General features: G+C 34.6%; 1 long non-coding RNA gene across 1 annotated transcript; it reads left to right on the forward strand.

Moving 5' to 3' along the window:
• The first annotated feature begins 24,070 nt into the window (after positions 1–24,070).
• On the forward strand, positions 24,071–26,299 carry LOC108781850 (uncharacterized). Its single transcript, XR_001940969.1, has 3 exons — positions 24,071–24,113; positions 24,940–25,104; positions 26,263–26,299. It is a non-coding gene; the product is annotated as an uncharacterized LOC108781850 (long non-coding RNA).
• Positions 26,300–72,089: the final 45,790 nt, after the last annotated feature.

A 72,089-nucleotide genomic window follows, 5' to 3' on the forward strand; every position in this document is an offset into this window, starting at 1 on the left:
ATACGCGAGTTACAAAACGGATCCGATTTTTATGTTCTACCTCGAGAATATCTTGTCTAACGCGGACGCTGCGAGATAAATGTCCCACTCGCGGCATGATTTATAGTCTTTATAGAAACCCAATGACACGCGGGATGTAGGTATCTGCGCGAATTATACAAATGTAGGTCACACACTATTAACAATTAATTGCAGAATGAAAACAATCTGCCCTGTCACGCACACAATTCTTGCAAATCAATTCTTTGCAACTAACTTATAATTGCTTTGCAATTAACTTATTATAGTTGCTTAATTGTAAACTGTGCTACTGTAATGCACAAAAGCGCAAGGAAAAGAGAAACGTCCACAAAAGATATTAAAAATTTTAATTAAATACACAGATCTCCGGAAATAATTTTAATGGTCCACCAAAATAATTTTATATAGAACGCTGAAGCTAATCGCTAGAATATCAAAACTTTTTGCAGCATTGTTCATCTTTTGAGTGACCTACATAATTATTTTGACAGTCCGATAAAATTATTTTCAGATTTACCTAGTTCATCTTTTAGATACTTTAGCAAAATCGTTTTTCCCATGATACAGACAGTTTACATTAAAAATGTAATATTCAAAAAAATTGTATAACCTACTTTCTAAAACTGAATCAGTGTATATTATTACTGACTTTAATGCTACACTTATAACTGATGTAATTATTAACAAATATTGAAATGCATTTCAATCTGCAGAAAATCATAATCTCTAAAAGTGAATCAGTGTATTATTACTGAAAAACGGTAAATATTTGCTGATGATTATATCAGTTATAAGTGTAGCACTAAAGTCACGATTTATTTTTAGAAAGTACATATATAATTAGAAGAAAGGTTTTTAAAATTTTATAATTTACATATACAATTATAAGATAAAATTAAACACCATGTTGAGACAAACGGATGATTTATTTGCGCGATGTCGTTCCATTGCAACGCGGTAGGTACGTATAACTAATCTAATCTTTGCGCTTTTGTAAATATTGATCAGATAAAGATATATTTCTAATCAGAAAAACAATGATCAAGCGTTCAAAGAAGGTACGTTAAAGGATTCAGTTTTGATTGCGTAATTCCTACGTGACAGAGAAGACAATGCGAGGAAACGACCACGCATAACCCTGACATTACGCGAATTCTCGGCACTCTACTAATTTGGTCGATTCATCATTGCCTACACATGGAATCATATACATAATAGTTTCGTATCTCGTTTGACCAGTTAACAGGTTTAACACTCATCTCAATTATCATCTTCTCAAACATTTGTTTCAATTTAGTAATTTGATAATGTCTTATCCCTATAATTTACCAATTTGTGGTAAATAATTCATAATAAATGAATAATTCAATTATATTTAATCAATATTACATATTTCTGCACATTTATCTTGTTTAATAATCGATTCAACGAACAATCACATTTAAATCTAATCTTTTCTTCAATTCTATACAATCGAAGAAGGAAGAAAATTTGTGTGATCTTTTATTTTTACACTGCATATATTTTATCCTAAAAAAAAAATCTGAAAGAAGAATTCAAAAGAAGCGAAATCTCTTTTATTTTTATCTATGAATGTTTGTATATCCTTATATACATACAAATTCATCGATACTTGAAAACGTGTATCTATAATGTATACGAACGACTCTCAACAATTATCTAAGAAATTACACATTTCCACTTCCTTTTCTCCAAGGATAGTGGTATTTCCTATCGCGTTTACAGTAAATTCTCGGTTTTTTCATCGACCGAAAAATTTTACCACATACGCGCGAAACACGCGTCGTCGATACGGTGTAACGAACCGTAACCGCAGACGCGAGCGTGCCTCTCGTTCTTGACTTTGAGACCGGCCAGCCAACCAGCCAGTCAGTCGTCCATTTCTCTCCGTAATGTCATCGCTCTCAGGAAATCGCTCGAAAGGAAAGTCGACCGGTTTAGGCACGCGCCGAGATAACGACGCGTCGCGACGTCTTCTTGGACACATTATGTCATGCGGTTTGTTTGCCCTTTTTCGCCCGCGGCTCTTTTCACCGCGGCCATGGATCCGCGCCGATTCTACCAAAAACACCGTTTTACTCTTAACTCAATGAGATCACAACGGATGGATCGTTTGCTCTTCTCTTCCTCGACGAGGAAGAAAACGAAAAGGTTAGGCCCGCCACTGACTCACGAGAAGCGAAAGCTCTTCCGACCCGTTATTTTGTAGGTCTTTACGGGATTTCTCCGACGATGTGGATAAATTATTAGTTGAAGCAATTAACATCGCTATAGCAATGCGTGAAACGATGCACCGTGTGCAATACGCGAAATAATATTTAAATAAAACTGCAAGGACATCGAATTAGCGGCTTTGCTCAAAGTTGTTAACTTTATATTTTACTTAATTTTATTTCTAAATAAATATGGTTTTTAACTTAACATTCTTAATCTCCAGTTTTTCTGATATTTATTTAAACAACTGTTTTCTTAAAAAATTATAAGTTAAAATTATTTTGTCGTCAATCTTATTTTATTAATTCACAATATTCCTGCCTAATTTTGCAGTGAAAAAAATTAAAATTTATTAAATGTTTATTTGAATAATTCAAAGTAAATGTAAACATATTTATTTGATATGAACATCATTAATTTGATTTAACTATTATTTCTTTAATTGAGTAAATGTTTATTTATTGTAAATAAACGTTTACTTGGTACAATTTTAATAAATATTATTAAGATTTAAATAAATTGTTTTTTAGTGTGCCGCGTAATCCTATACCTAATGTTGTAATACGTTAACGTTAAGATTTCTACTTACCTAAAATTAAATTTGTCTATCTCTCTTATCGGTTTACCGTGTTTATTGCATGATTATTGAATATTCTATTATCGGAATGGTATGATGTCGCTGGACTGATGATGTCACGCGACGGTGACGTAAGACGCAAACAGCCAACACCATACATAAAACGCGACCATAAAGCGCTGAAATATTAACGTAGCGACCGAGCCACTAATCTTCTCATACTCGAGGTGCCAGAGCTCTCATTTCCCTCTTGATAGACGAGCGCAATTCAAGTATGATTCGTGGATCACTTAAGTCGAGTCTTCTAATTCTTTAAGGCCGATACTGCGACCAAATCGCCGGAATAAACCGTAATATTCGTGATGATTAATGAGAAAGAGGGGAGATTTCTCTTCAAAGGTTAAATAATAAGCTGCATCGAGAAATGCATTTTATAATTATTAATATAATTTGTTAAATACCTGTTCCTCATATTTCATAATCATTGTACATTATAAGTTCCATTTAACAACTGCATTCTTAATGTAAATATCTGCAACGGATCGCCTCACCTTTCATTAATTATTGCAAGGTTACTCTTGATACAGCGCTCCCTCAGCGCGCGTATTCTAGTGTGTGTACCGCATAATCAATTTCCGATGAGTTCGGTAATGATCTGGTGGTTGAAGTGTTGGCCTGAAAATGTTAGAATAATTGGCGCTTAATTGGAAACACGATACCGATACCGTTCGGTGTATTAGCTTCGTCTACGGGACATGCGGTAACTTCAGGAGAATTACTGCGTTATAGGATTGTATGAAATCGTATATGTGTGATTCCGATATTGATGCAAGGAATCAGTTTAATGAAATACTGAATGAAATTGATTTCGCGTGTCAGTTTTCGATGTAAAATAATATTTTGTTGCAGTGTATCTCTTCAAAAACCTAATTATATATTAGCCAATTTATTATTAAAAGATAATAATTAAATTACTTATTTTAAACACTAAAACTGTTGTTCGGTGTTCTAAATAAATAATTAATTACTGTTTTTTAGTACTAAATTGGCCAGTATTAGATTTCTGTAAAAATCATTGCTACATACATGTATAAGTACGTGTACGTATAAATAAATTTGTCTCATATAAAGTAACTAATAAAATTTTGCAAATGAAAAGAAATCAATACATATTATTATGAAACTGTTCGAAATGAATTTCAATTGGAATTATTCCATTTTCCCTAAAAAACACAATAGAAATCTGGGGAATAATTGAACAATTTCGATCAGAATTCAATTCGAACAGTTCTATAATAAGATAAAATTTAAAATAAATTGGCTCAAAAATAAATAAAACTATCGGACCTTATATTTTCATTACACCTGATATTCCGCGAAACGTGACTATAACAAAATGCAATAAATCTGACGTAGACAATTCGTTATTCCCACCGCGACTTTTAGGATTATAAAAAGATGTCACGACTGTTATACACGCGCGCGACGTAACGATTGCTTTTTATTTGACTCAAAATATTTCTTTCGGTGAATTTCAAAGATTCGATATTGTACCTAAAGTAGAAATAAAATTGCTGCAAAAGAGGGAGAAATCTTTACATCTTGTCGAAATGAAAACTGTAGCGAAAATAAAAACTGGAATATAAGTCGAATTTAAGGAAAGTAACAAAATCGTAAATAAAATTTTTAGAAGGCAAAAATTGAGATAATAAAATGTGAAAGACGTTTAAAAACATTTCTTTTACATTTTATTATTTCAATTTTTGCCTCCTAAAAGCTGATTTTTTTCTTATAGTTTCACAATAAAGATAAATGAAAACTTACCAATTAAAAATTACTACAGATCGTAATGCCTAACCAATAGAAATAATTTTTTTAAATTAATTGTTAACACAAAGAAGTATATATTTTGATTTCAGAGGGCATTTTGAAAAAAGTATGGAGTTGGATTTTTTCAAAATGTCCTCTGAAATCAAAATATACATTTCTTTTAAAATCGATAGCAAGATTGACATTAGTAAAACCTTATACTAAAAAAATTTACTGACTCTTAATATATATTTTAACAGTAACTCGTTGAAAAATGCACAATTTGATGTCAATCACGTTGAATATGAAGTAAAATCAGGCATAAATCTGTCATCTACCTCAAAGTATATTTGTTAGTGCTGACTCATGTCTCCGCATGCTTTCGCTGTCATTGAGACGCTGCGAGGCATGGGCGACGATTCAAGACATCGTTGTATTTCAATTGTATGTCACGCAAATAGACACGGATGTAAATTTCACCGCTTGGATGTTAGTTATGCGCCTGTACAGGGTGAGTTAGATTTGTCACGTCTCTGCTGGAATCACAAAAAGTCAAACTATGGTCATTGACTTTTATATATACGCGATATTAATAAATATTTTATTTTTAACAAATTCAATAAATGTATTTTTACAGTCTGTGCAATGTGTATCTCATTTGTTATTGTCTGGTAATTTTGTCGAGGTATATTTTGCGGGTAAATTTGGCTGCGAGTCATGCGATGACTCAAGAATGACCGCGTGCTACATACAAAGAAAGGTTTTGTTAAAATATTTAAAAATTTAGCTAGATACAGATCTGAAAATAGTTTGGTTGGATCATCGAAATGTTTACATAGGATGTTCAAATTAGTTGTTACAATATCAAAACTTTTGCAGCATGCTTAAGATTCCTTATTTTGATGGTCTAACAAAAAATTATTTTTAGATGTAGTATCTAACCAAATTTTCAGATCTATAGCTAATCAAAATTTTAAATATTTCAGTAAAATCGATTTTTCCGTCTAAACGGAAAATTTTTCCATTCGACAACTCTTCTCTAGCTCGATGCATCTCAATCAAAGCACTCTCACTCTCGTTCGTGAAACTGTAAAATAAAGCCGTGACAATGCGAACGATGGGTTGGAAATTTGTCGCTCGGATGTTGGACAATGGACTATTAGAACAGTTTCGGAGTAAGCTACGGTTACTTCACGTAAAGGGGTGCGAAGTGGTGATGAGGATGGTTGTGAGGGTGGTCGAGAAGGCACTTGGTATTTACCCTCGCCCACATTCATCGCTCTTTTTCTACAGCTGTTTACCTCATCGAGAGGGGAAAAAAGAGGCAGTCACTTTGAAGACCGACAAAATTCTTTGTACATCACCCTGCGGAAACGTCTGCATATTACTGTGAGATTTCTCGCTTAAACTCGTCCTTACAGAAGGTCGAAAAGCGAGGATAAGACTTGCTCGATACTTTGCGATTATTGCTGAATCTCTTGAACAATTTTTTTTAGATCATGGATGCATATTCATTAATTTGTAATAAAATAAATCGTAACAATAAAATAATAGATATATTAATTATTTTCTAATTGAAGATAGCGTGAAGTGCGTACCTATAACGTATCTACTATATAAAAAAAGATCAGATAAATTTTATATTCGAAAAAATGAGAACCAGATTTTAAAAGCGTAATTTTTATGCGATGGAAAATTTTAAATGAACATAATAATTGTACATGATAAAAACGGTTTTGCTGAAGTATCTAAAAATTTAGCTTTGAAAATAATTTATTGGACCACCAAAATAATTATATAGAACGTTCAAACTAGTTAATAGCGTATTAAACTTTTTGCAGCATTGCTCATGTTTGATTTCTAGATAATTATTAGGTTAGCCAAAAAATCTTTTCATTTTTTATTCTTCAAGTGATTTTCAACACTCGATTTAGATGTTATATTTAAGCTCTTCTGCGATATCTCGAGTGGTTTGATGTGAATTATTTTTTATCAAGACTTTATAATTTTTTATCATTCACTGATCTATCAAAACGTGACTTATCTTCAACGAAGAATCTAATATTTTTGATGATTCAACAAAATTATTTTCGAATCTGTATCTAACTGATTTTTTTAATACTTAATCAAAAATCGTTTTTTCCGCGTAGTTAGTATTTTGTATTTCAGCAAAGAAAGCAAATGCGAAAGTATTATGCGATGTCTACAATAGAAGTCGTAGCGCGGTCGTAGAGTTTTAATTTAAGTTATAGAGTCTTAAGTTGTAGAAAATTAATCAATCACGCAGACGAACCAGAAGAATAATTGACTATGATTAATCAACTTTCTACGACTTACGACCTTATAACTGCTACGATTTCTATTGTAGACCCTGCATTATATTGCATATTTTGTGTTAAAAATTGAATGTTTTTGTAATTTGTAATTCAAATAATGATATTGTCAGATTGATTGTTAATCTCAGTATTTGAAATGCAAAATACAAAATACTTTCATGTGTTCCGCTGAGATACAAAATACATAAACAATTGCCTTACAAATAATTTATAAAAAATGAAAGTATTTTAAATACACTCCCAGTCCTGTGTGCGTGTAGTTGAGAATAGATCATTAGTTATATCAATGTCAACTATTACAATTCCTAGCGTGCTATGGACACCTACGCGTATTAAGATACACGCTCATGAATTGAAATGGCATAACTGCCTAAATTCCATTCTAATGATATAATATGTCGTGTAAGGTGGTGATAATTAATGTGAAGGTCAGTTCCATCAATGAGACATATATTTTCATTATTATAAAGACTCCTTGACATTCATTCTAATTATTACCATAACGTAACTGCCTTATGGTAAAAGCAGTTCAATTTTATCTTTATTTCATTTTTATTTAAAGCACATCAGGTATAAAGCTTTTTAAAAATTTCTCGTAATGATTGTTCCAGTTTTTACCACCGCAGATTTCGTGACCTCTACTTAATTTTATATTTTCATTGGTTTACTTAAGTAACCCAGGTTGCAAATTTACCAAGCTTTCAGCAAATGCATGGCAAATGGTAAGACATGTGAAGAATGTCGCGCTTACGAATTCCAGAAAAACTTTGTGACTGAAATTTTTTTAATCGCAGATTCTACTAACGTCTGTCGCAACTATTTAGTTTCCTATATTAATATTATAATGTTTAATGTTTAAAGTTTAAACGTGAAATTTTATAATCATAGTAACTATAATTTTGAAAAGAAACAGATAAACTCGATAAAAATGTTAATTCTATTCGTTTTGACGAATACTGATTCTAAACTTTTGTTGTATTAATATTATTAGGTATTATTTAATTATTACAGGTTAAAATGTTTTAAAATGAGTCGAAAAATTTTTTTACAATCAACGAGGAAATCGCGTGGGCAAAATGCGTGCGCAATATCGGGTTTCGGCACACCAATTTTCATGAACTGGCTACTGCATACGTACCCATTCCACTTGCATTAAGCTGATACTCACGATTGAATTACATACGGTAATTGCGGGCGGTACTGAACACGAAACCGAACGCGAATTGTGTAATTTTTTAGTCTTGGAAGTTCGAGCGTACTCTATACGAAGATCCTCGTATAAATTCCTCACTATTGTTACACGAAGAAATAAAATAATTATTTTTTATGATATTTTTAATCCTTTAGATCGCGTTAAGATGTTCCATTATCGTTGTTTTATTCCTTTGGAAATTGAAGATTCCAATTAAGCTTGAACTTTTCTTCGAGAGGAGATGTTGGATATTTTCTCTTTATATTCTTCTTCATATCGATCGCACCGTCTATTTTCAGCCGTATCTCAAGTTTACAGAGAAACGTCAGATATGTGTAATGCGAATTAAGTGCTGTAATCGTGCGGTTTGTTACGTGATGGCGCAAAAACAAACGTTCAGCGGCGAGCGGAAATTAAGCAGAGGCGTATCCGGATTTCTCCTCACGTAATCTACGACGCCGCCAAAAATGTGGCCGGTTGATTAACGTTACGGCATTCCGCACTCTGAAGGAAATTTACTAAATTTTACTAAAATATTTGATTAGAGTTACCAACTAAACAATTACTTACAGTAAATAAATTTACTTAGTTAATGTGATTCTCATATTAAATAAATATGTTTACATTTAATAAATATTTCATTATTTAAATAAATGTTAAACAAACATTTATTAAAATTTAGTAATTTTTTAAATGCAAAAAATAACAGAGATGTGAAAAGGCCGAGGTGATGTTGATTGTGATGTGGAACGAAATGTAAGTTAGTCCGGTTCCGTCCATTCTCACGGTGTGGCGCGAAGCAACGGACGTTTATTATTAGCACGATGACGAATCCTGTCGCATAATACGTTTCGACAACAATGTATTGCTACCGCATATGTTTATTGCAACCGTAAATCCCTTTTATGTAACTTGGAGTTATGTGGGACACCGTAATCGCGTCATAACGATATCGTTGATTGCTGCCAAACTGATCGAAACCAGCCGGTCGACATATATTAACCTATCTACAATACGATCGTCTCGAGTTGTATGGAAAAAGTGAAGATCCTGCCATTCGGGGGATCAAAGCCTAACTGACGAGGAAGCTACTTCTGAAATTCTGCTCGACGCACCGTCCCAATTCCCTCCGTTGATCTATTCTCGATCCGCGCGCGTGATGGAAATGGGCTCCTCGGGGAATAGTTTGCTTTTGCCAAACAAAACGGCCACACGACCTATATCCACGACCATATATGAATACCAGACTTCACGAGGAACAGTGCTCTTCTTGTATACATGCTTGTGCATTCAACCCGAAAATCTTGCATCAGTAAATGCGATCGATGTTCGAACGAATATCGATGGAACAACTTTAGGATTTATTGTTGCCAGAAATATATCCCGTAGCCAACATTGTCCCGCAAAGCTCTTTTTTTGTACCTAAGCGTAATGTATAAATATATGTATAAATATAATACATTATATGTACAGTTATTCTCCGATTTAATCACATTTGATTACATTTAAGTCTTACAACACAAGAGAGAGTTTACTTTCTCTAAAAATAAAATTTAAATTCCATTATACATTTATGTTGAAATTTAATTATAAAATTAAAGCGAGTTACAACATGTTTCTACAATATCATATTTATATATATATACATATTCGAATTTAATTAATCAAAATATTAAACAAAATATTAAATTAAATAAAAGTCTGCAGTTCTAATTTTCACGAGTCCTTTATTAATCTATGTATTATCTTTACTTTATAAAATTTCTAGGCTTACAGTACTCTTTGTTCAATTAAATTTTTTACTTGATGATTTTTTTTACACGTGTAAAGTATAGCTTTTATCTAAAACATACATACGTATTTGTAGAGCGGGGAAACCGCGGACGGAACTGTACAGTACGCGTCGGCATGAAATATATTTTGAAACATTTGAAGTACATCGAAACCCTCTCGCGCTCTTGCGACCTCTCGATCGCCTGATATTCATTTTCGAATGTTTGCGGAGGTTTAGCCGCTCGCTCCTTACAGCACATTTGTGCGCGCGAGCCGGCCGCGAGATCGCGAAACGCTCCAGACATTATTTTCACTGAAAGCATATACGAACGCCCATCAAAACACACATCGTCGATACAATCGTCCATGCTGCGGGCGGCTACCATCGATTAGATTCGTCGACGAATTGCACGTCGACGTTCGAAGCGATCTCAAACGCAGGTTGGAACGTTATTTAACGAAATCCATACCATATTACAGTAGTATAAAATCATAGAATGAATATTTCAATAGAGCCACTTACGTCTGTCATGAAAACATAAAAGATTTATAAAGAAACTTCATCTGTATATTTTATTTTAAAGTTTTTTTATTAATTTATAATATCTGTTAGTGATAATTATTACACACACACGTACACATAGTATATTGGTAATAATCAATAAATATAAGAAATTCTGTATTTTATTTCAAAGTATTAATTATAATATACTGTTTGTGCTAGTAATAATATATTATTACAGTAGACAATATATATACGAACTTATTAATTAAAGCCGAATCTACGTATGAATTGATATATTTGTTCCAATAATCCTTTTAAAAATTCATTATTTACGTCAATTATGAAACAAAAAATTGCAAAATTATATTATCACATTCTCACTTGAATCATTCGTTTGGTAAGCGATTAATTTTGCGAAACTTCTCCCGCAGGTCACACGATAGAACTCACATTTGATAATCACTTACAATGTGTTATCAATATTGGGAATTTCGGAGAACTAAAGCGTCGCTGGCAATTAAATAACAGCTAGTGGTAGTGAGAAGAAATAGAAAAGTTAAATTGGTCAATTAATTGATAAACGTCTCTGATTATTCTGTAAAATTCATACGAGACAGTCTCCGGCATTTTAATGAAAATCGCGCAGATATTTTGCCCAGATCAAGAGTACGCGGACTTGTGAAATCTCTTGACGCGGTTATCGCACATCTTCAAGGTTCGCCGAGATAAATGTAAAGCGAGCGCAACTGCCGCTGGGGATCGCAAGGCGTGCAGGCGCACAGACCCGACGGGAGCACGTGCGATGACTATACTCGATCGGTGCATCGCGGTTTAACGACTTAATAGAGTTAATGACCGACGGATCGACTATCCTTAGAGGCCGGCCGGGGCAAACAAAAACGTGGGACGTGTTGCGTAAGCTAATTCACGTGAGAGCAGCTCGATGATCGGCGGGCGGTCACCGCCGATTGATTTCTCACGAGATTCAGCGGCACGCACATTAAGAGCTTCTCCCTTTCACCTCGCTTCCATAATTATCTGTCCCATTAGTCGTGATGGGATAGATGTAGGCATTTATTCTCATTTAAGCCAATTTATGTATAAGACATTCTGAAATTGATCGAAAGGACTTTTCTTTTGGAAATTTGATATCAACTTTTCCTTAATTAGAAAATATACAAGATTATTTTGTTATTATTTCACATGTGAACATTTCAGATTGAATCTCTTGAATTAAAATTTTATATTTGAATTTACTCTGCATTTTTTTTTAAATAAGAAATAATATTTTACTACTTATATTTTCACCTAATTCGTTTATATTGTATAATATAATAACTGGTTTCAATGGGTTTTTTTTTTATTGTAAAATTATGAATATTGTAAGGTCAAAGTTATTTCTATATTATATCTGCAGACGTTAACTAATTTTACAAGAAATTATTATTAGTACTTCTTAACTAATTTTAGAATATTTTGTACATACGCGATTCAAGTATTTATACATAAAATATAAGTACTACGTTATAATTATATTTAAAGTTAGCCCCGCGTAGTTAAAATTCTATTTTAATTTATTTTGATAATTTACTCTAAATAAAAGATAATATTTTTTCGCTTAAATAATTAGTTTTAACGGTTTTTATTATGAAATATTTTAATATCAAATTTATTATTATTTTATTTATCAAAATTGATTAATTTTAAAAAATTATTATTAATATTATTACTCCTTAGCTAAAATTTTAAGATATTTTGTACATGCGCTATCCGAATACTTATATACATAAGTGTGTGTATATATATATATATATATACACACATATACATATATATATATATATATATAATATTTAAGGCTTCATCATAGTTACGTTATTTGAAATTAATCATGGCAGTCAAGGATTAAACCTTGGGAAATAAATCACTGAAACACTGAATACAGTCGAACTAATCGTCATGCAATTTACACTCCTCGCAAGCAGCTACCGAGGTGACACTTAACGCGCCCCTTTATAGGGGAACGGGTGCGCGGCAGATCGTAACAGATGACACGAGCGTCAGGGCGATAAGTGGTAAGTGAAGTTCCGTAATTTGTTGAGACCACGCTACTCGTCGTTTCGGGTTTCATCGCTCGTGACACCACAAGAAAAACAAAGAGAACCCGTTTAAAAGAGAAGAGTAATGAATGATAACGAATATCGACGAATCAGACAGAAAAAAGATTTCAATTTTATTATCACTGAAAGAGAAAAATGAAATTTTTTTTAGACGATTTAGACGAATTTGTATTTTGTTTAAACGAAATACTAATGTAAGTAAATATATAATTATCATTTAAAGAGAGAACTTATACAAAAAAAGCTTTATTAGCAATGAAAGAGATAAATTATGCAATTTTTGCAGAAACATGAAATCATGCACGTAAATATTACGATAAATTTATATGTAATTAAATTATATCTCAGTTAAAATATTGAAATAAAATTCAATATGTATTAATTTATTAAATGTCACTTTAAATTTATTTTTAAAATGATAAATGAGTAATATTAATACTTTATTACTTTTACTTTTAATAAGAGAAATTTTATTTACCAACCCATATACTAAGAAAATTCTACCACTCGAAAAAGAGTAATATGACGTGCACACAAAACGAAGACATCAATTTAATTGAGGAAATTTGATCTTTTTAATTTTATCTTCATTCATTTTCAACGATTCCATAACTCCTTATTAATACGGAATTCTTATGCTCTATATGTTAAGAATTTTGTAATATTATAAATTAATATTATCAACTGTCTGATATATGTACGTCTGCTCATGATAAATTCAAATGAACATACTAGCTTCATTTTATCACTAATATATATATACTTGAAGTAGATAATTAAAAATCATTACACTGTTAGATATCAAATATGGTAGTAACTTAATATCTTGAATTAAATAATATTTTGTTACTTTTAATTTTCATATATATTGAAATATAAATCAATTTATTTATGTAGTAGTTTTCAAAGTAAACAACATCCATAACTAAAATTTAATACATTTTCTTGAGTTAAATTATTTAATTCCATTATTTTTTAGTTAAATTGACAACATATTAAGTATCAACAGTGGCGATTTTTAGAAATGATTAAAAACAACTCAAATTGGGCTTGATTTTTGATATTATGAATTTGACTATGTACGAATTCATGAAATATTCAGTATATAGACAACTAGACTGATTGGTTTTTATTTGTAACAGCATTTATATCAATTCTTAATCGACATTTTGCAATTATTGGCCTTATAGGATTTACCGATGTAAGATTTGATAAGAAGAAACGGGGCTTTCATAGGAATTGTGTGGAAGAATTGATATCTCGTCATTCGAAATCCTCGTGGAAGGGTTGTCGGTGAGATTAGCTCTCCCCGAAAACTAGTTAATGCGCTTTTTCCGGTGTCGGGGGGTTGACGTGCGAGTGGCAGACCGCAGCCCGCGGCTCCGTCGGCTGTTGTGAGAAACGGACGTCGTGTTCTTCTCGGGAAATCGGACCGAGATGATTTCCGCAATTTCGCGGCCGTGGCCAAGAGAGGATTGTGGTATTTGACCGAGTCGGAATTACTCGGCAGGGTTCAAAAACACAGGGATATAAAGGTTCATATAAGATTATCCCTACTTCGACTCTGCACTTTCAGTGTTGGGAATTAGGATCCTTGTTAACATCCACTACACACGAACTTTAATTTACCTATTTATGTGAATATCATAAAATATCGAGTTGTGTTTCTGTGTACCGTGTTTCACTTGTATATTTCCTCATTTCACTTATCTTCGCATTTCTTCATCTTCAATCTATTACTCGAACATCGCAATCGACTTGTAAAAATATACATTTTTTTATACATTTAAAAAATTATCGTTGGAAAAAATTGCGTTTGGACTGGCAAGCTCAATACTAATCTATTTATATTACAAAAATTTTATTTATAGACTGACAGGACAAAATTTATTTGTGGCATCAAAATGTTATTAAAGTAGCATCAAAATGGCTCCAAAATGATTATTAAAAGATCATTTGCGATTTATTTTAATATCATTTTGACGTTATATGACCTGTCATCCTGCTTGGAAATGTTTCTATCGTGATCAACTTTACTATAATAATTTAACAATAATCATTTCTCTACATTTATGCAATTATTTGTCATATAGTATTTTGTGTTATTTAGCCGTTTGTTCACCCCTTTGAAGTCAAATGATCTCTCGGTTCTCTCGCAAAAGACTATTAAAATGCAAAGGTAGGGTGGAACACCTCCTGTCCTTGCATCCTGGACGCAGATTCGGCGGGCGTGTGTGACCTTCTTAGTATTCCGCGCGACGCCGCTCTTCTTTTTCGCACCACGATGCCACCTTTTTCCCCATCTTCTTCTTCCCATTCCCCTCGACCGCCACCCCTTTATTCCACTCCATGTAACATGTTCTTCGCATTAATATAGCACGGCTTAAGACAAAGGACGATCGACCAACGTCTCGCTCTTCTTTTTTCTTAGTTCTACTCTCATCTCTTCCCTCTTCCCGTTTTTATCGACTCGCGTCATATCGCTGTCCTCCTTCGCGCATCCTGGAGAACACGAAAGACTGGACGTATATATTCGTTAAGTCAAAGCCCTAGGAGAAGTCCCTCAAATTGGGGGGATTTCTTCGTTCCGACCTGCCTGCTTGCTTGGCCTGTCTGCCTGTTTGCCTTACTCGAAACGTGCTGGATCTTGACCTTTGAGCACGTCTTTTCTTTTTTTCTCGAGACATATTCTTCAACACTACTAAATCATACGAAGCCATCCTATATGTGGACGTCACGACTTTTGCAGCCAGTTTAGTAAAGTAGGATGATTGGTGGACACACCTCACATCAATCACATTAGTAATATTATATTAAAACAATTGTATTAATAATTATTATTAATAATTGCATTTATTTTTTATAATAGAAAGTTGTACAATCTATTAGGACTGTTTTATACATTTAATTTCTGTCTGTGTTTCCTTTGCTAAAACATCATCACTTAAAAAAAGTTTGTTTAAACTGTTAGTTTTTATGGCCCTCTTTACTCATTTGTGTTAATGCTTTACTTTTGTATATCTCTAAATTATAAAATATAACTGAAATAAATGAATTATATATTATAGAATGATATTAAAATATATATTGTCTTTTCTCTCTTGTTGTATTATTTTATTATAACATCACGGTATATTGTATTACATCTTCTAATATATTGTATAAGTAACAAATGAAAATTAAAATTATAAAACATATCTGAAATAAATTATTATTATTAACATACATACAATGAAGAAACACATTTGTTCTCTTGTACTTACAGTGATAATTTTTAAAATTATTTTCCTTCGTCGATCATAGCAATCTACAATTTTTCGAGCTAAAAATTTACGAAAGGTCGTTGATTATCTGCAGCACGTTTTGACCTGTAGATTGCAAGTGCTTCGATTACAAGGCATATCAAATACGAAACACATATAAGGAAAAAAATAATACGAGAGGTTCACATTTATTCGCACAACCGCGAATTACAATTGATGATATAATAATAATAACAGGGATACATACGGAAAAGAAATATGTCAATCTGCAATTACATGAATTAGGAGGTCGTTGGTTAAAATAAAAACAGACAGAGAGAGAGAGAGAGAGAGAGAGAGAAGAAAAATTTTGACTTTTTAAAATGTCTTTAAAAATTATTAATGTAATAATGTGGACACTAAGTTTCTTTGTTACAGTTTTCGAACTACTTGTAATTTCTGTATCCTTGTTTCAAGTCAGAAAATGTTTATCGCTTAATATTGTATCGTTTTATTCTTTGTCAACTCTTCATTACTTGCGTGAGATACTTCAACCTTGTAAATTTGCTAAATGTATGAATTTGTTTAAATATATTATTTCAACAACTAAATGACATTTTTGCATTTATTTAAAAGATGTATGAATATTATCAATCTTTACATAATTGTAAATCATCAAAGAGCAAATGAGAAATTAAATATAATATCGGAGTTTTAGAAACATCTCACGGGAGTTATGTAAATAAAGGTGATAAACACTGATTTTCTCTCAAATATATTATAGGAATCGGAATTTATTCAGACACCTCAGTTTCTCTCCCGTTTGTAGTGGAAATTGTAATTTTTTCTTATCAAATTTCTCTGTTATCGATGCGATTATGTAAAAAAGCATTTTGGCTGGAGCCAGTTGAAGGCACCGTGTAAAAGATATATATCTGTTATCTCGTGCGTACGTCACTTGAGTAGAGTGTAAGCAAACGAAGATAGCCTACATACGGCGGTTCGGTAACATACAAGTAATTCAAAATTGCATCAATGAGAGGAGAAGCCAACGGTGAAAGTACCGCTGTTCTTCAAGGCGCTTATCGGTTCTTATCAAAGCGCCCTCGCTCGCGCCGCGCCGCTTGCGTAGTGATGTAAAATAAATCAAAAATTAGACAAAGAGATAATGTAGAGAGTATATAATATTAAATATAGATATATATATATATCCTTTGTACAATTTAATTACATTTTTCTCTATTTAATATTTAACAGTTATAACTACAAGCGTAATTAAACTACATCATGGAGCGAGCAACGGAATCTCTTTGATTTTTTATTTTAACGGACCTAAAGAGAGAAAAGTAAATATATATCTGGGTACGGATTCTCTTTCTACTATTATCTTATTGATTGAATTTTCTTTTAGGAGAGAGAAAAAACAGTGTATTCTATCTATACATTTTTCCATTTCTTTCTAAATCTGTCAAAATGGTTAATGGTTAATGGTTAATGGTTAATGGTTAATGGTTAAGTTGGTACTGGGCCAGTATTTCGCCGGTATTCAATTCCCACTTGGGATACTGTACTCCGTTCAGTATAGATATGTTAAACTATCCGAAAATTCACGCGTGTTCTCACTTCTGTTACCGATTTCTACATTTCCTCTTGCACATTACCTTGTATAGTCATCGACGCTCCGTGTATTCCACGTGCGGTTTGAAGCAACCGCATATGGCAACGAAAGTTTTTGCGTAATTGCGAAATACATCTCGCCGAGTCATTCCGACCAGTGCATTATTCGAATCGTCAAGGTGAGGTCAGGCTCGTTAAGAGAGAAAAAAAAAGGAGAGGAAGAAAGGGAGAAAAGATGAAAATGGGAAGATTGACCGAGTATCTTACGTCTCCGTCGCATCTCCGTGCAACTTTGCCATCCTAAAGCCCTCCGAAGTTCTCTAGTCCTGTTCGACGCAGGACGAATTTCCTAGGGCTACTTAACCTGCGGCAACACGTATTTCCCATGCATTTTAAGGATTTCGGACTATAGGGGCGGTGTTTTGTCGAAGTATGAGCACGTAGTTGCCGTGAAAGGATCATAGAGTGGACTTAGCTACGGAATCCCGTGTAAAACTTGGCCGGAATAACAAAGTTCCGCATCTTGGGGTGCACCCGCGATGCTCCGTGCATTCCTCCCTCCTTGCACCTCTTCCGCGGTCAGACTCTTAATTTTTTCCGAACAGCTCTATTATGACGTCCAACCTCAATTTTATTCTCATTAGTGTTTCATGACCGTGCAACGACGAACTCACACATCGAATGTAGAAATTTACAGAGTCATGAAACACACATAACAAAAAAGAGATATATCTATATTACAAAACATCTTCAACACGTTTATAGATATTTAAAGCCTGCAACTTTTGCATAATACTGTATAACATACGTATAAGGCATAAGATACAAGAAAATCAACTAGAGTATGAAATGAAGGATTCTGATTGGTAATTCGATTATATCTTATGTCTTATGTTGTGTTATACATTTCATGTGTGATAGGCTTAAAAGTCTGCGCTACGCAGTCTTATATAATGCAATATTATGAAAGGAAAAAAATAAAAAACAAATTTGAACCAATTATTTGATTATTATAAATGAGGAACATGTCTAAGATTTTATTTAACCGGAGCTGACACGAGTCTGTTCAACACTTTCTACATTGTTAAAAATACTGAAAAATTAATTGTAATATTTTTACATGTCTCAGAAAGTCTATTATACGCCGTTAAGTTAAAATTAACATTTTATTTTCAACAGTGTACTATACAGTGATTGTTTGAAATAAATAATAAAAATTCTGATGTATAAAAATAATTCAGCTTTTTTTATGTTATAATAAAAAATATTATTATATTTAAATTTACTATTAATTTTTAATTCATGTATCTTGTATTGTTATTTTAGAAATTGTACAAAACTATAAAACAATCCAATTTTTTGTTTGTATATTTGGAGTATCCTTATAAAAATAAACTTATTTCTTTTTACGAGTTATATTATTTTAATTTCTTGAAATTAATTAGTATCTTTTAATCCATAGACATTAAATCCCACAAACTAAGTATCCAATAATTATATTACAGATTTCCGTCAGTTGTGAAAGGTTAACATTTTATCACCGTATATTTTTCCATTTTTTTATCATTTATTGGCAAGTGTCTATTCGATATATTTCACTGACATTTTCTGAATTTGTTACAGTATTTGGAAGGAGAAGATATCTTGTTCTTTTCTAATAACATTTTTAAAATCTATGTCCTCTCAGTCGATAACTATAGACGCGCGGAACGTCGTCGTTTAAAGGATAGTTTCGATGCGAAATTGTAATAAAACTTCATTGCGAACAATGTATGGGCTGTGTTCTGGCAGGATGTGCCGCGCATCATGGTCGTTATCACGATCTAAAATGGTCCCTCGCAGTGTTTTATCTGCGTCCCGCTAAGCCCGGACTTCCGCAATTTCGAAACAACAAGCACGTCGGGCGTTGTCGCGTTCTTAACTCATGTTTGTGACTGTTAACGCTCAAGTAATACATTCGCGAATGTGAGATAAAAAGTTAATTAGTACAGAACTGGAATAACGATATCTGCTGCGTTACATGTTTCCTCTGACTTTTTTAATCTTAAGAGAAGGCATCAGAACGCTTCGCAGCGGATGCGGTAGCAACGAACGTTTGGGTTGTCTCGGACGCGAATTAATAAACGCACCGTCGTGTCGTTAGCCTCGTTAAAACCGAGTTCAAAGTTACGTAACACATACACTGCGTGCTCACACTCCCTTTTCGACGACGTGTGCATGCGGGAGCAAATACAGCTTGCGTGTGTAAGCACGCGCGATCGTCGGATGCTGCACGCGAATCTTTAAATGACGCCCGGCGAGGCGTGTAAATGCGCCACCGTAATAATACGTCTCGGCTCTGGTGCGATTTAAGCTTCATTACCAGTGCACGAGCCTCGCACCCATGAAAAAAAAAAAAACACGACGTTTCCGTTTACATGTACAGTGTACAGTGTACATACTTTGTGCGTGCATGCATCCACGCAGCGTCGGAAATGAGACACCTGTCTTTATTTGTCTTGCGTTCGTTGAAAAGAAATTGTTAATGCACCTCTACAAATTTCAATCTCTTATTTACCATGTGAAATAAAGAGAAATTATAATACTTCAATTTGCTTCTTCATTTAGCTAAGAAGATAATTAAATGCTCGAGAGAGTATTATAATTAAATCAATTTCTCATACGAAACAGCAAGCATAACAGATTGAAAAATACATTGAAGCATTGTCGAAAATTAATTGTAATTTTGAGGATTAAGAAATTGTAGCGAAATCGTCTTTTCATGAATTTTATTGATCAAACCGTCACTCGCGAATATGGGTATGGAAATAGAACGATGAGAGAATTTATTCAAGACGTGAATAAATAAAAATATTCGTTAATCGATCGTCGCCTCCTTTCCATTCCTATATAAGAAACGCCTGTAAGGTCTCACCACTCGGTATACGGTGTATTATTCATACTTATGCTGTAACGGTAGCGCACTTGCATAACCGGGCGGGTTCTATGTACCCCAAGATCGTCAGGTATTCGCCCATAACGATACGTTATTCCGGTTGGCTCCTGCGGCTTATATCCACCATACGGTACGCCGGTTCTCCATTTTCATCCCGTACGAGCTACGTCATTGACCCGCGTACTCGAATCCTGGGCAGTTTGCCGGTCGCGCGGTTCTTACGGAATCACGACGCGCTGCTGCCAGCAGAATGGCCCGACGATCCTGAATTTATATCGTGTGTTTAGGTGAGAATTGGTTCTTTATGAGGAACACGTGAGGATACTTGGTGATATACACGCTCAATGGCCTTTCACACGTACGTGTCGCTGCTACTCGCGCGCGCGTGTATACGGCCACATGTGGTTATCTGGGTGGCAGGTACTCGAGCACCACCCGATGAGATAGTGACTTATGCATTTGTCATAAATGGCAAAACAATTGTAACGAATGAGGAGGAAAGTTTATGAGACCCATTTGACATATAATTAGAGAGTCTTTGAGTTTTACATTTTATGAAAAGGTTTATAAGATTGTGCGAAAATCCTCTGTAAAGACGATAGATTAATTAGAGAATTATAATTATTACCGATAAGGAAATAATTGTCGATTTTTTGTAAAATTTTATAATTTGCAATAACAATAATGACTTAAGCATTAGTAATAAACATAAAAATGGCATTGTAAGAGTCAGATAAATAAGAGAGATTTTCTAAACGAGAGACAAATTAAATCATATATTCTAAATTTTATCTGTTATAACAGTACTTAAAAACTAACTTAAAATAACTATACTTTATACATATAACTATTTACAAGGTTTACTTAAGTATTAATGTTATCCATAATTTTATATTTCAATGTTAATGTTTCATCTGAAGAGGAATAGAATTGTTGGTCGAAACTAGTAATGTATTGTAATGTAATGCAACGAATATCGGTCATTTAATGTTATATTTTAAGTTAGTTTTTAAGTACTGTTACAACAGATAAAATTTAGAATATATGGTTTAATTTGTCTCTCGTTTAGAAAATCTCTCTTATTTATTTGACTCTTGCAATACCATTTTTATGTTTATTATTTTGTTTATAAAAAGAGTCCTTTAGTTTGTTTTAATTAAGCATTAGTCATAAGTGATAAAAAATTGTAACGAATGCGAAAGATATCTATAAAATAGCTTGAAAAATTCAAGTGTACCACAAAAACTTCAAGATTTACGTTTCATGAAAAAGTTGATGTTATAAATTTGTACTTTTCTGTAGAGATGATGAAAATTAATTAGAAAGATTATATTTATATACTATAATTATAATTATTTATATATTATAAATATTATCAATAGAAAAATAATTGTTGAATTTTTATAAAATTTCATAATTTACAATGTCGTTTTGTTTTTTCAGGATGACGACTTGATTTTCGATCCAGAGGGCAAACAGATTGCGATTCACGTACCATTGATCGAGACGCATCAGGACGATTCTTTTTTTCACAGGATAAAGAGAGGAGTTTTGGATTTAATTACATCGCTATCCACGACCACGACCACAACTACACCACCGCCGTCAGGTATAAGTCCCTTCTTGTGATTAGTACAATTAGAAAATTTCTCTATCGTGTTACATTATATTATAGTAAATTTTTATTAGAATCAAGAAATTGAAAACACTTTGAAAACAATATTCTTTTTAAGTTGTATCATAATTCAATTTTTCAATTATCTGTACTCGATAGATCAAAAAGAAGACAATGAGATTCAGCACGAAGATATTGATAAATCCGTCATCTTAAACGTTGGAGATGAAGGAAATCGTACATTTGATCAGCCTGAAGTGCCAAATGCCAAAACGGGTATTGGTGTGATTCAAAGATTGGTTCTCGAAAAGAATGAAGACAATGATGAAGCAGATGAGGTATGAAACGTCACTTTAAAAATATTTACCTTTTGAATTTTTACTTGTTACATTTAATTAAATTGCACGAACATTTTTTTATTTAACTGGTATTTAAAGATAAAATAATTAAAATGATCTATAGAAGAATTGGTAGGTACATGTTTAATAAACAATTTAAACATTTATATTTTTTAACATTTTATTCAGTTATAATATTTACCTACTACATGTAAATTTATTATATTTTTACAGAACGAAAATGAAATTAACAGCCCCGCAGAAAGTCAAAGAATACCATTAACGTATGGAAATACCGATGATGAGGATTTGGCTGGTTCAGGAGAAATCGAAGGCAGTGCAGGCGAAGTGGATTATCCTCCCAACTCAGGAAACACACATCGCAACACTGATGGCAAAGCACGTAAGTTTCTAATTCTATAAGTATTCACGATTCCATTAATTTAAAAAATTGAAGGATTAAATAAGATGAGTTTATTATCTCTTTGCTTTTCTTGAGAGACGAATCTATTAAAACTTTATTAACTTCAATTCTAGAATAGCGTACTAATAGTATGTAATAATTTTTTAAACAATATATAAATATAATAATAATAAATAAGAAAAATAATAAAAATTATCATTACAATATGTCCGCTATATATAAATTTTAAATCAAAATTGCAAAAATTTCCAAAAATATTTTAATATTTTTATAACATAGATATAACAGAAATATATGTAGGTAGCTTTATATTAAGATTATTTATTCTATATGAGCCGTTTATTTGCTAAATCGATTTTAAAATTTGATTAATTCTTATTAAGCACTTTGACGATAAAATTTGTTTAACTATTTAAAAAATAGGGTTAATCGATTTAAGTAATGAGCGGCTCATATATCAAAAATATTTTAATCCAAGGAATATATGTATAAGTTAATATTAACTATTATATACTGTGTTAATATTAATTATTTAATATTATTAAAGTTATTATTTGTCTAAATGTTAATAAAAATAAAGTATTCAATATTTTTACAATAAGAATGTTTTTAGTGATAAGAAATTAGGTCGTATTATTTGTGAATGTATTTTTACTTTTTCAATAACAAGAGTATTCTTCTCTTTAAAACACGTTTCAAAAATCTTGTCAATATTATTAGAAATAGCAATAAACTTTTTTATCTCTATTTTACTACTAAGTTTTCATATGTAATATTAGTAATGCCAGAGAGCATTAGTTTTATAAAGTAAATAAATGGATGAAGGATAATACATCAAGAGGCATAAATAAAAGTGATATTTGAAATAAAATACCCTCTGTTTATAAAAGAAATATATTATTTACTGATATATTTCTATGAAATTCATTATTTATTACTAATAAATAAAATATTTCTCTTCTAGGATTCTATCGAATAACATTGACAGTTGGCGAACCCTACAGACGGGAATATGCTGACAGAAACAGTCTTGAGTACCGAGAATTGAGCAGCAATCTTACACACGCCGTCGAGAATTTGTACAATCGCCACATTCCAGGATACAATTATTTCGCCAGCGTCGTCAAGATATCGTAAGTAGGATTGTCTATTTCAATTTTGATTCTTAAAGTCGTGTCTCCATTGTTTCTAATAAATAAAATTTCTTTTTTAGGCCAACGACCGACGCTTTTACGTCGCAAGTTACCCTAGACATTGGTTCGACATTCACGGACGAGTTCGAAGTGCGTGCTATCCTAGAGCAACAGCTGCAATATCATTCTTTGGGCAGTATCCAAGTAGGTCCGGAGGGATTCACGTTCAGGATATTCCAAGGTATTTCCATCTTAGGCGGCTACCGCCTAACGACATGGAAATGATCGATTTCACATTGGAGCTTTCGAAACTAAACTTCGTAATTCGTTCAGCTTTCCATGATGCCACTAGTTTGCGAAAAGTCCGAATATAGGACGTACGAAGATCCGGTGAATATCGAACGATTGACTGCTCAACGAATGGGATTGATGGCTGCGATCGGAAAAATCGGGAAAAAAATAATACACAACAACCAAAAAAAAAAACAATAGTCCATATTCACACCTCACTCATCGATAAATGCGCGCATTTATTTCTGAGATTCTGTGGTATATGTGTGATGTAAATTATGCACTAAATGCATATACTTATTGATAAAAGTGAGAAGTGAATGCCGAACTGTATCTAGTATGAAATCGATCATTTTGATAAAAACCGCATGATTTTGGCGTGATTAGACTGTTATTAGAATTATTAGATTATTATTAGAATTATTAAAATATTGATGTGCGCGCAGAACTGCACGAGGAATGCAATTTTCATTTCAAATGCTTTTAACTACAAGCTTCACTCGACATTTTCACGATCTCCAATTATACCATACATAGTCTATATTTTCTATTTCTTAAGTTTTTATTAAATTCGTTACTGTTACTTTAATTTATAAACGTATTTATTTTAATTTCAATTTTTTTCTCCTTAATTAAGTTTTCGTTCTCATTAGTTGTTTTTCTTTTTTCTTCCTCTTCCTTTCAAATGAACACTGACTGGTGTCACGATTCGCTTATTCGGCCTACTTTCGACGCAATGAATGCGCACAAACACGACACGCGACATCCGAACGCAGCCGGAGAGAAGGACACTCAGCCGGAATGCGATCAGATGACAGAATTAAGGTGCAGAAGCGGCGAATGCGTACCTCTAGAATCTCGCTGCGATGGCGTATCGCAATGCAACGATAGTTCCGATGAGGACAACTGCCCAACAGATTTATTGAATAAGACACGTGACGGTAAGTACGCGGAAATCCGCCCTACGTGATACCTGTAAAGGGTAGAAAACTGTATATAATGCTAGATCGCTGTTGATAACGCTTATCAAAAACTCGCATTATTTATTACCCTTTTTTTTTACTAACGAAGATTACAATATGGCCTATATGCAAATATACGGTACGTTGTAACATAAATATAAGCATGAATTTCGTCATGAGCATCAGTACGATCCATTTATTATTATATTAATTTCCTAATTGCATTAATTTACAATTGATACGAATTGCCGTGTTTATACATATATAATACGTCTCTTAAGAATATCTTTGAATATCTCAGAATTTTGATGGGAATTTAGCTCGCCAGTGTGGTGAGCTCTACTATAGATTTTCTGTCTATCATCTTTACTTCTATCTTCATTATCGTTCGTTTTAAATTAACTCTCTCCTAGCGTTTTCAATCTCGCCTAAATAACGAAACGGTTAATTACAGATTTATTTTTTAGTACAATTTATGTGACTACAATAAAAGAGAAATACTTACGTTTACAGAAGAAAAATATGAAGTGTACAATTAAAATTTATTTGAACAAGAATATTACACAAAAATGATTAATATAGAAAAAACGATTTTACTAAAGTATCATATTTAATTATGTAGAACGCTCAAACTGATTGCTAGAACAGCAAAATTTTTTGCCGCATTGCTTTTTTTATCATGCTTAAGTTTCCTATATAATTATTTTAATTCAATAAAATTATATTTTTAGAGCTGTATCTACCTAAATTTTTAAATCAAAATTGTACTTTTCCTGTATAATTTCTTCTTAACATTCTTGAAAACTAGATTTTTGTCTACTTACTTGTGACTCAATCCGAGGACCATATTATATAAAAGCTAATACAAAAATCAATAGATTTTATTTTGATGTTTAACGTAAATGAACAGTCAAATGTTATAACCATCATGATTTTCATGACGTCAAAATAAAGTCATTTTGACTTTCTCTTGACTTGGTACGTTTTGTTTTTTGGAATATTCGAAAAGCACTGATTGAAAAATCTAGTATCACTCTGTCGTCTCTTCACCTCATTCATATTCTTCGCTAACAAGCGTGTAAAAGTCGCATATTGCAATCGTCGACATTGAAATTACGCTTATAAACGAAACAACAGATTTTGAATACACCACCGTGACATCACAACATCCCTCGCTACATTTTCCGACGGAGACGACTCACACGGTAAATCCAGAGGTACCGGACATCGACGATAAGCAAATCGAGGAGTCCACGCTGAGGTCGTCTTCGAACAAGTGTCGTGCCGACGACACGGTACGCTGTCAAGACGGCAGTCGTTACATCTGTTCGGTACAGCAGTGCGATGGCGTCCCGGATTGCGATGACAGTGGTGACGAGATCGATTGTCCGCATCCAGGTACAGATTGAGCCGATTGATCTCCGCCAAGGATCGAACGCTAAAAGTCGGCGATCTAGAAGAACCGCTTCTCGCCATTCTAGCGAAAACGACTTAATTAAAAACCAAAAACTGCATAGTGTCTTAAAATTATTACTATAACTACAAAAGGATTTTCAAATACTCCGATAAAAATTATATTCGCTATAACTCTCTAAGATAACGGAAGCGGTTGTTCTAGTAAAAAAATATATACTTAGTATTCTCAATGTATGTATGTACATAAGTATGTATAAGCTTCTTTTTGTAATGTGATATTCTTTTATACACAATCAACAACATTACGTATATACGTTACAGCATATGCTTGTTCCTTACTTCAAAACTGAATAACTCAAAAAATTAAGTTTTTTAGAAAAGGAGAAAAATTATTTTTCAACTTGACAGAAAATTATTGATTATAATTAAATAATACCGCATCACAAGAACATATTTTCAATGTGATCAAATGTCATTTTTATTATTTTTGTTTTACAAGTATATGTGAATACCACCCTTTTTAAGTTGTTCCGATTCTTTTTAAGTTTTAACAATTTTGATAACTTTTTGTGAATTTAAATTAGTTAATTTTTTTATGATTGATGATAAGGTAATGTTTATTTGACTCAGTTATGGTAATAACTCGAAAATCATGTTTTTTGATTGGATTACTTTCGAAGTAAGAAAACCATGTCATATAAGCCATGCTTAGAAAGTTTCAATTAATGTTTTATTCTCGTTTTTATAAAATTGTATATTAGAATATTAGAATCAGTAAGCTTTTGTATAGATGCATGTGCTAACGAAAATATAATTCTAGTATGTTTTTAACGCTTCTTACGTTAAAAAATAAATGCTGTATTTTCAATATTATACAATATACGACCGCATTTTTTAAGTTTAAAAGCATTTGTGGTAAAATTGTATTAAAAAAATATCTATATTACGTTTTACAGGCTGCAGTGCTGGCGAGTTTGCGTGCGACGTAAACAGATGTATATTGGAATCTCAACGATGCAACTTTGTGGAAGATTGCCAAGATGGTAGCGACGAACATGACTGCAATTATCCAGGTAAGTGGATAATTTTTGTTGTAATGTAATGTAATTGTATGATATTTAATTTTTCGGTGTTTTAGTGTGACATACTCGTTTTTTTTATTATACTTTGCTATGTATGAGTTTTTTTATTAATAAAAATATATACGTTTGTTTATTGCCATTATATTCCTTAATGTCTGGCGTTTCAATTGAAAAAAATAATATATTCATTCTTATGAGATATTTTTATACAATGGTCCTATATAAAAGTATCGCATAAAAATAGATATAAAACGGTAAAAGCACCGAAGGATTAAAAATAAATTGCAGAATCTCTTATATGTTTAAGTAAAATGTGTTCTTCTTTGGTCTCATTTAAAAATTGACATAAAAAATAGAATTTGATCTATAATTTAAAAACTACAATTTTATATAGTACAAGGACTTTTCGGCTTAGTTCAGTTTGCTCTACCTACTCGTGAAAAACGATGTATTTAAAATACTTTGATTTAAATTTTAAAATACAGTTTTTGCAATAAAAGTGTATTTTATATTTTGTATTTCAACGGAGCACATGAAAATATTAGGTATTTTGTATTTGAAATTAAAATGGTTTTTTTTTTTTAAAGTTTCATGTATTTCGTAATTTAAATAATAAGATTAATTGTCAATCCTAGTATATTTGAAATACAAAATATAAAATCAATCTTTCAATCTTTCGTTATTAATACTAAAATACAAAATATTTTTATATACTGCTATGAAATATAAAATACAATGGCGAATCAATTAACCGCTTTAATTTTACAAAATCTCGGTTTTACCGACCGTCCAATAACGAACGGTGCATATCATCCTCGAACAACGTAGTACCTTACCTACGACCGTTAGTGTATCAGTCTGGACGGAGAGTTTTGAGCGTACAGACCAGTTACCTGTTCTACCGACTCGAGAGATCGATAGGGCTGTCATCCTTCGGTACTCTTTCCACCCCGTTAGAACTTTACTTATCGAAATCGACGGTTTATCGGCGACGCGTATCCGTCCCGACGTCACGACATTAATTCAAATCGGTCTGCCCCTCGTCCAACCGGTGGGCGTTGGTGCAAATTTCCGGCGACGTATCGCCTCCACGAACAGCGAAGCGAATCCCTAAGCAGAGACGGAAGCTGTGGTTTTTCCAGTAGAAAAATAAGGTCAGACTCCCCCGGCCGGCGCACACCGGTACGTACCTACTGAATATTCAAAGCTCGAGGGCTTTTTCTTCTATCCCGCGTCGCCTTCCCGCGCGTCTCTCCCGCCCTTTTTTCCCCGTAGTTTCCTCTACCTTCGAGTGGAGGACGATCGTGGTCAACAACGTGGAAGCGCCGGATACCGGTCGGTGTTGTAAAGCCCACCCGATTGCGGCTACACGTACGGCGCTTTGTTGCGCGAAAGCCAGCTTAATTAGACAGCTACGCGCGTTCGGCCGGGGTAAATTAGCTCAGTGGTATCGGCTTGTGAATTATATTCTCGCGCCTTCCTCTCGGAAAGCACGAAGAAATATCGAGTAATCGCGGTTCACGTTACTTGACTAATTACGTTGTAACTTACGTTATAACTTACAACGTACCGCTTTTATACTGTCTCCGTATTTTTTGTTTTTTTTTGTTTTTTTTTGTAAAATAGAAAAACATTTTTTATCATAAGGCAAAAAAACAGATACGTACATTTGACGACGTGTAAAAAAATAATATAACACAAAATATTCCAATATATACAAACACGATTTCTCATAACAATATTTCGCGTAATAGCGAAAAATTCGGGACACCGGGCTAATTATTTCCGTGATTTATACAATGCGTATAACGAGTTGGCATATATTTATGAGGACGACAAAATATCGCGTTCAACATTGAAACTTGTATTTTTTTGTCATTATCGCGATTTCAATTATCCCCTATTGAAAATGAACAATTTACAATCACGACTTGAAGCGCTGTTCTCGCAGTAAAGCTGGTCGATGCCTCTCGATAAATAGCTTGGCCTCTGTCGAGGTTGGTTGCTGATCGAGGATCTTGATCTTGGTTAATTCAAATAGAAGCATTGCGCATCCTGGTCGCAATTCCAGTTTCTACGTCACAATAATAGGGACATCGCGAGTAAAGTTACCATAGCCATACTCTTTCTTAATGATGCACGTACTCTTTTTGAGATCGTAAAACTTCTGGTCATTAATTCACATTTTATATTTACAAAATTACTTGTCGATAAAAATGATATTTTAGAAATTTTTTATTTTATTAAATTATACGTACGTTTTTGATACAGACGAAAATTTTACCCCTTTTTTCCACCTCTAAATTATCTTCTTCCAAAGGAATACATATGTTCTCTTAAGATATCACAAATGTCATATAAATTTTATTGAAAAAATATGCTTAGAAATTATATCAGTATTATTTTGTTTGTGTAAATGTTTTCACATAATATTTGTGTTACCTTCTAACATATTCTTGTGTAAAATTGATACAAAAATTGGTCCGTAAAATGTGTTCAATTTAACAGAAATTTTCCAACTATGTGCAATTCAGATATGATAACCCTAATTGGTCTAATTGCGAGTAATCTCAGGATCATTAAAACCCGTTCTACGCATCTGTGTGGAGTTGTTACTTCGCTGTTGTTACTTCCGTCCTCGTAACTCGCCCGGCGGACGAGGGGTAAAAAAGGAACAGGAACAAATTGAGGCACGGCTTCCCGCTATTCCGTTAATCGTTCTCACCGGCGGCGAACTGGGGCAGCGCGCGTTCGCGGCGCGATGGCTCGCGATCGAAGGATATAATCCTGCGAGGGCCGATCGTAAATCAAGCAACCCGTGCACACGCTCTCCGTACATCCGCGCTCTCATCATTTAAACGTCTCATGGTTAGCGGATATCTTCCCGAGTCTTCCGGCAGGCCTTTTTTATCCCTCCGAGACGGGATTGCGCTCGCGAGTAGGACGAGGAACTGGCACGGGGGATAGTGGATGAAGGGGGACATCGTCGAAGCACCGCTTCACATAAATATCCGCAGACACGCAGGTTGCCGGCCCGGCAAGAAGAGCGCTTTTACTTGCTCCCGGTAATCGCGATGTGCATGCTTAATCAATATTCAAGTATTCAGTCGTGAGGCAAAGAGGAAGGGGGGAACAACCGGTAGCTCTCTTTCTTCTTCTCTCTCTCTCTTTTTCCTCCTCGTTGATTTACCCCTCGCTACTCCACTCTCTCCACCTCGTTCTCTCTCTTCCCTCTCGAGTAGGAATGCGCATAACTAGTTTCGTGTCCTCGGGTACCCTCCCTCGCGACAGCGATATGCCCTCTCGGACAATTATGAGTACCGCCGAGTCAGGAGGTAAAGGGATGAGGCAACGATGGGCACACAGGAACAGGCAGGAGTATGAGCATCCTGTAGAGGAGGGCAGAACTAAGAGGGAAGGGAGATTACTTGCACGCTAGGCACCACCACGACAAACGTCAACCCCCATCGTCTTCAAACATTATTCAGGTGCGTCCTAAGCGCACGTATATAGACTGGCCGACTTAAATATCCGCAACGGTACGTCCTTGAACGGTAAAGAATGCTGGGGAAACGTTGGGTGCGGAAGAACAGGGATGAAATTTCAGCGTAAGCTTTTTACCAATAAATGGCGACCACCTTATTTGATCTGCGATAAATATACTTCTTCTATTTTTCTTTTTTTTTTGGCAAATATGCAAATTATTTACCTTCTTTCGTTTAAAGAATTTCTGCAGAGAGAATTATAAATAAGAAACATTTTATATTTATATATAATTACATTACAAACGTAATTAACGTTTAAATAGATAGTTTGAAATTACCCAAGTTGGGTAATTCAAAAACCGTCTTAAAAAAATTTTTATTTTATATTTATGTTTTTTAGTAGTATATTATGTTGTAGTTATAATTACATTAGTTACATTTTTAAGAGACAGAGAAATGTAAAAGTAATGAACTTTAAGATTTCTGCGTATCTCTAGGCTTATATTACTTATTATTTTCCAGAACAAAGTTTAAAAAAGATATACCCCACTTAGCCACTTAAAAGATTAATGAATAGCACAGGCATATTAAAGCGCTCCAGAATTTAAATAAAGTCTACTCTCTCGAAATACTTTGACGTGAAATCTCAATGTAAAGAGTGAAAATTGAACTAGTCTTGAAAAAAACTGGCTCAATTTTCAACCTTTAAGAGTGAGACTTACTCTAAGAGTTTTAAAGAGTACTTATTTCGTTGCTACTTTATATTAATATTATTTTTGTATATTAAATGTTTGTGTAGTCACAGCATCTCGGAATATATGTACACATAGAGTAAAACTTAAAAAAAAAAAAATCCAATAATATGAAATATTTTTACATTACGAAATTAATCTAAACTACATGCGCCGGTTAGACTTGCAGGCGGCATCGTCCACAATATTTCTTGGCGAAGACATTCACGATTGCTTTTATAACGTAGCGCAATGCATTCGTTGTCGGAAGTATAACGACAGAAGTCGGTAGTTTTAGAGGCTTCTTCGTGCCTTATGATGGAGACTCCCTTACTCTTCTATGTGACCACGTCACGTCAAAAATGAGATTAAACATTGTATTATTTCAAAATTATACATGTTAATAGTCGAACGATGTTTCTGCCATAAATACTGAGAGAATTTTAGCAGAATTTGTAACCGAGTATATAAACGACAGCTATAAGTTCGGTTGAGAGAAACTAATTTAAATAAATTCTCTTTCCCCGTATACATTATACGGTATATACGATATATAGAATGTACGTCAAAATTCTAAATTAAATTATGATCGAGAGAAACAGACTGCGAGTTATTAAATCAGATTTAGATAATCCATTGTGCCTCGCGATATTATTATTCGCAGATTAAATATGAAGCAAAATGGTTAAAACGGAACATGAGGCGAGGCTTTTGTTAGACTTGGCCGGCGCAGTAATAGACCATGGTAATAATACGTAATGGTAGACTACACCATCGACGTTTGATGCTTGTTCAATTACAAGTCGACTGGTGTGTCGTACGACCATTAGGGTTTACGCGAGACTCTCTGTTTTGCATGTCATTACATCTTAACGCCTTCACCGCCGCTAGCATAAACATACAAGTGCACCCGTGAACATCCGGTCTGCGAAAATTTATCGTTCCTCTATCCGAAAAACACCCGTAAAAAGAAGTTCACTCGGCTAATGCGCGTCGACCGTATCTGGATATATTGCTCGCTATCACTTTACTTCACTTTCACACACGTCTTCGTTGAATTATGTCCTCGCTTATAACGGAGAAATTAAAGATTTACAACACTTTGACGTTTTCAACAACTGGGATAACTTTAGGCTTCAACCCAAATTTTAAAAAATGATTAGACACGTATGTTCAAATAAAACGTCTTCCAATGTCTTTAAAATATTTTGAATATTTATGTCCCGAGTTTGATATACGTGCTGTCTGGATATTTTGAAAATATAGATCATAATTACTCAATTTCAATGTAATGTAATTATTAATTACCAGTTTTTGATTTTAGACCAAAATGACCCCATTTTATATGTAATTATTAATTAATTTGTATTATATCGGGCATATATCCATATCACATTTTTATTCTAACTTTGGCGAGGAACTGTTGATTATAGATACTACTTTAGATATTATTGTATATATATTTTTTTCCATAAAATTAGCGATTTGCCGAAAAATACAATTACTCTTTTTTTTTCCTCAATTAATATAACTCTAAAAGATATCAAAGATTTTACTATAATTAATATTTTATATTAAATAGGATAAATATGAAAGATGCACTTTGATAAAAAATAATAATTATAACAATTAATTATACTATATATAATACAAAATACTAAATTTAAAATTAAATTATACTAAAATTTTATTGAATATATATATATATATATATATACGCAGTTTAAACATCGGGCGAAATAATTTTTAGTTAATACTAGCGCGATGAAATTGTGACCTTAACATATACTATATGTACACGAGCTGCTTTTTTTACAACGCGATAGTTATGGGACGAGCAATAGATTTCTGGGCCGCAAAAACGTTATCCTCATATGTAGTCGGCCGAACATTTACATCGTTGCATTTTTCACGAGCGAAGTGCAATTGCGCATTTTACACATAGGCAAAAACTACAACGCCAAAACCGGTTTCAATCGTCTCACGAAATCAACATATTAGAAATGTATTTCTCGGTTCTCTCATTGAATACGGTTTTCAAACACCTTCGATGTAATTTAAACAAACGTTTCAGAAAAAAAAACATTGAATCAACTCCTTCGTTTAAAGAAAAGAAAATCTTTGACTTTGTTCTTTTTTAACATTTAATCCTTTTTCAAGATTGAGAAATAATGCATTACTTGTAATACCGTTATCATCTCTGTTACTTCTTTTTATCTAATGGTAACGTCGTTACATTTTTATAGAATTACAAGAACGATAATGAATTCAACTGTTACTTTTATCATTACTTTAATCTCTCTTATTATCTTTATAACTATTCAATACATCTCGTATTATTTCTAATTGACTAGAAATATGTTATATTGGAAATTTAAAAATATTGAAAAATGTTTCGTATTTTATCTTAGATTGTATTTTTACAGTCACTATTAATATAAATAAAAATTTGTAGTATGTATATATCGTGAAATAATATACAATAAATTTTTAGTTTTATCAATGAGCGGAGTATTCTTAATAACCACATTAATGTTTGAATACAATATTTAATAACAATTTTTAATAAAATCTGTTTGTAAATTACAATCTAATTTTCTAAAGAATAAGCATGTATTAAAAAATAGAACTATTGTATCATAATTTGTAGAATTATCGAATTTATTAAATATAAGTGTAATATAAAGAAAAGCTTACCAAAAAAAGTAGCTTAGAATTTTAAGTTTTAATATTGATTTTTACTTTAATTAATATTAATTATTAAATAACGTAATTTTTAAATCTAAATTTATTTCGGCATTACAAAAAAGTAATGAAAAAGTAACTTTCTAAGTAACGTCACACTTAAAAAAATGTCGGTGTGGATTTAATACCATAAGTATGTAGATTTAAAACCCATGATGTTAAATCCACACTATGTGTTAATTTTACACAAACGTAATGAGAATTATCATATATGGAAACTGCATGGTGTTAAGTTTACACCGCTTTTTTATAGAGTGTAAAACAATAACGCATTATTTTTCAAAATTAATAACGAGTAACACTAATGAGTTACTTTTTACAAAAATTAATGGTAACGATAACGTATGAAGTAACGTTTCCAACCCTACACTTTTTTCCCTTAGGTTTTAGTAATAAAAAAGACATCAGTCATAGTGACACGATGGAGTTTAACGCGCGTTGTATAAGCAACACGCATAATGTGCGCGCGAATGCATGTTTGATCCTATCAATAGCGTATCAACGTTGGAGTTTCGTGCCAGGTAGATAAAAGTTGTCCTTGTTGCATGCCGTTGCATTGGTCATGCATGATCCACGCCGTCGCGCGATCGCATCTTCGCGGCGCGAAGTCACATTACGTCGATCCAGGGGCACTTATCCGTTCGTTTACACTTCCGAGACAAGGCAGCGCGGACGCGTTTTCACTGCGAAAAACGAGCTTACGTTCGTCCTGCACATGCTATGGACGACGAGTTTCTAATTGACCACTCGCATGCGCCCGAGTGGCTGTAAAGCTGCAAAATGTTATATCTTATCAATTTATTTCCGCGTCTACTTTATTTACTTCCACCTTCAACGTTAGCGCCCGGTATGCGCCCGTAGTTTATCTGCGGTATGCGTTTAATAACACCGGCATTCATTCTCAACAAAGACGACTCTGTTCTCAAACTTACGCAAATGCAACTAAATTGTTGCATTTCGCTGATCAGAGAGGGCCAACTGAGCCGTGAAAATATAATACCGTCCTATTAACCCCACCTCTTTCCACTTGTGCATCTTTATAATGAAAAATGTTTAATTTATCTTCAATTAAAATATTCATGAGTCGCGATGTAATATCGATGTGTTTTGAAATGCAGTGTCTCGTCTATATAGGCAATGTAAAAAATTGATTTTTATTCTACATCATCTATATAGATATATGACATACATGGATGTTTTATATAACCAAGACAGGGTGTACTATATGTACGTAACATTTTCATGTGCATTTAAATCGATTCAGACAACAAGTAGCAGCGATAAAACTGATAAAAATATGTTGATTAGAATATCTTTTAGCATGATCAAGTGTTCAATGTTAGTATAGGAAAATAAGCACTCTTTATAACAAATTAATGTTTCGCGTTATACTTACGTTCTCGCGATATTTTGTTACTTCGATACTGCTATTTCTGTTCACATGATGTTAGCGATGATATGGAATACAGACAACGAATGAATTTAGCATGCCTACTTTAGATCAGATGACGCCTACGCCAAGACGTATTCCATTTGTAAGGGATAAATGACATAACACGTGTTGAGTGACTTGACTGAATAGAAGATGAGCGATTGCATGAAGTTGTCCTCGTTTCCAAGTTTGGTTATTTCCACGTGCATATCAATGACTTGAGGGTGGCGGCGGAACCCTTTACGCGTTTACAATAATGCCTTCTCAATTTGTGTCTTAGCCCGGGCGGTGAGTTAATTTACCAGCTAGGCTACGTTACACCGATAGTCTTACAATAACTAACTCTAAGAGTATCCTTGTAAATTAGCTTGAATTATTAATGTATAATATGAGTATGTGAAGAAAGTCTTCGTCAAACGAGTATGTTGCTGATATCAAAGATCTAATGTGAAAAGAAGAAAAATGAGAAAGAGAAGAACAGAAGTAAGAGAAGAGGAAGGGAAGATACGGACAAAGAAGTGAGGATAAGTACAGAAAAAAAGGAAAGAAGAAAGAAAAAGTAGAAGAGGTGAGAAGAAACAGAAAAAAAGTTTCGTTCATGTCGGATAAGAATATGTATTCCAAGGATTACAAAGTTTTTCGTTAAGATAATGTCCACGTACATTAGTTTTCGCTAATACCCCGTTCTTATTTTTTAAATAAATAATGATACCAGTAAGTAGCTGATAAGAATATATTCGAGTAAGAGAAAATTGTTTAACTATTGTACTATATATAGAATGACTAGAGAGAGAGAGAGAGAGAGAGAGAGAGAGAAAGAGAGAAAGAAAGAGAGACGAAATTAAATTAATCAATAGTAATCCATAAATTTGTGTCTGTTTACTACTGTTCTTGAAATGCAAATTTTTAAATAGTTTATTATTTCAACAATAGTACTGTTAACTATTTTACATATATTACCATGGTATCTATGCGATTTAATCATAATTCGATAAATCAATGAAAAGGTTAGCTTTTTACATCGTTCCCTAAATTAACTATCTAGAGGGGACCTTTTGTTGCTTTACAAATTTTTAGACACTTTCTGGAAACTAATCTTTTACAAAAGATCGTGTGGTCCGTCTGAAATGTATGGAAGGCTGAATATTCAGTAGCCGCAACATTTTCCGAAGTTTCGGTCACTGCAAGAGACGGCTATTTGTGAGCCAGAATAGTTGGTAGCTGTATACCTAGCGATTTAAATGGTAACATTTACTATAACTATTTCTATTGTAGGCGTTGAACATAAAATCTACCCAAACATCTCACGTGTGAAAACAATTTTACTATATTTTAATATATAAATAGCTTCTCGGCATTTTTATTACATATGCAAACAATTAATGGAGAAATCATGTCGTTATTTTTGAGAAGCTAAATACTTAAGGAGATAAATACAGTAATTTTACGTTTCTTGAATCATTCTGTGTGGCGCGGGATATAAATAATATAAAAAGCGTTAATTACGTCAGCTCAATCTATACGCCTCTCGTAAACCTGATATATTTGAAGTCGAACTACTTATGACTCTAGAAATGTAGGAAGACAGATACTTCCCGACTTATCAATTTTCATTTCAGCCAACATCACTCTCGGATGTGGCAAAGTTACCATAAAATTTAGTATTTCTCATGGAACATGCATAAATTTTAAATATACCTTACTGATAGTAACATGCACAGATCTTTGGTTGAATATAAAAGCTTTCACGCCTGATGAAAATTTAATGCCCAAACGAAATTCGAACTTAAAAAAGAGAATTGTTCTTAAAATATTAATACGCATTGGATCATACATCATGGTCCTATATTTCATCAAGAAATTTATAAATGAGGCTGCCGTAAAGCGCATTTAAACCTTTGGATCTACAATAAAATGTACTTGTCAATTTTTAATTTTTTTAACTTATTTAAAATTAATAATATATGTTTGTGTAGAATGTTACGTATAATTTTATACCTTTATTTTCTACTTATTAATAAGGGAAGCTTTTCTCACGAACGCGGGATGAGCACGATCATCGTTGTATCGTTCGAACGCGAAAGCGAGTTTGCCTTTATCAGCGGTGGCGGCTTGCTCGCTTTTTAGAATTCATTTTCGGCTTTAAGCTTCATTTCGCGCGCGCGAGAATTAAGCACGCCGAGGGGCGGCGGCGAGAGCAGCGGGTGGTTGGAGGACAAACAGCAGATTGGTAGGCGTTACCGTGGCACCTCGTACACTTAAGGTCCACTCGTAACAAACGAACAGCACCAACGACAAACAGTCGGTGTATATGTACGTGCAAGGTACAGTACGTTGCAACAATATTCCTCGAAGCTTGATCCGCTGAACATTCTCGTATTAATCGAATCTATTCTCTTACCGAATCTACGATTTCTGTGAATAAATTTTACAGGTGAAGTGTGCATAAAATAATTATAAGTCCTCCTTCCTATAATTTTTTTTAAATTAAATCTGAAATAAAATTACGTTTCCCATATTTCAGATTATTTAAAAAAATTATATTGAATTTTCTATACAATTTAAAAATTCAATTGAAGAATTAAGAGCTAGAAATCAAAATAATGTTAAAATATTACACAGTTACCGATCCAATTTCAGTGACCTTATTCAACTTCCATTTTTATGAAATCGAATTTGTGTAATTGAGTGTTTTCTAATGAAGTCACTCGGAGTCAAACGTAATGAAAAATATTTTGTGAATATATTGTTTATCTTATAATTAGAGAAATTTACATTTAAATATTGATATGAGTGAGCAGCGATAATGTTTGGTGCGCGATTTTATCCGTTTTGTCTTTTGGTATCGATTTTCTTTAATCCGATGAATAAAAGATACGTGCCGATTTAAGTGCGACTTAAGCACATTAAGGATTACTCTCCCTCTCGCTCGTTCGCTCGTTCTTTTGAATTGTCAAAACCCAGATTTCTCGCGGCTTGGAGAACGCTGACTCTTGGACAGTATTATCCCGATGCATTGTAGCCACGTGTACGTGTCGCACATGAACGCGCAAACACAGGCGCGGTTATTTCGCGGCGTTCGCGTGCACGCGCCGCTGCTCGTTGCAATTCAGACCCCCTTTTTTGTAATTTACGACAATACGTACGCGGTCGAGAGAATTACGACGCGAGCGGGCGGCGTCGGCGCTCTGGATTTGTTTAATCGTCCCTGAGTAGAACGAAAATTCTGTCCGCGCGACCTGCATAGAGTCCGTCCGAACTCGAAAGTAATTTTCCCCCCTCAAGTGAGGATGCAGGATGCACTCCCGTGATGGTGCTCGCTAGAAGCGGCAGAACGAGTCGAATTCTCGACGAACTGCGGCGCGTAACGAGGAATTCATTCCCCGCGCCTTAAAGGAAAACGTGGACGCCCGGCACACCGGGCACGATCGCGAAAAAATGATAGGGTGATGAATGGACGCCTTCTATGTAAAAACAACCGAGTACTTTTACACCAACCCCAAAAGATAAGTTTCGACTCTGTCCTCAAAGACGAGAACGCGATAATATTTTATGTCGTTGGAAATTATTTCTAGCGTTGTGTATCATAATACGCAATCCCGAGTAATGCAAAAAAATTTGCATGATTTAACGTGGTGATTTGGTTCTGCGATATAATGTGACTATTACTAGAATGACATATTTTAAAAAAACATGAAAACGATGTTACACACTGAAAAAAGTTACTTAACTTTAATAAATATTTGTTTGAGTAGTACTGAACATTTACTTATAGTAAATAAATATTTGTAAAAAAAACTTAAACAAATTAAATTTGAATAACAGGCAAGTGTGAGTAACAAAGTTATTCAATTTTAATTTGTGTTTTAAAAACAAAGAGTCTAATTAAGTATCGTATTATTTAACAATAATACTTAAATTACACAAATTAATGGTTTTTGTACCAAATATAAATATATTTTTACATTTAGTAAATATTTAGTTAGTACCACATATAGAAATAAATATTTATTAAAATTTGTAATTTTTTTCAGTGTAATCATTGACTGTAATCTTCATATGTAGTAGATAAATTTATGGAGTAAAAAGTATATTGCACACAGTATTTAAATGTATTATAATAAAATATGCAATGGCAAGATAATCTCAAAATTAACACAACTATTTTTACGTAAGTGTTCGCAGATTATTTAACGTAATTTCAAAATTAACAAAATCATTTATGCATTATAAATGTTCATTCGTTATTTATAAAATTTAGTAGAAATGAAAATAATATATGTATATGATATCGCTGACATAATTTCGAATCTAAACCCCATCCGGTTTTAATATTATTATTTCATATTTATCATATTAATAGAACACAAATGATATTTAAATTTTTGTGACTGAAATCAATTCGAGCCACGCTTATTTCTGTATCTACACAGCAATATATTCTCTCTTCAATCTGTTATTAATGATTGGTTTCATTTTCTCTAATGCATTTATGTGTCAAATTATCTCTTGTACTTTTCCTCTAATATTTATTTAAGCTAATGTAAGTTATTTTTGTTAAATAAAATGGAAAAAGGTGAAACCCATCCGTTAATACCAAAAATAAACCATTTAAAAAATCTTTTCTAATTAATGGGTCACATTAACTTTTACAACCAGCATTCTTTTCAATCTCATTTTAACGATACTACACGGCTTCATTATCACAATTACCGAAAATAGATGTATAAAATCAAAATATCGTTGGTCGATCATTCATCTCGAAAGCGAGGAATTTGACTACCAGTCGAGAAATCGAGAGAGCTTCCCGAGATGCCTCTCGTTCCGCCTGCCTTGGCCCATCTTCCGAGTCGAGAGATTCTAACTGTTATGCTAACGCAAGTATGATAATCCGCGGCTTCGTCATCCGCGGGACATCGGAAACTCGCGCCGGCTCTACATTCTCCAAAGCCAAAGCCAAAGAACGGAAAGGAAGGACACGCTCTTCTACAAGACCGGGGGACCCAACCTGCCGTCCTCTCCTACCACTGAGTTGAAAAAGTCCATTAGTATGAAAATGCGATATAAGATGGGTTTGAATAAACATGCGCTGTCCCTTTCTTCCGCGACGTGTCTACATCGTGTCGCGAGCACATTTCGCCCTCGTCGTCTTCCTCTCCCCGTCGCGCTACCTTGTCGTCGATGTCGTCGTCGTTCTCCATCGCGCACGTCGACACGCCCGTCCGGGCGCGCACAGACCTGTGCAATTCTAAAGTTATTTTATTTAAAGTTTTATAATCCGCACGGGCCGAACGTGTCGACCGATCTGCCACCTCCGCGCGTCGCATTCGCCAATGTCCATCTCGATACGCATCATTGTCTTTCTGCAGAAAGATACGGAGAAATTCAATAAGAATTGATAAATTTCGTCATTAATAGTAACGGATAATGGTACTGACTTGTTCAATCAATTTATCGAGAAATAAGTATTTGTTATACGGAAAAAACAATTTTGCTGAAGCTTCACAAAATTTAGCAAAATATCTGAAATACGATTTTGCTACTCAGACCGTCGAGATCATTGGTCATCTAAAAATATGCAATTCTAATTCCCTTTCCGTTAATCCTTTCAATCTTGGATGTAATCCCAATCTATTCGATACATAACATATCATGAGGATAATTATTATAAATATCTGATTCTCCGAATATAAACTATGATTCGTCTCGTTCTCTAACTTACTTTGGCATCATTATTTTAAGACCTTACTCGTAAGATTGAAATGCTCATGTGTAATAAGAATTAAAAAAAAGGGTTAAGCGAGATCAGAGGAGTTCATCTGCGAGTTCATCTCGCGGACGGTTCGGCGCCGACTCTCAATACAGGACGGGCGACGTCGAGCGGCGCCGAGCGAACGCCGGAAACTGCCGAGAGGTCGAAGCGCGCCAAAGGGTTGGCATGAGGCCGTGTCGGCCGCCCGCGTGATTGCCATTACGCCACGGAGCCGCGGTACCTGCAAGACCTCCCACGCTTCTCTCGGCCGACAGTTACTCGCTCGGAACACGACGGGTCGGTCGCTCCTAGTCCGCGCTCCTAGTCCGGTCCGGTACGCGCCGACGATAGTATCGCGGAGGATCGCGATTCTGTTACGTCGGCGGCACAAGCCGCTCAAGCCGGTAGATAAAGGAGAGAAGTCAAGCCGACCGAAAGTTCGCAAGTTGAATTATTGGAGCCGGGTGGTATGAACTTGAATTGACGGATGGATGCGACTGACACCTCGAGCAAAAGCCCGCGTTTCCGGTCACGAAAATCGACGTCGCGTTCTGTTTGCGTTTTGCGTGAAATATTCGAACACCGTGTGGTGCGCTTTCCGTCGAACGCGCCGCCGAATTGAATTAGACTGCAGGTAGTTCGGTTATAGGTGGGCATGCGATCATCCGGCTAATAGAGTCGCTGTTCGTCGGAGCGATGTAATTGACGGTAATTGTGTGAGTACGAGGGTGAAAGCTCGACCTATCGTTCTCGCGCTTGTCAGTCATCCCGAAGAAAATTCTATGTTGATTCTCTACACGTTTTGTTTCTAACTCGGTGTAAGTAGTGTTTTCGGAAACGACTGATCCAGGTGTAGTTACTGTAGCCGCCTTAAATAAGCCTGTCGTTTGTCAAGCTAACGTCAAGCTAATTTTCTCATCTGTACGGATCGGACCCTCTGTTTTCCTTGGCTGACTACTACACGATCTTTGATCCTCAGCTCCTATCGGTCTATTCATAAATGGTGTCGTGTTACAACATTCATTCGACTTAATCAGCGTTCTCCATTTCCATTCTTAGTACTATCAAATTCTTCTTCCGCTAAGACTAGATATATTCCATTAACATTTTAGTTATATTAGCTGCGATGATGAAATTAAAGTTGCAAGCTTAAAATAACATTCATACATTGAATCATTCAAAAAAACTTTAAGTAAATATAAAATATCACTTTTTATTAATCTAATATAATTTCTTTAACTGAAAAGATCTGATTCCTTTCAACAAATTTTATTTTTTTAAGACAAAAATTTAAAGAAACAAAATTATTGTACATAGAAATGAATGCAAAGTTGCGATAGCGTTAGATAGATTTCAAGATCTGATAAATTATTTTAATATTTTATTATATCTCTTACTTCGTTTATAACTTAGAAAAGTTTTTCGCGCTAGCTCTCGTCAGGAAACTTTTCTATGCATAGACATGTTCCTGAATTTATGACGTCTATTTCATCGCTTCGTATATATTTAAACGTCTCTTCGATGCTCATGCTTTATGAGGGGTGGAAAAGTGTAGCCCGTATTTGTGAAGCATGTCGCTTGTCCGGAAAGCCAGCTAATCCAAAAAAAGCTTCGTCCAAAATTATCCCCATCGAGAAGACGAAAGGCACAAATATATTTAGCCTTTTTATTTTTTTTCTTTTATTCTTTCTTTGCTTAAAAGGCTTCGCTTAAACGAATTATTGATGAACCTGACACGCGAGTTTTTCCGAAGTTCCAGTTTCTCATTCGCGTACTCTCTCTTTCGTAATCTCTGTCAAAGGCTCATATTTAAACATGAACCCATTCGAAAAGGTTACAACTAGCTTATGTTTGGTTTCACGAGCACAACGAAATACGAGAGCAAGCGTCATCGCCGATGACTCGGCGTTGTCGCGCACTGATGCATCATAGAGCACTGTTAGATATCAAAGGAGCAATGATAATCCAATCTCTTAAGTTAAGTAACATTTTGCTATTTTTAACTTTCATGTGTCAAAACGTAAATTATATTACATTTCTGTATGTATTCTGTGAATTACATTTCTGTGATTAGCTTCAAAATAAACATCAGAATTACGTATGCATTTAATAAAGAATTAACTAAATTTGAGTCAAATTTAATACATTTTCTTAGTCGGTATTCATAATTCATTCTTATTTTAAAGCTGCCTTAAATGATATTTTAAAATGCTAATTCGGATCCCTGATTGGTTTATGACATCTTAAGATTATATTTACGACAGTCTTATATATAAGAATCAACTATAAATAACATTAGTTTTCTCTAGAGTTTTAGTCAAATTAATGACACATTGGATAAAAATAATATATGACAACCTCGAAAAATTATTAAAAATACTTCAAATTGAGTATGATTTAAAATTATGAATGTAAAAGTGAGGAAAAGCGTTCAAAAAGAGAAAAAAATACAAAGTAGTTAAACACCTCCCACAGTTCTGTTGACAGTGGTATGTTTGAAAATTCTTTCTTCTGTCTATGATAATAAACGACATGCCAGTCCAGTTTTGGTCAGCGCGACGTCTTTATTCCTCTCGCGCGCTCAATCATCGAGAGCGGTTGATCGCATTCTCGGACCCATCGTCGATGATTCACCCAGGAAGTCGTAGATTCGTAGATTCTGGTGGTAAAGTAACACTTTTAATTAGAGGAGAAGTCGTGCCGTCTAATAATGTCACCTTTGACCACGATCGATTTGTTGGCGTGGCTGTTTCGACCCTCGCAAATTTCGATCGTCGCGCACGAAAGACTTTTCGTGATCACAGTTACGTTTCCCCGAGGTGGACGTAACTTGTTTTGCTCGAGGTGCAAGGCGCGTTTCACGAGAGCCCAGGAAAGTACCTTCCCGAACGACCAAGGCTCGTGCATAATGTACGTAACCCGTGTGGCCGGGCGATTTGTGAAGTTAAGCCGGCGTTAGATATACTCGTTTCTCACCGTCAGTGACAGAATTCGCGTAATTTCTAACAGCGCTTGTATAATTTCCCTTTACGATCTCGACGAATAAATCCGGACCGGGATTGACGCGCGTCGTAAAGTGTGGGGTTACGAGCTTGCGACGAACGTTGTCACCCAGTTTCTAATCCATCGAGGTTTCTTTACATCTGAAATTAAATTGCGGAGTAAATGTAGGGCACGGAGTCCGAAAAAATCTTATTTGCGACTCGAGTAAGAGCGAACATGAGTTTTTCCTCGAGTAAATCCCTTCCGAGGCACGTAACGAAAGTCTAGCATGCATCTTCGCGACGTGCTTTTACGCATGGTATTCCCGCCGTCAATACGAAATCGCGATCGCGAAAAGCACCGTCATCTGGTCCACGTTCTCGTGCATTATAATCAAGATAATGACAACTTTTATACGAACAATTCAAATCGGATAATCCGAGTGACAAAATGACTGATGTATAAACTTTACTTATTAAATTGCGCGTAACACATTTTTTTATTAATACATTAAACAAAAATTAAATATTCACAGTCGAGAATTAAACATTTTTGAAAAACTGTGATAGTAATTAAATTTGTTATTTATTTTTTAATCTTCCGAAGTTGACGGTCTATTCAACCCATTTAATTATAAATTTCTTTGTCAAAAATGTCAAAACACTACGTTTTCTTTATGTTATGCCTGCAAATTATTTTTATGAAAATATATTTAATATTCATTTCTTAATATATGTTATGTCAAATTAGTTAAAACTAATTAATGTGTTTTAATTAACGTAAATTAAATGGATCCTACAGATCTAGCGTCAGTAATTGTGTTTCCAATTTTAACTTGTCAGTTTTGGAGAATTAATAATAAAAATATTATACGCGAAGAAAAAGAGAAGCGTGAAAATGTTTCCAATCTCGATGCACTGTTGTAGTGGTTAATTGCAATTGGATTTATATCAAAATCGATTAAATATGTAACGCGAGAAATGTTAACGATATTGGAAAATTGGAGTACAGTAGAAGAAAAGCCAGTGACACAATGGAGAAACCACGACAGCGCCGACAATGCAACGGGGAAGCGAGATTGAAGACCGTGGCGTGTATCAAACTCGACGGCGGCGGGCCGTCATTCAGAAAATAATTAAAAATAATTGAAAAACAGAGCGCGTCGTGGTGGCATACGGCCATTGTCTGTTTACCGGGGCGCACAATTTCCTCGGCTTTTATCGCAACGCACCGCGCAATCCGGCTTAATCCACGCGAACAAATACTGAATTGTCGCAGCGCGTAAGGACGGAAAAGAGATAGACCGAGTAAGGAGAACATTCAGGTGAGAAATTGCATAAATCGCGAGATCAGATCCTATGATTCGGATGCGCAGGAAAAGAAGAAAATGTACAATAAACGCAAAAAAAGAAGCGATCTTTCTTCACGTCTCCTTCGCGCCGTCCTTGTTACGATCATTGACAATGTGGAATTTCTCAAAATTCTCGATTACATTTTGGAGGATAAATTCACGGTTGTGCAACAATTTTCTCTAATGATAAATTGAACCGAATGAACGCAAGTAATGAATCGGAAGTTATCTCGGAAGAAAAAAAAATACGACTCTTCCACAGAGACAAAGAGACAGAAAGAGAGGGTGAGAGCGAATCGCGTCGCAGAAAAATCGTGACACGGCGTAAAAAACTTTTCTCAACTTTCTACGATCTATCTTCGTCGCGTGCCTCGACATTCTGCCAGACGAGACGAGACTTGCGGTTCCTGCCATATTCGGTTCCATCGCCGGTATACTTAGTAAAGTTCTCCGCGGAAACGATCGGGGAAGGTGCTTCCCGCCGTGATCGGCTCGCACAAGTCAATTAACTTTTGCAATCATATTTAGCTCCTGAGTGTACCAACTTTCGCTTTCCTCCGTGGCGGCCGGGACGTGCTTTCTGCGGCAGCCGGAAGCTCTCGAGGTCTTGTTTCTGTACGAGAGGCGGCGCGCGCGCGCGCGCGCGAAATCTTGTATACGCGGCAAATGAATCGCTCGTGAACGATTGACAAGTGAAATGGGCCTGCCGGCGACGAAACTCCTGCCGATTCTCTTGCTCCTGCTAGCCTTAGCGCAATCGAGCTTCGCGCAGGGATACAGATCTTCGTATGAATCACGCACTCGAGGTAAATCGCTTACAAAGTCCTATTCATTAAACTGTCTTAAAAAAATATATATAACAACTGTCTTAAGCTCGGTAGTGGTGATCGCCACATGAAATAAAGAATTTTTTTTTACAATTCGTGTAAATTACGAGTTTAAACTTCTCTGCACTTTCAACGGTCCATTTCACTGCTGGTGTAATGCAAATGTCTTCGCGCTATGACGTCGTGATGTGTTGCCATTGCCGAGCTTAATGCGTTATATATTATATATTAAAGCGGTCGTACTTTAATCTCTTAAGGGGTTCTAAAGTCGTCTATTTTACCGATTTAGTAGAACTTACACATATACGACTTACGTGTTATTAACACATCAGTATACACTACTGTATCAATATTGCATATACACTCATAAAAGTTTTCTGACTTAACTAGTCTTTTCTATTAAATATTTAAGCTCAACTCTAAGAACTCAACATTGTTTGTTCACGTAATCCCTAATTCAAACCAAGATTATTTCATACGTACAAAATGTAAAACTTGTATATACAAAGTAAATATTATTATACACGCCAGAAGCCTTTTTATAACAAAATTGTAATTTTCCAACTGTTTTCGGTTTCGGCACAAAGTCGACTGATTTGAACTACATTACCATTTGTACTTTAATCGTGGAAAAGGATTTTTAAATCTCTGTATGTATAAAGGCAGTTAGAAAAATACTTATTTAAAAAATAGTAAAACTCACAAAGGACTTCGGGTCCCCTTAAGTTCCCTTTTGCAACTTTTTTTTTGTCTGCGGTAATAGCTAATAATTTCTACGGATGAAAAACCTTTACAAAGAGGTACGATTGATCAGCGATATCTTATAATGGAAAAGAAAGATGATTCACGTTAAAAGTTTTATCTATACAAAGAAAATCGTTCTACTCGCACAGATCTGCGCCAAGTAAGAACCCATTACTTCTCAAGTTCACGACAAGTGAATAGCATTGTTTTAAGCGATTACACAATTTTTCCGGCAATTCTATATTTCTCTCCACCTCCACCTTTCTATTTTCTTTTACGGCGTGTCGCCCTTACTCTTTTTTCTCTCCCTATCCTACTTCAGTAGACTCTCGCACTTTCTTTCCTTGTTCTCCACTATTCTCTTTCGTGCTATAGTGCTGGCGTTTAATTGCATGATGTCGGGCACACGATGTATTTTCAGGATAAATCTCGCGATGTTTCGTTTGCGCTAGAAAACGCGGGACTATAAGCAGCGACTAAAGGAGCGAAAAAGAGAGGAAAATAACGCAAGAAGTCTCTTTTACGCGTAGCGGATAATACAGTGGCGCTCGAATATCGTTCTTGAAATGAAACAATCGCCCAGCCTCTTTTCTCATAAATCTTGACACCTTCTTTTCCTTGCGTGCTTACATTTTACGCGTCCGCATTAAGTTCTAAACATTTTATATAAAAAAGTACGTGTGACGTGACAAGATGTTCTACATTTTTAAAAACAAAAATTTTTCACCGATTTGAAGAATTGTCACATAACCTTTTTACCTTTTTGTGTTATGGTATGATTATAGGATCTCCTCCCAGAATTATATGTCATGCTGAAGATGGCTAAAAATAATAGTCCATAAGTAACTATATAAAATTGCATTTTTATTAAATGTTATTAAAGTTATTGACTTTTGTGCACTTTTACCGTGCTGACTCCTAAAGCTCTTAAAAGAATTTATTTTTGTTATTGAAGAACAAACATGTTCGTTGTATATCAATTTTGATATGATAGTTGATACAATATTTATAAATACTTTTTATAACGTTCCTAACGAAAGACCTGTAATTCTTCATTTTGGCTAATTTATTATTTTGAGTAAGCCGAAAATTTATTTATTGTTTGAAATAATAATTAAAACATCAACTTAAAAATTAAAGTCATTTTATGGTATTCCGATTTTATGGGATGATAGCTTATCTCTACAGAAAAATTTAAAGGTAAGGAACTGGAAATTCTATTTATGTGTTCTAAACAATGCAGCGAGTGACGATAAACGCGGCCACGCGCGCACACAGATACATATATATGTGTGTATTAGTGTGGTTACTATAAAACGCACGTAATATAAAAGCTGCCCCCCAGCTATCCCTACCGCACAGACGATGTACTCTTTTTCCCTCCAATTTTTTCATCCTGCTCGCTCCCGGTGTTGCTCGCGCTGAAAGCTCCTAGTTGCACCGCATTACACTGTAGCAGTTTATGTCCTGAGATATAATATTTAGTTTAGATATTCGAAGATATTAGATAGAAAAGAAACTGTTAAAAGCATCACGTGAAAAGATTTCTCGTCATTTTGTAAAGGTTTTATCGAATTTACATTATACAGACAAGTTAATTTTTAAATGTCACATTAACCATTAACCCTTTGTGAACCAGCGACCCCGTTTGGGGTCACCCCCTTTTATTTTACAAAGCACTCGCTTATTTTTTTATAAAACTTGGGCTACGTTGTTATGTAGTAATTTGATAATATTTTATTCGAATCTGAGGTCAAAAATAAAAAATTCACACATAGTGGATCCAATATGAGGTAGAATTAAAAAAAAAAAAATGGAATTTGAAAAATAATTTGATAATTCTAAAACTCAGTTTTAGGGGGTTTTTAATTACGAAATAACATCGTATCTGGTTTCGCTTTATTTGAAGCTCATCAATGTTACGTAAATACTTAGTATCGATTTCCAAACGAAATTTTAAACTCTGATTATAAATCTTCTGACACTACTCTCCATAAATTTATTATCCTTTTGTAATTTGATATTTTCAAGCTACACTCAAACTCACAAATATTAAGATTCTCTTAAAATTAAATTTTACGATAATCAGATTATTTTTTCTAATTTGAATTTTAGAACTCTGAAACCCCAGAATCAAATTTTACAATCCCAAAAATCTTTGGAAAGCAAGATCTTCTGTAAGTTGTTAAAGAAATTCCGGTCCTCCCTCAAAGGATTAATATAATGATTTTCCAATCCTTTACCATACTATGGGTCTGTGTTAATTTTCATCATTTTTATAAATATATAAAAGTTATTAAATAATTTTTACATATTCTTTGATATCTTTAGAAAGCATTTGTAAAATTGTGTGTTAAAAAGAAAAGCAAAGAAGTAGAGACCATTATTTATCCAGATGTTCCTATAGTATTTCAAAGAAAAGAAAATGCGCAGGACACAAATGATCCATAACTACTAAGGATTAAAATTTATTTTGAATAGAGAAGAATTTACAAAATTGGATATCAGTAATATACATAAATTTATATAACTTTATTAATTTAATTGCTATTAATTATCAATTAAATAAAACAATGGCCACAACACGCACAACATTTCTTTAGCACGTTAATACTAATGATTATGTTGGGAATAGAATCTGCTGACTAAAATAAATTTGCTGTAGCCCGCGATTAATTTCGATTTAAATTAAAATTGATTCGTTGCGATGTTCGGTCTGTGTACGTTCAAAATAAACGACAGAACAGGAAGTAATAACTTAGGACAATTGAACGATAAGAAGATACAGCACATGATTTCTCTATCCATTTGCGTCTTCGATCATTGTAATAATAATCGACGATTATTATTATACGAGCAATGTCAAATTGGAACATAAAGTGGTACAAATGTGAACACAAACTCTAGCGCGATTATCGTGAAGAGAAATGGGTCGAGAGGGTGGTCGACATCTAGCCGGAGGGGACAAAACACGGGACTTGTAGTCGTCTTTGCGAGTCAGACGATGGCAGGTTACTATTACGCGGCAGTGGGTAGCGGGAAAGCGTATGGGCAGGTACGTTATTATTTATTAATACATTTACGATTGTGCGGTAAAGCAACAGCCAGAAGTTCGCGACGCGGCTACGACCGTCCGCTACAGGCCCAGGCTAATGGGCAAGAAACTCGGAAGTACCATAACCGGCGTTAACGACGCGTTGCGTTTATGCGTCGGCGATCCCGGTGCTGTGTTGTTGCTCTCGTTAGTAACATCTTCTAATCCGACCCGCGTCTCATAAAAAACGCATTCGCGTAAAACGCGCTCATTCACCCTGATTTCTCTACGAGACACATCATTTTCAGAAACAGTGCCGCGATAAATTTACCACTATTGCTATTAGTCTCAGATGACGCTCATTATGATTGAATGTCCTAATTTAATTTCCCCATTTCATGTCCTAAACGGGGGGGGGTCTATTCAAATTTTTGTATTTATTAATAATACAAGACAAATATATTAGAAAGTAACACAAACATTGTACCTATTTAAAAAATTAACACAAAAAATGTGACAAACTTACTTAATTAAAAGTTAAAAATGATTTAAAAATTAAAAGAGATTATAATTATGAAAGTAAAATAAAATTATGGATTTCTATTTAATTTTTTCTCTTTCACATTGCACGTTTATATGATGCCATTATTAAAATTTGATTTTATAAATTAAATTTTAAAATTAAATTTTATTTTATAAAAATTGTCTACTTTAAAATATAATAATTTTCTGTTTAAAATGATATAAATTTATATATCAGCTTATAAAGAATTAACATGAGCTACGTTATTTTTCTTTAAAAAAAAAGGTTAAGATCGATTGCTCATCGTAGAGTTTAGCTTGTTTTTATTATATTTTTTGGTTATATATATAGATATATTAATATATTATTGTATCACAAAAATAGCTATAAAACTGCATGGTGTATTGATTAATTTGAATTCCAACTATGTTACGCTTTTGCCTGAACTCTTGTTAAAAAATGAAGCAAAACGCTTCCGACCACTATTTTAGTTTGCATAAGAGCAATATAACTATACGTTTTCGTCAACAATGATTTTCGAGTACACTGTGTATAGCAAAAAAAGAAAAATATTCTTTGTTGATTTATCCGCACGCAGATGGCGGAAATGAATACTAATACACAGGGTAGCATCGCGTGAATCAAGTGATTCGTGCCCGAGAGTACGCTGTAATTTCAGTGTTAATAGATTTTCCTCGCGCAAATCAAAGCGGGGATTCATTTTCAGAACAGTCAAGATTTACGATGGTATTAAACTCACGGTCACCATCGTTGATTTCGACAGCGAAAGTACGATTGGTCGTTAAAAGACGAAAGAATAGGAACGGAAACGCGGTTTCTCGCAGGTCACATCCTTGAATCATATTATCAGTGAAGTCGAATATTATCATCCTCCGGAGCAATCCTCCGCAAAGAGAATTCTCCAATTGTAGGCGAAAACTCGTTCTTCAAATTTATGTTTTAGTCGGAATGTAAGGCACCGTAAAACCTACCATTTTTGCGTCTCCTAATCGAAACGCTCCATCCTCGTGGCTTTTAGGTACCACATTCTTTTTTTAATCAAAACACACGTGCGGTCGAAACTGCGAATCCACGCCGATGCTGCATTTTTTATTGGCACACACGTCTATCGTTCGTCGCGTTCGGTATGCGCGCAACGTATTCGCGAAACGCGCTAACATTCGACCGTTCGCGGTGGTTCAAAAAATTGTACCTACTCGCTCCATTACAGCACCAAGATAGCATAGCTTTTTTCAGAGCATATTTCATGTTACTTTTCACTCGCTAGGTTTCATCACGCTCTCTCCGATGTTATCTTTTTGATAATTTAATAATTTAATAACCTTGAAATAATTTAAGATTTAGACAATTGAGGATTATATAAATGTATATATTAAATATTTTTCTATTTTCATTTGTTTCTTTCCTTTTTAGTCAGAAATTAAAATAAAGAAGATTTCAGATTTTGTTTCTCATCGAACTTTATTATGGTATAGATTTTTTCTTTGGAAATTTGATGGAAATATTGAAAAGTGTAAAAAGTAATAAGTTGAAAAGTAAAAGAGCTTCTTTAACAAGTTTCGGTAATAAAAATAAGTAACAGGAATTTGTGATCAGTTTTACGATCGTAAATGGCGAAGTGAAAAATGAAAAAATTCTGATAAGTACAATTGGAGAATAGAGATTAACATCGTTTAATTAATTCAGTGATTGAATATTACTAACGACGAGCAAATGCGGACGCAAAAAGTGGAAAGAAGAGGAGGTTGTAGGAAAGAGGGGAAAGAGCGAAAAAATTCGCATTTATTCCGTGGCCATCCGGTTACGAGAAATGTATTTAAATTTAATGAAATTCAAACAGAAGACATTTTGAAGGAAAAAATGGAGCTTCGGGTTTGTAAAAGAAATCAAACGACGCATGCATAAGCAAAACGTCGTCGTAAAATTTGATTTTCTTTCGATCGTGCAATTAAAAGTCTTCATATCTCACTTATCGCGAGAGATTCACCCTCTCATCTCTCGCGCGAAATGTTTTGCGCTTATTTCGCTCTCGGTTAATTTCGTAAAACTATGAATCTAAGCGGCTTACAATTCAAGGTGTCAGAATGTATGGAAGTAGAGAAACTTTGGGCGTTCCTATAATATAGCGTACGTAATTTGAGCAAGAATGACTCAGTTACACATTCGCTGGTTGTAGCAGCAGAAAGCAGCTAGTATAAGAAACGGACTTTCAAGTTCTTAAATAAATAAAAAATGTTAAAGTAAGCACATAAATTCTTGCGAATAAATATTTTACTAACTTATCTATCAAAACTTATCTTGCAAAACTATCTTTTAAAAATGGATTAGGAAGCATAGGAAATATCAGTCACCGAGTATGTCTGAGTGAACAGTTCACCGCTGTCTGCCTTCTCTCGAGTCGATTCACTTGAACGACCTTTGACAGTTTCGCGACAAATATCCAAAACAATTTTGTCCTTATCTAAATGAAAATACAGTGTGTCGCCTTCGTAGCCTTCGGCTTGGATGAGCGTGAGGATGTACGCGTGAAATGAGGAGCACAGAACGGCTAATCAGCCATGTTGCTCGCATTGAGACCAACTTAAATGGTTTTCAGACTCGTTAGAGTGTCCCTGAGAAACACCGAGAACGACTTACCGTGATTCCATTCTTGTGTTGCGAACGCACTTTTGACTCCGAAGAAAGTCCAAACATCGGCACATCTGAGCAGTTTATTTAAAAAATTACGCAAATCGTAATTTTAAATACAATGCAAATGTGAAATGTAATACAAACTATAATTTCACAATGCGATCATTAAAATGTTAACTTAAAGCGGTATTATTGAAATAAACAGCTTGATTGATAAGTGGATAACATTACAAAAATGTCTTGGCAGATGTTAATCTTGTATCATCGTCATTATTGTCTTGTAATTTGTGCTAAATTCAATTCTTATTATAACGACACAATTGCGCGACGACATAAAATTGCGTGTTATATTTAAATATTGTTTACATCAACTATCACGTTTGATATACATTAATTGTCATGTTTGATATACACATTATAATAAATGTATGCGAAATCTCGATACTTACTTTTAGAACGAATTAAAAATTTATTTTTGTAATGTAATATTTATTTTAATTATCGAAGTCTACGTCCCAAATATGCCAAATCGATTTGTAAGTACAATATTAATGCCGCTGTTTTTCTGTGTTATCAATATAGCATGGTACTTTCTTTGCATAAAGGAAAGTAAGAATGGCTCTCATTAAATTGAAAAATTAATTTGCTTTTTTAATGTTCCTGTATACATTTGTAAACACAATGTTGACAATTATTAAGGTAAATAACAACTGTACAACTTTTGCTCCCTTTAAAAAATGATACAACACAAAAAATACAGTTTTTCCGAAATAGAGAGAAAAACTATTTTTTTATTATAACTTGAGAAGATTATGAACTAATCAGATCATACCAGTAAAAGCAATTCTTATTCTTAACATAGTCAAATATCATTTTTGTCTTTTTTATTTTACAATTCTTAAAAATTCTATATTTTTTAAGTTGTAAGGATTTTAATGATTTCTTATGAAGTTAAATTAGTTCACGATTAATAGGATTAATGTTTACTTAATTTCTTCATGGTAATAAGTCGACAAAATCTTTTTTTTTTAATTATTAGTAGTTTTTCAGATATGATTATTAACATCAAATAATGTATATATTCTTACTGGATTAGCGTCAGAATTATTAAATTGTTTGTACAATTTAATATGTGATATATTCTGGTTCTGTATACGAATCTATTTCATGTCTCAAAAAACAATTCAATGCGTGGTTTATGGAATCAGAAATGTATATAAAACACTAAATATTTAAAACATTTAAGATTTTCTACGACTAAAAATTTTTCATATTAAAAAGAGTTATTTTCTCTTCGGTTCTGTTACAAATTATAATTGTTCATATTTTTTTAACTGACCTTTGAAGTAAGGCAGTGATGTGTAAAATACAATAACTATGAAATAATATATTCTACGTATACATTAATTCTACATATAAAGCTTGTACAGTTGTCACTTTTGTAATTGCCACTACTGTCTTTTTCTCTAAATGTAATTAAAGTATAGAATTTATACTGTCATGCGTTTTTATGTATGACATATTAACAAAGTATTTATCTTGCATTCAACTTTTAAATTTTAATTTCAAACCCACCTAGAGGCTACAAACACTTTTCAAATGGCGTGCATACTTCAGTCGCTCTTAATCGCTCTCGAAGCGATCCAGATCATCGCGATCGAAAGGACTAAACACTTCTCGATTTACGAGCGATATATACGTCATTTCAGCCTCGCCTCTCGACGCTGGCGAAAGAGTTGATGCGGGAAAAACGCGAAGGCGTCGATAATTAATGCCATAAATCCATGGCCTTCGCGCGAGGATCTTCGATCCATCGATTTCGCACGGGGTGCCGTCAAACGGACGCGCAACCCTCTTCTCAAGGGTGCAGCATGGCCACAGCATCGTCGGGCCGGAAGTGGCCGTCGACTATGACGTAGCACTTCCGGCCCACGAAAGACTTAGCGGAGCACACACTCGAGATCGCGAGATCTCGTCCGATATCGAGCGGCTTGCACGATTCGATAGCCGCGCGATGCTTATTCACCCAAGCATGTTTTTTCGCTTTAGTATCGATGGCTTCCTATCGTGGCAGCGTTCGGTTCATTCCATAACTATTAATTCCGATAGCGACAACGTTAGCAGGTCCTGGATATTTTCACCGCAGCGTCCATTTTTTCGAACATCGCTTTTTGTACGGCTCTTCATGCAACGATAATTTCTTCTTTACATCATGAACGAATAAATTGTGATCGCAAAAGTTGAACGATCAGCTTTCAGAAAACCCATGTAATTTGACAATTTTAGACCGTTAATATAGAAAGATAATCGTTAAACAGTTCGTTAAAAGAAAATGCTAGTAAAACTTCCCTTTTGATTTCTTTCCAACCCTTAAACGCCATACTACAAGAATAATTCAAATAATACACCGTATTCTATTTTCGTTCTAATTCTACTTTATTTTTTACTTTATGTAGAATTTAAAATTTTTAGCTATTTAAATATTATTATTAAATCTAACTTTGGAGAGAATAGGAAAGAAAATGGAAAAAATTAATTCTTCTTTATTTTATTAAGAAAGAATAGGGAAATATTTTTGAGTGATATTGTAATTTAGACATGGTAATCGTGTGTATGGTCATATATCTACAGATCCTATACTAATAAGAGTTTAGCCAACACAAATAAAAAATAATAGATAAAAAGAGATAACGAATACACACATACATAGAGAAAACAGTGAGACGACAGTTACTGAAATAATAATTATTTTGTCTAATTATAACTATTTGTTTCTTTCTTATCTTTGTTTCTCTCGTTTTTTAAAATATTCAAAATTTTATTTCAGAACTGATTCACTTTATGACCAACTTTTCTTATTATAAGATATCTAGGCATATATACTCAAGTTAATCGTTTATAACTTTTTTATACAATAAAAATTAACGGCATGGTTCACGAAACATTGGCATTAATAATGAAAAAAGACACAGCGATAACTCGCAAATCTTCTAGTATATAATTGAAGAAAATACCAGTGAAAACCTCAAAAGCGTAATAAAAATAAATATTCAAAAAATGTATTTTACTTGAAAAAGACGTTAAGAAACTGCGGTATCAAGCAAATATATGTATCTATGTTAATCGAAAAGTTATAAATAATAAGAAAACATTGGAAAAAAACCGGATATAGCTAAAGACTCTCAAGTAAGAGTCTAGACACTTGAGACCAATATAACAGCAATATTTGACTTTTTATTGCAGAGTATATAAACTTCCGCAGCAGAATGTATAAGCTTTACTTAGTCCACTTTATACACTCTCGTGAAAAATGGCTAGAGATTCTCAAGTAAGAATCTGGACAGAGTATCCAAAATCTTTCTCGAGGATCTAGCCATATATCGAAAAGATGTGTAAGGGTTTAAATATTTTTTATGTTTTATGTCCAGATAAATAGTGGAGATGTAGATAAAATAGAAAGATATAAACTGTCGATTGATGTATATATAAAGAAATATTTCAAACGTAAGAGTCGTCCAAAGACATTTAAAAGATTGAATTCTTTGCAGCATCTTTTAGACTTTTTTATTATTAAGATGTTATTATCAACATAATTGTTGATTATTACCGGGTGAAAATTATGCGATAAATCTTGTTGATTGTAGCGACTGTCGTAGAAAATCGCGTACAAAGAGCCACCACGATCTAGAAAAAAAAAATGTCGGAAATATATCCACCATGTGGTGGAACGACGTTTTCCTCCGTGGAGATATTTGCTCTCGGGACTTATTAGATTTGAGGCTCCTCCTCCTCCCATCCTTTTCGCGTCCTTCGAAGTAAACATGCTTTACTAGGGGCACACACGCATCGTCGCGGCTTTCCGCCAACCCCCCTATAGTCTATCAAATTCCTTGGTTCTTCTTCCTTCGCGCTTCTTCCCGTTCTTTTCTCTCCCTTCTGCTTCTTTCTCCTTCGAAGGTTGAGAGAAGGTACGATCCTAAGAAAATGTAATGAGCAGAAAAAATGTCGATCAAAAGATTATTTTTTTGTTTGATAAGAAAGAGATTCACACACAGTCATCCATTCCCTATTATTTAATAAAAAAGACTTGTTCTCTCCTTTTTCTCTCTTTGATGAAGTAAAAAATAAAAATCTTTAAAAAAGATATTTGTAACATTTGCGAAAAATTATCTCTATAATTAATAGAATATCCTCTTTTCATTATAGTTTATACATTAACAGATATATGTGAGAAAAAATAAAAATAATAAAAGACATTTATAAAGAAAGAACTGTTTTATAAAAAAATGTGCTTTTTATCAAGAAGAGTAGCTCTTTGATTATTAATAATTTGTTAGAAAAGAACTAAAATTTCTTTCTTCGATCTTAAAAATTTAATGCTACCTTAAATTGTAGAATCTTTTTAATTTTTGAATTTCCATACTTTTGTTATTATACAATTATTTTGGATTTGACTAAAAAGTAACTTTGAGAATGTTAAAGAACATTTTAGAAATTCTACAATTAAGTATGATCAATTCTAATCTTTTATCGAGTAACATACACACATATATAATTGTATATACGTCATAACATAAAAATATCTGGAGAGTAGTAAAAGAGTACATAGAAACATCACGATGCATCATCGATCCGCATTACGCGCTGATTCATAACTCTCAAGACACGAATCTTCAATTAGCTCAACTCAAAATTTTCGAAATTTGTCAAACTATTTTCAATTGAACTGACACGAAAAAAGAATGGATACTTTTAATAAAATAAAAATTTTAGATACAGATCTAAATATAATTTTATTGAACTATCAAAGTAATTATGTAGAACGTTTAAGCGATGATGAAAATGCTGCAAAAAGTTTTAATTTATTTTGATGATTCAAACAAAATTATTTTCCACGTCATCGAAGATGGTTCATAAGACCTGATCAGATCAATTCAAGCGAATCTCGTATAATTTGTTATAACATTCACAGAGGAGGGGCCGCCGACCCAACGATCCGCTTCTCCGTACTCATTGAGTGAATGAATCTGCGAAAAATCTCGTCATCGCAAAACTTCTTCGCGACGCGCTTAGATCGATGCATTTCTACATCTGATTTGCTGAAGCATGCGGTTACATAATTCGGGTTTAATACACCAATTAAAGAAGGAAAAGCAAATGTATTCCATAAATATTTTGTAATACACGTACGTTTTTATTTACTATACCTCGTACACATTTAATTGTTTACCGGATGTATAATAAATCTCATATTAATAATTATTTTATTATTTCTATTTTCTTAAGCGCGCCTGACGAACTGCTTTAAATGACGAATGGCAAATTAATAAAATAATGAGTAAATAATTATTTTATTATTGTTAATAAATGAATGATAAAAATGTATATGTGTCAATCTAATAATAATAACAATATTATAAATAATTTATCTTGCTTATTGAGTGACGTTTCATATTTGTGCCATTTATACACGTAAAGCACTTCGTCTATAAAGAAATCTGAAAAGAAGAACAAATCTAATAATAATGAAATGATAAATACAGATAAAATAATAATAATATTAGCCAAATATGTTGATATATTTACATATTACAAAGTTCTCATTAATAATAATATCGACAGAAGTAACTAGTGGACTTGATTAAACAATAATCAATCCGAGTTCAATTCAGGATGGCATTTTATATTTTTAATCAACATATACACGCTGCATCGTATGTACGATTTTCCGCTAGACAGGCGACAAATTTCTCGAGCGACTTTCAAGCTTGATAGTGTAAAAGGATTATAACGAGTCCGTCACGTATGTAAGTGCGACTGTGTCGAAAGGCGAGACGACGGCATGTGTCGTATACGCACCGATACGGTAAATAGTGGACGCCTGATATCGCGAGCCCATGACGGCACAATAAATTATTCGTCTACGTTCACCTTGGCGTTCACGTTGCGCGCCTGCCGCGCTAATGCATATTGGAACAGCACACTGCTCGTAGGTGCGTACCCGAGTTACGGTTAAGATGTTTCTCCCGTGATGTAATCGACGGCACATCTTATTTATCCGATGTCCTCCCCTCCGCTCGTATCGAGCTGTCGTACATCCCCGTGCCTTTGGCTCGCCCGTTCTTCATTCCGTTCGCCAACCAGAGAAGCTTTGTCCTTCTCGCCGGACCGCAGAGAGATCCAGACTCGAAATCACGGGGCATTATTAAGAGACCCCTTCATTTATTCACATCCCTTTGATTCCTTTGGATCTGAAAAGCATTTTACGGTACATTTATTATTCACGGGATTTGTGAAAATTTCAGTGTTATTTGGACGATCTCTCTCTTTCTCTCTCTCCCCGCTTTATCGATAACTTTGATCTCAATTTTTATAATACATCTCGTATCTTGCCCGCATGTCAGATTGATTGTCTATAACTTTATGTGCCAAGTGGCGTACGGTACGCTTTTATTATGGATTAATACATGTAAAAAGTGCTTTTAGTGCGGCGGAACTAAAAACCACTGGCTGCGTTGCGGCTGACGCGTGCAAGCTTCCTCTTTTATCATGCAGGATTCACTGAAAGGCCTTGAGCGATTCGCTCACGTTCTTGCGCAAGTTACAACGAGTGTTATACACGTTTCCGGTCAGAAGAGATGGAAATAGATTTAACAAAGTACACGCGGATAAGAATTGCATTTGGTTTTCGCGGCACGTGGAAGCTATCAACCGAAATTCTCGCTTGATGAGTTCATTCTTGCCACAATCCTCCACATTTAGTCTTGATTCGGTAATGCAGTTTCGTCCGCGCACTTGAAAAATTCAATAAATATTTGATTGATTTTGCGGCATTTAAGAAGACGATTGTTGTTCATTAATAAAATACGAATACACAAATCGATTCTTCAATAATATCATTTTGCTTGATTAAGAAAGACGTATTGCAATTGGATTGCATACATTTATTCGATTCTGCAAATATATGTTAAATTACGACAGGGAATTTTTATTTTTATACATACATATATTATCTAAAGTTATTTTAGCAACTATTCTTCACCGCTGATATCAAAATAAAAGAAAAAAAAATGTAAATTTGTAAATTATTTTCTTCAATGTGTCGATTATGAATATGTTAATTTAACTGTTTTATATTGACTTTTATTTTTTGCTGTATTATATAAGAAAATCGATTTCTGATTTATAATATAATTCGACTTGAAAGCGCGAAGAGTCCTTGGAATAAAATGCTAGATCGCTTAAATTGTTTAATGTCCATCATCAATCATAACTAATCAATGGTCATGCAAAACTACGAAGTGCCGAATTCGCGATGACATCATTGTGTGGCAAGGAGACATAAAATAAACCGAGTGCGGTGGTGCGGAACCGCGATTATGAGTATAGAGTCATCTCGTTGTTGGCGTGAGACCGCCGTAAAAGACGGACAGACGAGACGAACGGCACAAAAGTGGCGTCATGCACGCAGATGATAGTCGAGTGACCATAAGTTTCAGACTGTTGCATAATCGTCGCGACAAGAGTGCGCCAGATCGCACGAGATGCTTCCAAGAATCACGCGCGTTAAGCGTTAGATTTTGTGGCACCCGTTGGACTCCCACGCTTGACGCGTGTGAGTTTGCTTGTCGGTCACCCACGTCTGATCTCACCTGGTCATCCCGGAGCGATTTATCGATGGCGAACGGTGTCACGGCGACGAGACTGGCGTTTGTAGCCCGGAGAAATCGGTGACACAACCCTAAATTTACCGAGGCTCTCGTTCGTCCAAGACTATAATACAAAGTTGAGAAACGTGCCTAAAACCTGGTGGGTGCACCCTAAATAGTACGAGCGTCCAAACTTTAAACACGAAAGATTTAGAAACAGCGCGATTTATGAGTGTGTAAAAAAACTTCATAGCATAGCCCCGGTGAAATGTAAAATTAATTTTACTGTTTATCTTTTTCTAATTCCAATTCTTCGAATAAGAAAAAGAAATAGTAGGTTATTTTTTTTTTAATTTTATTCTCGCGCGCACGTGCGTGCGGTTTAACTTATTAAAGTTAATCTATAGAAGAATTAGAGTTAGAATTGGAAAAAGATAAACGGAGTAAGTTAAACCAAGATTAAATTTAATTTCACATTTGTGGAACCGGATTTTAAAAAAGTAAAGAGGGCTAGTTATAACTAGAAAACCCTCCAATAAGAGTCTGAACACGAGCTACCATTTTGTATGCAGGGTAGTAGTTTTAACAAAAATCTGCGAGAGGAGAACATGCATTTGCTATTTCTTTCTCTTTCTCATTCTGTTCTATCTTTTTCTGATCTACTTTTCTCTTGCTTTCTCTCTTTCTCTCTCTCTCTCTCTCTCGAATTGTTAAAACATGGCAGATCAATCAAAAGTGACTTTCTTATTTCCATACTTTTATCAAAGGGTCTCTAATCACGATCAAGCGTGATTTTGGACCATTCAAATATTAAATAACCCAAACAGTATATCGAAAACGAAACATAAGACATTTTAAAGATGCCTAAAGACATTTTGTAAAGACGTCGTTGAGACGTCTCTAAAAGTCATCTGTAACATTTTATGTCTCGATTTTGAACTTTTTGTTGTCCGGGGATAAACTACAGTTTTGTGACTCTCGTCCTCTTAATTTATCAGCTGCAAAAATCGAAATGAGGGTTTGGATGCAGCGCAAATAAGCGATGTTGTTGTTAATGAGACTTCTTGGAGTTGGCACTTCGTTTAGGACACACGACAGTCTATATTTCCTTACCACGACATTGATACAGTATGTCGCTGGTAAAGCTGGTCGATCAGCATGCTAAAAGTTTCACGACATAATGGATTATCGGCAGAACGGTGCGCGTAACCAAATATTTGCACGATCCTTATTTGGTTGACTGTCGATACCATCTGTAAATTTTTCATCGCGCGCTGTATACGTTGCTATTTAAGTATTTAACAGTGAGAATCGATGCGTAAGGTGAGGAGGCTGGATGTATGCAACGTTGCATAAAATATAACCCGTTTACATAAATCGAATGTGGGTACTTCCGATAAATTCTTTCGTCCAATTATATCGTTACATATTTTCGGAAGCAAGCACGCTTTCGAGTTCAGCGGACTCAAGTGACAGTCGCGGAATCGGAATAGGCGTTTGAATTTATCGCCGTCCTCTTTGTAGCGATAATTCATTCCCGCTCGTTCAAGATAGCTTTATTATCCTGCCCACACCGGAATGCTTAATTAGATCCACGACGGGGGAACGTAATGAGCGATTTACGTCGTTTTATGTCGATCTGCTTCTCGAGCGAATTTCTGACATTGATACAGAATACGCAATGCGTGTCTCGTTATCAAAAACATTTCCTTTCGTTTTTTATAAAGAATGTATTGATAATTAAATGTGATAAAGATATATACACTGAAAAAATTTCGTATTCAGAAAAACTCTGGAAAATGACTAGTCTTGTTCTGGTGTCTTTTTTTCGAACAGTTAATTAAATGATGAACATAAATAATAATTTCAGATCTTAAAAGATATTATATTTAGTTTGATATTAATAAATATAGATCCTTCCATGTATTCGCCCACGTGTCATGCCTTGGTCAAGTGTTCGTCGGACGCTCGCTGGTTCACCGAAACATTTGACATTTTGCCGGTCAATCGTGAAATTCAAGCCCTGTCATCAAGATGGACAGGCGACAGATTGTTTTCAAGGAACAACGCGACGACTCGATTAGCCGTTGGCCTATAAAGTGCTCGCGCTTCAGTTCGATTCGCAGACGCATTGCACTCTCCCGCCGCTCAATTAGAATCGAATGAGAAGCATGGCATCACATTTAGCTCGCGGGTATTCGCGGCGAGATGAGCGGATTTCCAATTCATGCGGCAATGTCGCATTTTAATTAAATACAATTGGATCATAAATATATTTAATTATGAATACTTGACAGCCGACGTAATACGGTTTACGTATGCGTATGAATAATAGAAATATATGCCGCGTGTCCGCGGCTTACCGCCGTATGCACGCATTAGATTCCACACGAAATAACCATTTGAACGTTCTAAAATCACCGAATTCGTCAGCGGACGCTAAAAATGGACGATCGTATTATACGATCATCCCGACGATCGGCCACTACGCCGACGGGCGTTACGCGAAACATGATGTCACTATTTTCCGTGATGTGCATCTCGATTTCTCGCCGATGAACTCACCGAGCTGGAGCGCGCGCTCCGCGCCTGGTGACATAACTCGCAACGCACGCGTGCACACGCGTTAACTTGGCCATTTACACGCCAGACGCGACGAAAAAAAAAAAACAAAACGGTAAAAGGGAAAGAGGTGTGGAGTCGCGCAACCGGTGGAAGTGCATTTTACGCCAGGGTGATGCATTTATCGATGCTGACAATGTGGTATCGCTTTACCTTTACTCTCGCATTCTTCGTCTTTGACACGTGAGTTAAGCAAGATTAATTACACCCGGCCGCTACCGAAGGTCGAAAACGTTTCGAGGTCGGTGAGTAATGCCGGACGATTTATATCGGAGTAATATTAAAGCTATTGATACTCTCGATAACACTCGCGTGCTTTTAGAGAGAAATCTACTTCAGATTAATTGAAAAATTTTACTGTCCAAACACAAACGATGGTTTCGGAGATATTTTGCGGAATCCTCTGGATATACGAAGTTTAATAATTAATTTAATGTGACGGCAAATTGCGATCTTTTTATTTTTTCTTAATTAACCGATACCGATGCACCGCGAAATATATTTATTTTGGCACGATGAAAAATTATCGATACGTCCATTAACATTTCACCGTATTACAAGCACTACCGGATAAAATTCTCCATTTGCGAGTAAATTATTTAGAAGTGTGCAATTTGCATAAGCAACCATGTCGTATCGATAACGGCACAGCGCTTGACCATGTTTCAATGACGATAATGAGGGAATAGTCTGTTTTAACCTGCTATAGTTCGCAAAAACAAGTGTAAAATGTGTCAAGGATGTATCAAGAAATTAACAGGAATGAACTCGTTCGGTTCTATTCTAAGATTATGAAAATTCATTAATTAAAAGATAATCAGACGCCATTTAATACAATAATAAATGCACGCGATCAAGATATATATATATATATATAAATTGAAGATATGATTTAGAGAATTTAGTCACGTTATAAGAAAGGTGAACTTTGCTCGATTTTAATAGAAGATATTTTAACATTTATTATATTATTTACTAAGGAAAAAGTGATGGAGTGTATCTTATTTGAGATTTATGATAACTTTAAATAAACTCTGTCTTTCTCTCTAAATCTTTTGGAGAGGAATGTCATTCTAAAGCTCACTGTATACGATATCCATAATTCACAACAGTCCTAGTATATGTAATTTATTAGCGATATATTGGTTAAATATTGGGAATATATGAGGCCAATACTGGGCTAATATTTGGACAATATTGTGCCAATAACGGGGTGCTACTAGGGAGAATTTCAAATAGAATTCTATTTATAATTTTACATGTATCAAATTATAAATATAATTATAAAGAGAGATAAGAAAAATTTTATTGTAAAAAAATACGATATTGAATAAGAGATTAAATTGTAATTTATGTCATTCATGTATGAAACAATTTGTTTACCCATCCGGTTAGACACCGATTATATTCACAGCGTTTACAGATTTTTAATTTTTAGCACACCAGATACAATTGGCCATAATTATGAATATTTAAACTCTTTAAATTCTTCAGAGTGTAAAATCTTATTCTAAAGAGTAAAAATTGAGCCACAATCTTGAAAAAAAGTGACTTAATTTTCAATATTTAAGACCTCAGACTTCACTCATTAGAGAGTGTGACATTTCAATCTAAAAAATTTATAGAGTACGCATATTGGACGTCTTTGATATTTATAAAAATAGAGAGATTGTAGTTATAAATACATAATTCTAATAATTTACACGTTTCCCGAAAATCACACGATGTATAAAATTATAAATAGAATCTATCTCGAACTCTATCGCGAATTATACATTGTCTAAAATGGGTTCAAAAAGTGACAATTGAGCCAGTCTAAAAAATGATTGACTTAATTTTTAATCTTTAAGAGTAAAATTTTACTCCTCAGAGTGAAATTCACTTGAAAAGTTTTAGAGAGAAAGCATTATTAGATGAGCGCGTAAAGTAAAACCTTCCCGTACAAAATTGAAGAGCGATTGTTATCAACGTGTTACGTCCAGTCGGACGTGTTGAATATTTGTGATGCCGCGCGATTTTTCCCAGCCAGTTAGGCAGCCTAAATCTTCCGTTGTCGATTTATACGCCCGGCAAATTCGTGTCCATGACGAAGGGTCACTAGGGCCGACCGATAGAGTTTGACGTAACTACGATGTCCGGTGTTCGACCGTGTTTCGACGACGATATGATAACCGGCCCAACAGTCTCTCCCTCTCTCCCTTTCTCTCTCTCTTTCTCTCTCTCTTTCTCTCTCGATCTCGTTCTCTCTGCCTGCCCACGAGTGCCGTAAATAACGGACCAGGTAAAACGAATTGTCGATAAATAAATGTTCGGGTCGTGTATACGTGTCATGTTGTGGACCGACGAGCTCCGGCGATCGTTATTTCATAACCGTTGCGCGCTATCGTTTTCCAACCTGGCTATTCGGGCTGGACCGCCTCCTCTTTGCCGCCATTTATTTGATAACTGACGGACGGCCGCGTGTTCTGTCTCAGAATCGTATTTAGAATTCGTCTGGCACGTCCGCCATCCTCCTACCGTCCTAACGCCCGTTCTACCTGCCCCCGCATTTGTCCAATCCAACGATCGATCGACTTTTTAAACTGTCAATATAGTGAGGTCAATAAACCGGACGACTCGCTGTATGTACCTCCGTTGCTCCGACAATTCGGGTCACCCCATAGATTTAGTATCGTGTAATCTGCCGGATTTCCTATAAATCTTTTGATAAAATGTTTTAAAATGTTCTATCGGCGACATGATAGTTATCTCAAATGCATACAATATGTTGCAATTTTTAACCGCGTTAACAGATACGACAACTTGCTAAAATGATATGGTATATAATAAAGAGCTTTATCTAATCCAATATATATAGTTTAATATTAATCATGGTAACTTAAAAAATACAAAACCATCCTTGTTGTATTAATAACTTTCGTTTATTTTAAATGTTTGTATAAAAATTGTTAAGAATTGTCAAAACGCGTGCCAGTATGGAAGGTTCAAGTTGACTGATTCAAATCACTCGTAAAATGTCAGGGGCTTTACGTGCCAAAGATTACCAGAGCAGCCGGATCGAAATGGGCACTGGCGGCTATATTTCTATATCTCATGACCCATAATTTTCTATATCTCCGGTTAGCCGTATCGTAAATACGTTGGACGTAATCGTAAAAATTTTTATTGGTCGCGCGCCTTTTTTAGACTGCAGGGGCGAAATAGGTGCCTAAGTAGGGCTGTATTCATTCGAAACTTTCACACTCATGTATTATTTTATCCTTGTTGTTTGCCGAATGTTAAAGGATAAAATGATACATGAGTGCGCCCAGGTGAAGTTTCTGAACGCCGCCTGAGCCCCTATTCTGTAACTTGGTATAACAGTAACGACATCGTTACATTGTCGTTGCGCAGATATTTTATATGATAAAAACGCTGCGCAACGACAATGTAACGATGTCGTTAAGGCCGCAGCACAGACTTTTGCATAACGCATAAGTGCATAACGCATATAGTGCATAAACGAATCAACCAGAATCCTTCTTTTCCTCCCATTTGACGGAAAAGCAGAATTGTGTGATTGATTCTTTTATGCACTGTGTGGTTGATTCTTTTATGCATTATATGTGTTATACAAAAAGTCTGTGCTGCAGCCATATTACGTCATAACGAATTATAGAATAAGAACTCTAGGGGAGGAGGAGAGCTTAAACAAATCAGCCTAAAATTAGAAGAAAGGATCAAGGAAAGAAGAAAAGGAATCTCTCTTGCAAAACAGACAGTTGGAATTTTTTGTCGACGTAATGTTTGTAACGTTTGCGCATTTTTGTTCTTTTTTTTCTTCAGAGAGAGGCGACGTAAAGTTCCGCTCTCTATGTCTCCGTTCTGACGGATATCTTGCCCTCGTCAGATACCAGAGTCACGTGATATCTCTTTATCTACATTCCAGGTATCCTTATTCGCATATTTCATACGACGCATCAGCTTTTACTGCACTCGTCGCACCGCGAGACCTCTGCATTCACCGGCAAAGTCTGCGACGCTGAACGCCGCATAGGACGGCAAGAAATTAAATTATACTCTCTTTATTGCTGTGGCGCGCTGTGCTTGCGCGCCCTTACTAGATAACGAGATGCCGCTATGAAACTGTAGCGAAAGACATTCATACATCGTTGTAAGATACACAACGTATAATTTTCGTGCTAATGCATCATAAATCTCATTAGGGTTCGCGTGTTGTTACTCATGCGAGTGGAGGAATCGATAATGTCGATTGCATCCGAATATCTAGAAGGTCGAAATTGTTTTGGTTGTTTGAAAGGACATATTTTTCCAACATATTATTACGATTAATATCATCATATGCCCCGTTAGTCGAACTGGTAAGACACTCGTAAGAAATAAAGAAGGTTTAAATCTCACCTAACAATGAGATGATATTTTTCAAACGTAATAAATTCTTTATGGTGTTTTAGAGAGATTTATTAGCATCAATAATTAAATTGCTTGTAAATTCAATTTGTAATATTACGTATTCCAACTTCAGTTTAGGATTGTATTTCAAAACCGACAAATAATCGGCGCGTAATTTGCTTCAACTGGAAATTGTAAAATTTACACAGAAAGACTCACTTTGATCGGATATGGCCTTTTTCACCTTTAATCCGTAAATCCTTTAATACCTTTTACACTTCTTTTGTAAGTGAGCTCATAGTTAATTGTACTGACAAGGTATTTAAATATCCTTTTTGATGCAATTCAGTTTGATTCATCACATTTATATAATCAACTATCGGCATATATGCTACATCTAATAAACATCTCGTATAAATTGCCAAATAAAAATACACTGAAAATATATTTATTAAATTTATTTAATAAATATTTCTTCAAATTGTACTAATTAGACATTTACTTACTTAGTAAGTAAATTATTTTCGTAATAATTTTGATTAATTATATTATTTAATAAAGTTTGTCTATCTTATATTTCGTGCTTGTTTATAATACCGACATTACAGTATCACATTTTTGTTGTTAGTAAATAAATATTATCCAATACAAAAATGATACTTAAATTAATCATTCTTGTACTAAACAAACATATGTTCACATTTAGTAAACGTTTAGTTATTATTATTCAAACAAAAAAATATTTATTGTAATTTAATCAAATTTTTTTTAATAATCCTTTATGCAATTTCTATATTAGAATGCTATTCCAGACAACACGCATGTTTGAAAATGAGACATAATAAGACGGCTTTTTAAAGAGACATCTAAAAGAAATTTTTTAAACGTCTTATGTCTCGATTTTGGATGTTTTTATAAGATTCGTTCTTAATATTCTTCTCAAGTTCAACATTTGATACCGTCGACATTAAAACTGTCTCATTTATGTTATTACTGCTATTATTTCTAACATCGAGTTCGGAAAACATGAAAATGCAGCGCTCCATCAGCGCAAAGAGCATCTTAATCCCCGTCGATCATTCGGGATAAGCGTATGACGGCGCGTTTATTTACAGCCCCTAACGCGTGTACACCATGTAGTGTTATTACATCGAAGATCGAATAATGTAAACGAGCGCGTTATCTCGAGCACACCGTTGTATTATCCGCTTATTTTTAGATGCTACGTAATGCACGTATTTGTTAAGGCAACAGAGCGCGAGAATTTTCTCATTGCTTCGTCGCGACGAATGTATTCCCAAGAGATAACAGTGATTCGCTATGACGAAGCCATGCTTTGATACACGCCAATCACGGACTGTCTAGCGGAGGACAAGAGTTGGTATTCATATTTTAATGTCGATTTACTGATTTAATGCCTAACGGCTGACTTTGATTTTTATCTAATACGCGAATCGTGGGCGCGCATTACTCCAGATTGAGAACCACATGATACAGTAACAAATTTGTGATACACATAAATAGGTATTATGGTTGCCATTTCTCTACTTTTCGACTGGAGAGTTTCTCGATAGAATCTCTGGCTCTTCTGGCGGAAAAAATCTCTGGCTATTTACTTAAAATTTTGATGAGTTTTTTTTATAGGTAAGTTGTTTTATTTCGATTTAAAAAAAAATTTCTGATAGAGGGGTCAGATCTGATAACTTTTTTTTTTTCTAAACAATGCAATTCAATAGGTTTGTTCACGTTGCTTCAAATTTAATACTACAGATTTTTGTACTTAGAAAGAGAGTGATGAATATAAAATATTAAAATATCTCTCATTTTTAGATCGAGATGTGAACACAGATAAGAAATCTAAATTAAACTAAACGGTTAAGTTTAGATCTTTAGTGTTGAAACAAGAGATAAATGTAAATTTGGACATTGAAATGGAGATGCTGAATGCAAAAAGTACAAACAATGCGAACCAACCTAGCAACAATTTGATAATGGTAATCGATATTCGATAGGATAACCGTCGAAGTCAATCTTCAGTGAAATACTGTATCGAAAGGTGACATCCATAGTTACAAGATGTAAAGGGTGTCATTCAAAGGTCAAAAAGAAATCGCGATACTCGTGAAAAAATATTGAATACGAAACCCGTCAGCACATATTAATTTTATCTCACTATACCGTCGTATATCGTATAGTCTCAAGTTATCCTCATATATCCATTTCCGTTCCGTTCCGTTGTCGCGTTATCATTGTTTTCAAGAATAAACTTTAGACACTTCCTCTTCTCGTTTCCTTTTATTTATAATTAATAATACAATATAATACCATAATTACAAATTTTATCTAATTGCAAATTGATCGCAAATTAATCTTCTTAATTTGAATAAAAGTTACGTCGAGTCTTTTAATTTTTATCATACAATGTCAACTATCTATCAATGATGTGAAATTTCCATCCTTCGTCTGCAATCTAGATTTTAGAACTTTAGTTCAGATTTTTATATTGCCCCAAACAACTGTATATAAAAATCTGAAAAATTCTTACATTCGTGTAAAAGCGTTAACAACAATATTTTCTACTGTCACAGAAGTTGGATTGTATTTTAGTTATTTTTTTTTTACAGATATATATATAATTTATCTCCCAGAATTTCCATAATCAAAAAATCGACTGTATCTTTAAAGTTCAACATATTACTGATAGAAAAGTAAAATCTATCTATCGCAATAAGAATGCCAAAATCTAAATTAAAAATACTGATTGTATAATTGAAAATAAATAAACTAATATCTTGTCATAAAAAATCACATATTAAAACATTGATGAAATATTAAAAATGACATATATCGTTTTTAATATTGTTATAGTAAATACAAAATATTTAAAATTGAAAAAGAGAGCCAGACCATTTTAATCCAGCCCGGTAGTCCACTCTGGGCTTAACTATTTAAATAATTCACCGCTTCCCTCTCCTCCCCCACCACGCTCTTGTTAATAATTGAATTAGTGCAACGAACTCCCGAGTTTGCTAATAATTTTATTTTTATCCACCGCCGATCGCATCCGTTTAATTTAATACATTGGCGCAACGCTCTACGGCGACTCTCGCGCGCACGTGTCGCGCATCTTAATTGCATCGCCGGCGATGCAAATTACACCGCGTTAGCGTTGCCGCGGGGCCGTTCGGGGAAATCGCGCGACGAAGAAACGCGCAATTTTACATCGATGTCCTTTCCCTTTCCTCGTGCATTCTCGCGCCCGGTTTCACCCGGCCGCTCGCCGCCTTATCGCGCCGCGATCCGCACGCGACACGATCGACATTCCGACGGGACGTGAACTCGGTCGCGGAACAACGGGACCGTCGCTCTGCTCGTTAAGCACTCCGGAGGCCGATCGGGCGACAACGATCCCCACAATTGAACGCACGCACGATCGAAACGAGCGGCAGCTAGTAGAAAAGCCGGGATCGTCGTATGGATGCGGCGGGCGGCTGACATTCTCTCGAAAACTTTTAGAGCGAATCTCGCACACATTCTACAATAAG

Source organism: Cyphomyrmex costatus, unplaced genomic scaffold (assembly GCF_001594065.2).
Source record: "Cyphomyrmex costatus isolate MS0001 unplaced genomic scaffold, Ccosl1.0 scaffold91, whole genome shotgun sequence".
NCBI classification, from domain to species: domain Eukaryota; kingdom Metazoa; phylum Arthropoda; class Insecta; order Hymenoptera; family Formicidae; genus Cyphomyrmex; species Cyphomyrmex costatus.